At 43.3% G+C, this 72089-nt stretch overlaps 4 protein-coding genes across 5 annotated transcripts in view; 1 reads left to right on the plus strand and 3 right to left on the minus strand.

Annotated features, from left to right (window-relative positions):
• The first annotated feature begins 1500 nt into the window (after positions 1-1500).
• On the plus strand, positions 1501-4745 carry LOC111861475 (odorant receptor 2a). 2 transcript variants are annotated; one of them, XM_023846092.2, is made up of 4 exons: positions 1501-1928; positions 2513-2612; positions 3743-3847; positions 4188-4745. In XM_023846092.2, exons 1-4 carry the CDS (start codon positions 1816-1818, stop codon positions 4395-4397), a joined length of 528 nt encoding a protein of 175 aa, XP_023701860.1. In that variant the 5' UTR covers positions 1501-1815; the 3' UTR covers positions 4398-4745. The 2 variants fall into 2 exon arrangements, with proteins under 2 accessions (XP_023701860.1, XP_023701861.1); XM_023846093.2 differs by lacking the exon at positions 1501-1928 and adding an exon at positions 1963-2423.
• Positions 4746-8008: 3263 nt separating this feature from the next.
• Positions 8009-36670, minus strand: LOC111861436 (probable cation-transporting ATPase 13A3). Its single transcript, XM_023845996.2, has 18 exons — positions 36434-36670; positions 34310-34791; positions 31852-31931; positions 31418-31585; positions 29641-29714; positions 29027-29133; positions 28797-28953; positions 28197-28401; positions 25216-25417; positions 22304-22605; positions 21516-21716; positions 20260-20448; positions 19633-19764; positions 19314-19467; positions 18805-19047; positions 18199-18359; positions 12372-12645; positions 8009-12174 (listed from the first exon to the last, which is right to left on the minus strand). The coding sequence occupies exons 2-18, from the start codon at positions 34407-34409 to the stop codon at positions 10982-10984; spliced, it is 3942 nt and encodes a 1313-aa protein (XP_023701764.1). The 5' UTR covers positions 34410-34791; positions 36434-36670; the 3' UTR covers positions 8009-10981.
• Positions 36671-49556: 12886 nt separating this feature from the next.
• LOC111861447 lies at positions 49557-61750 on the minus strand. The gene is made up of 5 exons (XM_023846028.2): positions 61650-61750; positions 57172-57268; positions 56455-56679; positions 53116-53353; positions 49557-51180 (listed from the first exon to the last, which is right to left on the minus strand). Exons 2-5 carry the CDS (start codon positions 57244-57246, stop codon positions 50831-50833), a joined length of 888 nt encoding a protein of 295 aa, XP_023701796.1. The 5' UTR covers positions 57247-57268; positions 61650-61750; the 3' UTR covers positions 49557-50830.
• Positions 61751-61896: 146 nt separating this feature from the next.
• The window catches only part of LOC111861462 (zinc finger protein 184), a 30379-nt gene continuing 20186 nt past the window's right edge, over positions 61897-72089 (minus strand). Inside the window, exons 6-8 of the mRNA XM_033750315.1 lie at positions 70728-70876; positions 66085-67305; positions 61897-62103 (exon numbers count right to left, since the gene is read on the minus strand). Coding sequence (XP_033606206.1) covers positions 62085-62103; positions 66085-67305; positions 70728-70876 — 1389 coding nt within the window. The 3' untranslated portion in view covers positions 61897-62084. The remainder of the gene's footprint in view (positions 62104-66084; positions 67306-70727; positions 70877-72089) is intronic.

The raw sequence follows: 72089 nt of genomic DNA on the forward strand, positions 1-72089 counted from the left end.
CGTCACAGCTTATGTAGGCACCCTCACGCAGCAACTTTCTAATGGCAATACAGGCCGTACTTCAGTGAATGAGCAATTGCGTGTACTCGTTCCGGGAGTGGGTGGAGTACTGGACATCTCAATTTATTTCTGCTTCCCTCTCGAACTTTCTCACCTCCCCACCCACTTGTCTTTGAAATTAATCGCATACATTTTTATGTTCTACCATTACTCTTCATCCTTGCATGCTACCATCCTGCTAGCACAGATATTCCAGAATCTCAATACGTTGTTCCAGTTTTAATTTTTGTTATGTACTGGGCAAATCCGCTTTCAGTATTTCTCCTGACTTCCTCCAGTCTCCAAACTCCCATTCTGCGCAACACCCTGTACACTGTTCTGCATCTTTCTCTAAACTCCCATTCTGCGCAACACCCTGTACACTGTTCTGCATCTTTCTCTAAACTCCCATTCTGCGCAACACCCTGTACACTGTTCTGCATCTTTCTCTAAACTCCCATTCTGCGCAACACCCTGTACACTGTTCTGCATCTTTCTCTAAACTCCCATTCTGCGCAACACCCTGTACACTGTTCTGCATCTTTCTCTAAACTCCCATTCTGCGCAACACCCTGTACACTGTTCTGCATCTCTCTCTCTCCAAACTCCAATTCTGCGCAACACTCTGTACACTGTTCTGCATATCTCTCCTTCCCGGCGTTGCTACTTAAACCGTTACACGATGTGTCGATGCCACGCATGACCCATGGTTTACATCTGCTGCTGAACCTCACAGGCTGTAAAGTAGGCTCACGTTTCCCTGCATTTTGAACAGTACCGTAAAAAAATTCCAAACAAAACTTGTGGGTCTTCCTTACACATTTCGTTCTTATAATAGTAATGTCTGAGAAACCGCATACATTCAGAGTGTGTCTAAAACTTCTTTGAGATTACGTCATCCTCAGAGGGTTCGGTAGCAATACATGCTTACTAAATACTATTTCCAGCATACGTTGAGAAGCAAACCACATGTACCGCTGAACACACAAGGCTTTTGTTTTGCGAGGCTGCCCGACGGTGTGACGTAATCTCCAAGATATTCTAAGAGACTTTGCAGTCATGTGACTGTGTAACTAAGCTGACACGCGTTGGACATTTTCCATACTCTCATTTTGATTAAAGGAGCACGAGGAATTCGGAAGCTGACTCTGCTTTCGTGTGGAGCTAAACGCATGTAACCCACTGCATTCGGCCCGTCAGATCCCGTCTCTGTCCGCGGAGAGCAGCGTTTTTAGTCGGACATCACAGAAATCACAGTGTATAGGCCCGTGCAAGTCTAAATGCCACCCTTGGCGACGAAATTCAGACCCCTCGTATGAAAACAGTTCGGCTCTCCCAAAACTTCGTCTCGATTAACCACACGAAATTCCCAGACACTATAGCGAAAGCCGTCATTTCTTACAACAGTGAATGTTTACACTGTTGCACACGTCTGTATTACTGCAAATTAACGGTCACGGCATACAATGGAAAATTGGCAGAAAATAATTTTCATTGAATAAATAGCAATCGTATATAACTGTTGTTCGGAGACAGAGGTTCGATGCGCGCAACGGGCCCAACACTGCGGGTTTCTCACGTTTACCTGATGATACAAGCATAGTTAGCTTCTCTAACGAAAGCCTCCAGTAACTGCACCAGCTGGACGTCATGTGACCTAACAGTCACGTGACAAACGTAAACTCGAAATACCAAGTGACACATGCACTTTGTAACCAGACCATCACGACGGTGTGGTTCACGGTGACGCTGACGTCATTCATCGGACTGTACGCGATGTTCGTGGCTGTGGGGTGCACCCAGTTGCAGAAACTGGGTTCCGATCTGCTGAGGGCAGATCTTCACCGAGGCCTCAGGGACTGCGTATGCCAGCACCAACACATACTGAGGTAAGGCTACTGCGTTGCCTAGTGCGCAGGGCGGCCCCGCAGCGATGGTCACGTTAAGCGTACGCAAAGTTTGGCAATGCTAACGAAAATTCTTTTACTATTTCCCTGAGCGTCAATAATGGAACACTATCTCCACGAAAATTCTGAAACTATGTTTAATAAATTTTTACATAAAATTCAAGCATAGGAACTCGCAGTTTGTTCAACTGACGACGTCTCTGTGTGAGGCGGAAACGCCAGCCGCTTCTGTAAGTGCGCGAGTCCAGTCAGCCTTTGCCGTACAGTTCTGCTTCTAAAAGGGCATATGTGCCGTTACGATAGCCATGGCCGGAAAAATGTCAATGTCTTTCAACCTCGAAATGCGTGCCAGGCCGCCAAACTACGCTCCTTTTGATGGGACTTGCCAAAGGATAGCTGACCTCCAGGCTTAGCACTGAACCCGAAACTGCTGCATACAGGCTAGACCTGACAAACTTTCAAGCGATACATGCGAAGGTGAGTCCCGGTTACGGGCTTTTGTAAACACGGTGAAGAACGCTGAAGTGCCCAGCACCACAGTTCTAGTTAATCGCTCTGTTTTGCAGGTTCCTGCGGGAGCTGCAGGATACATACCGCCTGGTCCTGCTTGGTCCCTTCCTCATCATCGCCTGCGGGATGTGTGTGAACACATTCTCCATCCTGTTGGTGCGTACTGAGTGGGGGTGGGTAGGCTGGACACGTAGCTCAAATGTGTAACACAAGATATATACAAGCAGAATTTTCTTGCCAGCTTGCTTGAGAGGCGGCCATTTCGAACAGAGGCAATCATAAATCTGGTCAATAGCTATGTTCCTGGAGCGAGTTCGTAAGGTGAATTTCGTAATGGGAAACGCTGTTTCCCTTAGGTCAGAAGTTAAAATTGGGGTTATGTTTCCGACAAAAATCACCGCTTCCACGCACTAAAAACGAAAATCACCAATTTTATGGCTTAAAACGGAATATGCATGCATCGGGAACGTATCAGACTACCCTATCACCACTCGAGCCTCTACAAGGCCATGAAAGACGTATTGAGGTGCGTACCAGAGCAGAGTGTATGATGAACCGACTGTGCGACGTTGTCTTCCTTTGTTCCGTTTCCTTTCGGACGGGACAGGAGAGTTCTTGCTCGAATGGCAAACCAAGCCAAGGGAATGTGCTTCATTATGAAAGTTACTATGAGAGCAATTACATAACGCGAATTTTTGGGAGAAGTATCTCTGTGGAAAATGAGATGGGGGATATTAAAACGGATCTTTCAGAAACCCGCTCTGTCTGCCTACTGCTGCATTCCCCTCCAGCCTCCCCCCCCTTAAGCCCAAAACAATTGCGGCCTTGCAGCAAAGGTTACCAGCCTTCAACCCACTGAACAGAACGCCAGGGCAACTGGAGGGGTATGGCTGTCCCTGTGCTTCATTAATTAAACACACCATGAATATGTATGGGCAGCTGAGGTATAGCTCCACTACTCTTGACCTTAGCAGTAGATAGAAGAGGTCAGCTTCACTTACAAGCCATTCAACCCGGGGGAAAAGTCCCCATACCCATTGAATAGGACTAAGAGGGCTTCAGAGATGCTCTGAAGCTGTGGAGTGGAGAAAATTTCTGGCCCTGCCAGGAATCGAATCCCTGCTGTCCACTCCGTAGCCTGTCGCTATACCGACTGAACCATCTGGGCTTCTCCTGAGGGGGATGTTATGGCGGGGAGAAACGTAACAGCTCAAGCGACATGTGGCCTCAGTGTAGATGAAACTGTTTCCAGACTCAGTGAGCAGTTTCAATGTTTGTGTTGGCAGAGCTGGGGCAAAGCGATGGACAGTCTGCAGGCCGCCACTCTGATTGCAGCCCTCACCTCACAGCTCTACGTGTACTGCTGGTTCGGCAGCGAACTCACCCAGCAGGTAAGTAAGGGTCGCCTAGCATCTAACAGTGATTTATCACTTACAAAGGATTTGGTCATGGCCCAATATCCCAATATTTGCTTGGAGGGGCTGAGGGAAACCACAAAACATCCCAATTCACGGTAGCCGGGTTCTGTGCCAAAATTTGAGCTCGGGGCTTCCTGAATGGGAAGTACTTGGGCTAACAACCTGATCGCGACATCAGTCTGCAAGCTGGTGAATGTAAAATGCATACAATTTTTTCTGGAAATGTCATTAAAGTCCACTATTGCCTAAGACTTTGACTTATCAGTCTCAAATGCTGCCAGAATAAGTTGGAATTATGTCTGTCTGTCTGCAGTCTGCTGAGCTGCGGGATGCTGTGTGGGGATGCAACTGGGTTGGGGCGCCTCTCGTTGAACAGCGCGCCCTCATTTTCATGATGGAAGTGGCTGCAGAATTCACGCTATCAGCTGGAGGCATCATCCCAGCGTCACGTCACACCATGATGCAGATCTTGAACCAGACATATTCTTTTCTCATGTTCCTCATGAACTTCATGGATAACTAAAGAACGCGAACCCCTGAAACTCTGGCACGATGAATGCAAAATTTCTAAGGTTAAAGCGATCGGCTATCTTTTGCACAGTGCACATGACTCTCCCAATGTGATATACTTAGCACACAGCCATTCCACAAGGTGACAGAATCTAGCAGCAACATCTTCACAGATCATAAAACAGACAACTGGCCAACAAGTTGGCTCAAACCTCCCCTTGTAACAAATGGTGAGTCAGAGTTAGAAACATTATTTTCTGCTGTAGATGTAATTTTCAAGCAATCAACCCAGTTTCTGCTGCCATGCCACAGTTCTAGAATGCACACATCACAATAAAATACAACATTATCACAAATATTATGAATGTCTAGAATAATTATCTACAATACAATGTGTCCTGATGAGGTGGATTTTTTCAATTGACCTAATCGTTTCAGCCACACTATGGCCCTGGGGTTGACTCAGTCTCTAACAGAAATGAGTACCGGGAATCTTCCTGGGGGGTAAAGGACGGCCAGCGCATAAGGCTGACAACCTTAACGCCATCTGTGAGCCAAATGTTTAGACAAAATGTGGGAGCCTCAACAACTCACAACCCACTGGGCCTTTACGGTCTGTTACAAGGATAGCTTTTACGATACAATGTCTTAAAATCGAGGGTTTTACGAGGATATCTCATGTTTTATACTCCTTTCATTTTAAAGATATGAAGCCCAAAATTTGTGATGCAATTGGTATGACAAACAGGAGACATTTCATACATTATGTCACTACAGAAACATTATCATTTCCAGCACTGCATACAAATAAATACATTATATTCAAAGGAAATCATCCTGTAATTTTTTTTTTCAAAAAATTCCAAATTTTACCCCTCCCCCGAAGCATTTAAAGTCCAGCTTACCAGGTATTTAAATGCCTGCTCGAGGGAGCTTTTTGCTTTTTCCCCGCAAACTTCAGGTTTACTGACAATGTACCTATTCTCTGAACCTAATCAATCTACTGACTTGAAATTTTTTGTGGTTCACTGTCATGTATACTAGAAGGATCTGAATCATCTAGAAATGTAATTTTGAGAAAAACTTTTTTTTAAATAATAAAAATAGAAAATTATAAAATTTGTTTAAAAATTTTAAAATTTGGAACGAGAGACAAGATGCAATTTCTAAATGATTCACTTTTTAAATACCCTTGTTTTCTAAATGTAAACAAAGTTTCAGACCTGGATATTTAGTAGTTAATGAGAAAAGATACATTGTTTAATGTAATGAGTTAAATTATTTATAACAATTTATTAACAATTACAGACTATAATTACAGAATAAGATAATTCCGGATATGGTATATCAAAAGATCAGACATTATTGAATAGGTATGCAAATTTTTGTGAAGATAGCATGAAAACCTGATTTACGAGGCAAAGCTTAGTAGAATGTGTGATATTTATAGCATTCCAGGTTAATGCTCCCTTAAGGAAAGTAATTTCATTCTGTGGCCACAAAAAGTGTTGGTGTTCTCCTGCTGGGTAAACTACAAACAAAGCGAAAATGTCCCATTTCTTCAGTCATAGTGCAAACTTGAAACATTCTTGATATCGATTCCTAATTAGTCTTTAATTAAATATTGTTCTATATTCTACAAAGTCTTAAAGCAAACAAGAAAATGAACATTTACGATATGGAGATACAATTCCATTTCATATTTAACTGTAACCGCATATTACTATTGGGCATATGGTATTTTGAAATGCATCTACTTAGACTGTAATGCAAATATTTAAATTTTCCTACATAAAGCGACAAACCCAGTCTTCAAAACCAGATCAATCAGTGCACCATTTGCTCCCCTGGAAAGAGGCTAAGCAAATATGAAAACGGAAAACTAAAATGGGTTATTCTAATGCAATTTCCATGCCCTTTGTTATACATACATATATTAATATTGTATTCAAGCATCCTGCTGGATTAGCCAATCATATGAGTCATATATCACGTGATGTATATTAATGGCTAAATTGCAAGCACCAAACCTTCCAGATGCAAGCTACTTACTAATTTAATTCAATTCCAAATAACATGAATGAATGCAAAATATGTTTTACAGCCTTTCAATTATCTCCATTACTCTGACAAAGCTCTCTCATTTTCACAAAATAATTTCAGATATCTATTGACCACCTTAACGTTTTATTGGTTTACATGTCAAAAATGCCTGCCTTTTCAAAGTGCTCTTTGCAGACGTCCACAGGACTGCATTTCAATTAATCAAATGCTTCTTTAAAAACTTTGCTTCTGCAGTATTTTTGTATAATCCAACAGCCATTGTTTTACTTGGGGATCCATGCATAGTTCTACATCCAAATGCAGTTCACTTAAATTAACTTTTGCAAAACTGATGTACAAACAACACTGAAAGCACACCATTCTGGACATGTACCTGCTTTTCTTTGCTAACCGAATGGCCAGTCCCACAAAAATGAGACAACAATTCTGATGGATGGGAGATAATAGAGAAACTTGTCTCTACCACAGTTCTGTGTGCTTCAGGACACTTACAAGTTGCTTTTAAAATATGAAAAAAGTGACCATTTGATTATATATAAATACAAAAACTTCCAAATGCAACACATTCATAGCTTCTTCAGCAAGGAATCCCATGTGACACAGCATTGAGCCATGATATTAAAGCCCAAGATGTTTATATGTTTATTGGGTTAAATCTCCATATGTAAGGTTGGTAGTTGCCCTGTGCTCAACTAATTAAACACTACACCTTGAAGGCATATGGGGGAGTGAATGTACAGATCCACATTTTCTTGACCTCAGAACTAGCTGTAGGTGAGTGGTCAGCTTCATGTCCTGGCTGCTTTACCCTTGAGAAAGAGTCCCCAGTACCCATTGGATAGGAGGTCATGTCGACCCCAGAACCCGTCTGGACGTGGAAAAGAGAAAATTCTTGACCTTACTGCAACTTGAACTCCAACCCTTGGTCATCCAGCCCACAGTCAGTTGCTATACTGAACACACTATTGCAGGCCACACACCTCCATATGTAACCACCTTTGGAATACTATGATTTTGTTACTCACAGCAATCATTTTTCTTCAAAGGTATATTTCCTTCACAGTCAACCAACAACAATATAATAATCATCCTAACCTCCCAAACCACACTTTCTGGACTTTAGCCTTTTTATGTTGTCTTCGAGCAATTAACCTGTTGGAAATGTCTTTGTGAACAAAACTGCACGAGCTACATCAGTATCTTTGTTTCATTATGGGATCCTCTCTCTTTCATTATATCTCTAACACATGGCATAGTGTAAATCCTCAGCACTAGAAATGTGTGTCAACACTAAAAACTAATCTCCCCAACTGGACACGCACATACGTGACTATCTAGCATACACTATTTTATGAACTCATTTTCAAAAGAACCACTTCTTTTGAACATAAATTTGAACACATTATAAAGATGTCATCACCAATATCTACAATATTCTACCAGTAGTCAATTTGCACCATCATATGCTCTATTTTATGCTTCCTTCTAGAAACGTAGCTAAACACGACAGCGGATCAAGAGCTGCAGGCCAGAGTGCCACCTGAAATTGAACAATTGTGAAAAAGCACTGGACAAAACCACACCTTTATTAAATAGCAAGTTAACAAATACATTATTCTGCACTTGGTGCGTTCCATTAGCAAACTATATGCAGAACATTACGAGCCAGTGAAACAGTGAGAAATGGGGCAGGACCTGCCAAGCAGTTACATGGAACCAAAGGCTGATGGTTCTGTCTATTCATAACCATATCACGAGACAATTATTTCAACTAATAAAGCCCACCAGTTTTTCATCCTGCAGAGACTATATGTGTACACTACTATTTCAACTACTTGTGTTGAACAGATAATATTAAAATGGACTACTGGACTGAACTGTCTCAGAATGCGGTCAAATGTAAAGATGATGATGATGCACTTGAAAGTTGACAAATGTTCATGAATGCACACACATGCACATAACAGTTCCCAAGATTACAATCTTCTGGAAGGTGCAGGTCACTGCAAAACACTGATACCTATGAACCCACTACAGTGTCATCCCAGAAAATCAACCAACCATACACCAGCTACTCACCCAAGCCCTCTCCTGCGACGTCCATCCTACAGGGCACATTCAAACCCACAAGGGACAAATCACTGTCCCTAAAACAGTGGCCTTCTGCTCCTGCCGACAGAAACATTACAAGAATAGTGGTCTTACAAATGGATGAGGTTCTCATGTTAGAGAGAATTAATGAAATAAAACAGCAAAATGCCTCCTCACAGCCATGTCCTTCATAATTACTCTATATATTACTAACAGATATGTTCACAGTAGTACTAGTACTAATCTGTGGCCAGTATGGCCCATGATGAACCTTGGCTTCTGTTTTACAGTTTCTTAATCATATAGACAGTTGGTAGGAACCCCTGGGTCGAGAATCAGCCCGCTGCAAGGCTGCCACCTGCACAAGACAACAGAACCACAACATCCATGCCTCAAATGGGATTCGAACCCATGATCCCAGTGTTTCAGTGTTTGAAGACAATTCATCCCTTAGACTGAGTGGGCACTGTTATCGACAAGAGATATATCTATATTCAGCACAAAGCCCATGACATCATGTGCAAATGGACAATATAACTAACATGACTGACAAATGTGCTAATGAATGAGGTGAACAGACCAGAAGCAATTCTTCTGTACCTCCTTAACACACCAAGCAACACTGCATTTGGATTCAATCCTCTTAACACATGCATCCATACACTAAGCAGGATTTGAAACTCGGTCTCACTGCTTGACTGGCAAAAGATCAAAACACAATATTTATGATAAAAGAACAGAAAGTACAGCCACGAGACAAAAAATATTAACAATTATACACTGGAGGCCTTCAGCGAGTTGCAGAATTGAATGTGAAGCTACTGACCTTCATACATACTGGTCACGTGGACAGATAAGTCAGCAGGCAAAACTTTCATAATGTCTCTACTCTTTGCTTCTAGAACATTATGTGACAGAGACTATTCCTGACTGCTGTCATGTTGAGTCATCTGTATACATTCCCAGTGTTGTGGCCACAATTCTGAACCACTTTTGTTTTTTTACCTGTGCACGAGTTGCAATGACTTTGGTTTATTTCCAAGCCGTCACTAATCCCACTGATATGAATATGTACTTCACTCCCCAGTGATCACAAAATGGAGTAACTTCATGTGCTGGCCTTCAAAACAGTCAATGTCTAAAGTTTCTGGATTAAAATAAACTTCAAATATATTGTCACAGTTCAACTGCCAGAAGTTCCACATCAACACAAAACTGAATAGAAATCTGGACCAAAGATGTGAGATTCCTGCTAACATGAATTCATCACTTACTAACACATTTACTTGTTCAGTTTTACCTACCACACAAGAAAGTCTGAGGGTCTGTAAATGTATTTTGTCCTTATATTTGAAGTTACAACTGATGAAGTCTGCTTAAATCTCTTTTAATGTTAACAACTGTCTGCTGTACATCACTTTGACAGTAACTTCTCTAAGCTTAAGGGTCATACTATCCCTTCAGCTGAATCATGTTTCGGTGCTTCCACATTCTTTCATTTCAGGATTTCAATCTGCTGTCTCACTCTTTCCAGTGTAGCTTATGAAGAATTACACATAAATATAATTCGGGAGTGACATAAATTACACTTTCAAACACTGCAGAAGAGAATGTATTTAATGCCTGAGGTTTCTGTGACTCTCCAGTCTATCCAGGCAAATTCTGAGGCAGTTACTTAATACGGGGCACAACAGCTTGCTTGCAAATCCTCACATTATAATCATTCAGTGCTTTACAAGAAAGTTTCACTGAGAGAAGAAACTGCGGCCATAAACACATGACAAAGGCAACATTAAGCACTGATTTACATTTAGCTGTTGTTCATACAGGCCTGTAACATGACTAGAAGTGCTACACAGCACTGTGACACTACTGCAAATATAGAATGGGTGACCTTCCCACAAAGTGAATCACAAAACTCTGCCCCACTGACGCCCCCCCCCCAAGTTAAGAGCCCCACTTTCGTCACTATACAAGAGATAGATTTGGTTTCTTTCTGTTGATGAGAGTATCTGTATGTGTGAACAGGACACCCGTCACCTATAGTTATATAGGCACGTTACAGGTAGGTAGCAAAGAAATGCTGATAAAATAAGAGCAGGGAAATCTCAAGGAAAAATGGCTGTTTGAAACACAAGAACCTGCTGAATTTTAGAAAATAAGACTGTCAATTCTGAGGTTTTCACAGCAAGGAATATGAGTATTACAGTCTTCTGAAACATGACACTCTAGCTCGGCAGGAAGTTACCAATCAAGGGCACAAGGATTCTTCTGACCTGATAATGAAGGCAAGAGGTTCCTCTGAAACACAGTTACTTTGTACCAGACTACACGGCGTCACATCCCAGAAGACAGTCATTTTCAAGATGGAAACACAATGGTGAGTGAATTAAGAAATGTCCTACATGATCTGAGCTGGGCTATAAGAGCCGGCACCTTGCATCACTGAACATCTGGCACAGACCGGTCCATATTTGGCACAGATGTGCTGTTCACGTCAGCAGTCTGACATAGGGGCAGGGTCACATTTCTGGAGACTGTTGCTAGGTGATCACCAGAGCAATCACTGTAGTGTCGCCTCTTGGGGGGCACCAGAACTGATGGGGTCAGAGACATCTCTCTGTGAGGGACATCCTTCTGCAAAGTTGAGACACTTGCAACTGCTGGGCTGCGTGGTTGTTTAGATGGAACATCTGTAACAACTTCTTCTGTGATTGGTGGCCAGTTCTGATTGTGTTGCAGGGACTGTTCCAGGGCCAGGAACTTCCTGTGTGATTTGTCTATGTTGTGGAAGTGATACAGCAACTTTCTGAACATCAGGTAGTCAATGATGAAGTACTCTATAAACACTGCCAATACAGTGTTCACAAATGCAAGCATCACCATTATTAGCCGGAAGTCCAATGTTGGGGGCACCATGAGCTCAAACCTGTCACGCAGCCACTCCGCTGGATCCAAGGTGAGGTACAACGTGAAACCAGTAAGGCACACCAGCGATGCCAAGAACCCATAGTTACTGAATATGGACTTCCTGTATGGTGCCCCCTTAGAGAATACTAATGCCAAGATTATATACTGCATGCTAGAGACCGTGAAGAGGGCATAGTTTTCGAAACATGCATTGCTGCTGTCCTCAGCATCTTCAGCAGTTGAATTGTATGGCTCAAACCAGGGCATCTGTTGCACCCAGTAGAACGAGACCCACTGCACCAAGATCACCACTGCCAATTGCATCAGGAGGGACAGGATCGGGGAGAGGGAGATAAGAGACATGATTGGCGGCTTCTTCACCAGCGGCCCATCATATGCTTCTGTGCGACCAAAAAAGAAGGCAAACACTGTGATGACAAACAAATCAATATAGAGGAATTCAATGTCTGTCAGGTTGCTGTCAATGGAGTACAAAATCATCACTGTCACAAACTGTGTCAGGGAGTATGCTGCCATATATTTAAAGATGCCAAAAGATGTCACCAGAGCAGCACGACCCTCCCGTATGACCCTTGGAACACACGAGATGTTCGCCTCTTTGGAAGTGAAGGGAGAGGCGACAGAAGACTCCGAGTCAGAGAGTGAAATTCCCGCATGTGCTGCCTTCAGGGCGCCACAGTCATTAGCACCATCTCCACACATGGCTGTCAACATATAAATATACATTTTTAACCTTGAAACTAATCCTTTCTCCAAGCAAAACAATCACCTGAAGACAAGGCACACTTCAAAAAGAGCCAAACCATACTTAACTGACATGAACTCAGGTGAGAACAAAAACAAATGACAGCATGGTCTGGTACAAACCGTTAACCTTTGCTGCTGAACTGATGCTACTCACCCACATAGTATCCTAAGGCCTGCAGCTCCTGAACCAGCTGCTGCTTGTGGTCCGGACTCATTCTCGCAAACACGGCCCCTCTTGTTGCGAGTCTGGGGACTGTATCCGGAAAGTGAGTCTTCGCAATCATCCAGGTCTTTCCTGTCATCACAAAGCAGTAGCCACTGTCTGTCGTGGCCACACTGTCATCAGTAGTAGGACTGACAGTGCCAGACTCAAGGGTGTCGAAGCTGATGGCACTGGAACTGTTGGCCAGGTCCCTACCAGTACAGTGCTGTGGGAAGGTGTGCTCAATTACCACATGATTCAGCAACTGACAAACACATCTCGCTGTACATACAGAAGTTACTTTCCTATATGTCATTAAATATCCATGGGACACATGGTAGTATAGTTTGTTGAGGCACAAGTCCCGATGAGGTCACTGGATTTTTCAATTTACCCAATTCTTCCAGCCGCACTATGGCCCTGGGGTCAACTCAGCCTCTAACAGGAATTAATTAAATAATTTTCGTGGGGAGTAGAGCGCGGCCAGCGCGTAAGGCTGACAACCTTACCACCATCTTTGAGCCGATTGTCTAGATAATGTGGGACCCTCAACGTCTCACAACCTTATGGGCCTTCACGGCCTGTTACAGGGGTACCTTTACTTTTACATTAAATACCCATAATATTAAAAATGCACAGAAACTCTATATTATGTACATAGGTTGTCCAGAAAGTAGACCATTAGATGAATAAACAGAAAATGAATAAAATTGGAAGATTTTGATTTTTTGTTTCATTCTGGCCCATCACACTAATAATATTATGAAGAAGTTCAACAGTCCCATCCAGTGTGACTGCCTGAGATTTTTTTTCTTATTTCAATTATCCATGCCCTTACATGTTTCAGTCTTCAGAGACCATCTTCAGAGGTACACCTTTACAGCAATACACTTAGAAGCCATTATTACAGTACTTGTTCTAAAAGTTAAAATATATACATACAATATTAATAATACATACTTGGGAGTAAAATCTAAAGTCTTTACAACTACAGCGGCAGTTCCAATACATTAAAATATTTATGGTTAGTTTGATAAGATTCTATTTGAGTTTGTAAACCAAGCTGGTTCATGTCGTCCCTCTTAATATTTCTTTTGACGGGGGCCGAATGTGCCACCTTGTCGTTCTCAAGAAGAGGGTTCTTTGATGTTGTCCTGTATCTGTTTGTGGCACACTGTGTTGTTCTCGAGAACGACAAGGTGGCCCCCGTCAAAAGAAATAATAAGAGGGATGACATGAACCAGCTTGGTTTACGAACTCCAATAGAATCTTATCAAACTAACCATAAATATTTTAATGTATTGGAACTGCTGCTGTAGTTGTAAAGACTTCAGATTTTACACCCAAGTGAATATTATTAACATTGTATGTATACATTTTAACTTTTAGAACAAGTACTGTAATGGTGGCTTCTAAGTGTATTGCTGTAAAGTTGTCCCTCTGAAGATGGTGTTTGAAGGGTGAAACATGTAAGGGCATGAATAATTGAAATAAAAAAAAATCTTAGTCACACTGGATGGGACTGTTTAACTTTTTCATAATTGGAAGATTTTATTTTACATCATTACTACAGACCTTAAATCATTTTTCTATATAATTCCCATGAAGCTTCAGGCACTTGTATCGTGTGATGAGTTTCTGTATGCCTGTAGCATACAGATCTGCCACCAGTCCACCGAACCACTCTTTAACAATCTTCTTCACCCATGTGTGTGACGCACAGAAACTTCAAGTGTGTGGACAAGTGAAAATCACTTGGAGCCAGGTCTGGACTCTAGGAACAATGGGGGGGGGGACACCCCAGGCAAAGTCAGCAAGTGTACATGTGCTGGTGGTCTTTACATTTTGGATGACCCTTTTATGTGACAAGTCTCTAAATTTTAAGCCGTTTTTATGAAGGTTAATTTCAGTTTCAGCTAATGAATGGTTAAATTTGTCCAACATGAACCAAACTTAAATTTCTGATATTTATGAGTGGTGCACATCCACCAATTTTATTACAACTGAGTTTGCAGTTCTGGAGGTATGACAAGTGGTCAGAGAGTTGCAACAATGTGTGCTACATGCACTGCACAGCACACACACTGCTTCCCCCACCAGCACTGTGTGAATGTGCGTGTGGGATCACTGTGAAGAGTTTCCTGGATAAGTCACTCCAGGTAGATTGATGCAGTGTTGCTATGACAAGAATTAGGACGAGGGCACACCAAGGAAACTGGCAACTGCAGCTTCCGAGAATTGTCATCTGACTGAGTAAAACACGTGGCACTGAACTGAGAAAGTAGTAATGCAATTACAACACAACTCATTGGAAGACTAAGAAACTTATCTCCCAGGCAACTGAACAGACCAGTCGTCTTATAAGGCCAGGTGCACACCAAGGAAACTTGCAACTGTGATTTCTGAGAAATATCAGCGCTTTCAAGCAGGTAACTGGTTTCCAAATTAGCAGGCGCACACTGAGGAAACTTGTGTTCGATTAGTTGCTCACATCTTCTCAAGTGGGTATTTGCCAACTAATTCCGTGCACTTCTCTTCTGCAATGTCATGTAATAATATCATTCCTGTAATGATATGATGGTGGTTGCAATGGCATAAGAGGAGAAGACAGGAGAAAAGGAAACACTGGGTGCATCCATTCTTTTGCAACAATTTTAACTCAGATGTATATTTTGTTTTGAAAGAACTTAATCAGGATCCAGAACTGTTCAAATCATTTTACAGAATGAGCACTGAAAGTTTTTCTTTATTTGTGGATCTTGCAGGACCTCAAATTCAAAGACAAGATATAAATTTTCAAACAGCTGTGTCAGCAGAACCATAGGCAAAATTATATTTTTGTATATTCTAATTTTTATGTTTCTTGGACAGCAGACGAGAAGACAAAAGCTTCTGGACTGAATGGTAGCAAGCATTACCCAAGTTCAATCTCCTCTTAATTTCCTCCTGAATCAGGTTTTCATTTGTTATCATTGTTCCCAAATATCTGAACGGTACCACATTTCAAAACAACTGTTTCCTATCTTTATGTCATGATTTTGCTCTAAATTTTGGTGATGAGACAGCAACATGTACTCAGTTTTCTCTGTGTTTACTTCTAGATCAACCTCCTTACTTGCATCACTTAAAGTTTGTGTGATTTTCTTCATGGTATCTACATTATCACCCAGTAGATTCACATCATCGGCATAGGCCAACAGCTGATGTGTCCCATTTAATTTCAGTCCCACCTGGTTTTCCTAGACCTTCCTAATGGCATATTCTAAAGCAAAGTTGAAAAGGAGTGGTGATAAAGCATCTCTTTGTTTTAGACCATTATGGATAGGGAAATTATCAGACAAATGTTTACCTATATGGACTTTACGATATGATTAGTTTAAACACATTTTAATCAGCCTAACTAGTTTCATGGGTACACCAAACTCTATGAGAATACTGCACAATACTTCCCTCCTAACTGAATCAGAGGCTTTCTTGAAGTCTACGAATAGGTGATGTACTGTCTCATTGTACTCCCATTTTCTCTCCAGTATTTGACGAATGCAGAAGATCTGATCAGCAGTTGATCTGTTACGTCGAAACCCACACTGACGATCCCACATAATTTCATCTGTGTATGGACTTACCTTGAGAGAAGAATATTGGATAAAATTTTGTATGAAGTTGGTAGCAGTGATATCCCCCAATAATTACTACAGTCGGTTTTATCACCCTTCTTGTGAACTGGTACAATAATAGACACAATTTTTCCTTATGCCAAATAGAATTAATTAGCTTGTGGATCTCAGAACATAATATTTCACCTCCTGCTTGAATAAGTTCTGCCAGAATTTGATCACTACCTGGCAATTTATACCTTTTCAATTTTGCAGTAGCAATTTCAACCTCAAAAGGACTAGGATCAGGTACTAACAGCTTAGCTGTATATATTTCTATCTGCCTAACATCACTGGCTCTATGTACATTCAATAACTGAGAGAAGCAGCTGTTCCACCAATTCAAAATGTTTTGCGAATCTGCAAGCAGATCACCAATCACCATTCTAATCCTTCACTAAGTTATTTCTAGGTTGTAAACCCCTCTTAGGGTCATTTATTCCTCTATACAGGTCTCTAATGTTCTTGTTCTTACTGTTCATTGTAAGCTCATCCATTTGGTCTTTCAGAGATTCCCTCTTTTTGTTCCTGAAATGCCTGCTGGTTTCATGTCTTATACTGTTCAGATTATCCCCATTTATTTTGCTTGGAACCTGTAACCACTGCAATTTGGCTTGTTTCCTTTGGCATAATACTTCTGAGCATCCTTCATTGAACTGTGGCATTTGCTTCTTCAGTGCTTCTTGTGAACACGGCAAGCAACAGTCTGTTTAGTGATAAAGGTAAACATACCCTAAAAACAAAAAATACATGAAATAAAATTTAAAACTTCTGTACAAACAGGTACATTGTGAATTTCCTTCACTGCTACCTTACAGAAGTAACATGGCTATATTACTATAGCCCATTCCTGGAGCTGAGCCCTTCTTGAGAAGACACCAATTATGTAGCTGCATTTTATGGAACCTGAAGGTTCATTACCATGTTCACAAGAGCCCTCCACTGGTCCCTATCCTGAGCCAGATCAATCCAATCCATACCATCTTATCTCTGTCAGATACATTTCAATATTGTTCACCCACCTATGCCTTGGTCTTCTCAGTGGTTTCTTTCCTTCTGGCTCTCTCACCAATATCCTACATGAATTCCTCTTCTCCCCCATTCGTGCTACATGCCCTGCCCACCTCATCCTCCTTGACTTGATCATTTTAATTATACTTGGAGAAGAGTAAAAGTTATGAAGCTCCTCATTACGCAGTTTTCTCCAGCCTCCTGTCACTTCATCTCTCTTTGGTCCAAATATTCTCCTCAACACCCTGTTCCCAAACAGCCTCAGTCTATGATCCTCCATTAATGTGAGAGATCAAGTTTTACACCCATACAGAACCACAAGCAAAATTATAGTTTTGTACATTCCTAAAATATGCGTAGGTATGATGCCATGAGAGAAACATCAATTTCTAATGTCAGATTCACTTCAAATAATTTCTTCCTGCTGCATCTAATCATCTCTTCCATAAGGTCGTCAAAATTGTTAATCCAGATGATAAAAAAATATTGGTACAAAGACATTGCACATACTCTCATACCTTGGAAATGAAACAGACTGCTGCTGTGCAAGTGGCCACTCCTGAGCGCTGATTATATAAGTTCAGACATATACACTGCGTAACAATTTTGGGCCCTAGTTTGCAGACCACTCTTATTCTCCTGAGGTACAACCTATATCGTTTTATTTAGGGATACGTTCCCCATAAATTTCTGAAATGTAATCCAAAAAACTATGGCCATTTTTGAGAAAACTGTCATTTTGTTCTTTGGGCCTCAAATTTTGGTGAAACAATGCTATGTCCACCAAGCACTGACCTATGATGGATGAACTCCTAAAGCCTGAACATGAATAAAATCCATCCAACTGTTCTCAGCTAATGAGGAGCACATACATACAGATGGATTTTTTTTTAATTCAGGAGGATTGGAAATATGTAACTCCATCAAAATCTCAACACAAATTCTTTAACTATCACACTTTCTCATACACACTATGTATATGAGAAAGTAAAATAAAGTGACAAATTTCAACATTTGTTGGTTTTATTCATAACCAATTAAAGAGAAACGTGCATAATTTTCATTTTTGCCTGGGAAAAATGTGGCTCTACAGCCCCTGACAGAAAACTCACCACGGCCAGAGAGGGAGGCATGCTGTTGCAGGCATTGGTGTACAGGAGTTGTGCAGGCTCTCCAGAGTGGCCCAACAGCCCATGAGCTACCACAACCCGTTGTCCCAAAGCGATGATCCCACAGTCACGTGCTACGCTCAATGCAGTTAGCATGTTGTCACCTACGTAACAATAAGAACCAATGTTACTTGTGCCACCCATGCCCAAACCTCACACAACTTGCCACAAAGACCTGGGGTTTCTGACTTTCCTATTAAGTGTGGGAAATGTGTGGCACTGAAATCACAAACATCAACTGACAAGGTTACAATCAGAGACAAAACTACAGAATAAATCAAAGAGAGCACTGATCAATCAACACAGCAACCGGTGTATACCCATAACTACAATTTGTCTTTAATTTGCTCATCTGAAGAGGCTGTCATAACTGAGAACACAGCCTCTGATGATAGGATGATTACTGAATGTGAAGCAGCTGATGGAATAAAAACTGGTAGGAGAAACTGAAGTACTCGTCTCTGTGCCACACTGTAGTGTCAAACCAGTGACCTACTGCCTGAGTTATGGTTCTGCCCCCTTCACTATCACAGCTGTGACTGAACTTACCTGTTACCATGATGGTTCTGATGCTGGCATTACGCAGCATTCCAATGATGCCAGTGGATTCTGGCTTCAGTCTGTTCTCCATGATGATAAGTCCCAAAAATATGAGACTCGACTCCACATCCTCCCTCAAGAGGCGCTGCACCTTCACATAGCTTACACGAGGCAGCCCTTTGTATGCCAATGCCAAAACACGGTAGCCCTCCTGTGTGTACTCCTCAAGCACAGACGTTAGGTCTGTCGGCACTGAAAATATGAGAGTGCCTGCCCCTGAGATACAGCCCCACTCATGTAGCATGCATGGGAGGACCAAGAAATGGGCTACATTTTGGTAGAAAACCGTTAAGGTATCAGGCCATTTGGGAGACTTCACCATGGGCAAGACAACAGTACCAGAATGGAACAGATGGAAATACACTGTTACGATATGAACTTCCTGCACTGGTTCAGGACAGGGTGCACGTGTCAATATGCTAAAGCCTAAATAACAGCTGCACAAGTTTCACACACACCTGTATCTGGCTGGGACAGTGACAGTATCATCTCGGGGGAACCCTTGCAGTACACCTGGAACTGCGTTGCCCCGAGTGTTCTCGTGATGACACTCATACGTTGCAGATTTGATGAGAATGGAAACTGTCGAACAATGCCGATCTCCAGTGGTGGCTGTAAAACGCACAGCAGGAACATTAATCAGCTGCCATATTTGTAGTAATTCCAGCTGGCTGGAACAGCTCACTGAAAATTAAGTAGTGAATGGGGAAAATCTGACGATGAGTAGAATGAAAAAGTTTGCTGACACAAAACTACCACTGCACAGGGCTCACTCACCTCTATGCCATCTACACCCTGCAGCACACTGGTTGAATTGGGGGGCCTCACCACTGTTGGGAAGATCATGTCAAACTTTGAAGTGTCATTCACTTCTGGCTCTTCCAGTAACCAGCCTGTAGACTCAAACATCTGCAATAACAAAAACATGCCATGTAATCAGTTCGCCCTGCTGAGGCTGATGGAGAGATGACTGACAGGGGAGAGGTTTCCACTACATGGGCTGCCCTGGTCATCACAGGTGGGAAATTAATCTAGAACACACTCACTGCTACTGCTGCTGTACTGTTTCATGACATCTGAACAAGACAGTTCTTCTTTGTCTTCAGCAATACTAGATCTTGCAGCCAAGAAAACTCTTCTTGAAATTACCACTACATTGCACTACATGCAGACTGATGCTGCCACACTGTTAACTGTCACAGTTAACTCACAGCGTGCATAACAGCTACAGTGTGTAGCCAACAAAATTCTGCAACGTTCCCTTTCAAACTCTATATAATACCACACCCTGATGAAATTTGGTGTATTTAACCTAAACTAAAGTTTACAGTACACCGTGGAAATCACATAGCATGAACCTATACAAATGCTGAGTCTATCAGCTTGTGTCATCCCTCAACTAACCTTCAGGTCAAGTGGGTCACCACTTAGCTTTCCGTCTATGATGGTAAGTGAGTGGCAGGTCACCATGCCTACCAGGAACTCCTCATTGTAATCCATCTTGTCAACACACTTTAATGGCACCTGGAACTTCCTGTCTGCGACCGGCACTATGCCCCACATGTCCAGCCCATCCTCTGTAAGTGTTCCCGTCTGCAACAGTTCAGCTGGTTCAATCCTCTAGTTCCAGTATGTCATCTTCGTGATGCAGGGTTGCCATGTTACCATCATTTTTATAATGTTTGCAATAAAAAGTTGCAAAAATGCAACTACTGGCTTTGTCATATCTCTTCACACACAGCACAAAAATTGGCAGATTTTCATGAAATCTACATCAAACCACTGCATGGTGTAGAACACGCAGACCATATATGCCATACTGTACGATCATATAAAGATACATGTCGCGTGAAAAGCATACTAATATCCATACACTACAACCCATACATCATAGTAACTTGTTGTTGGGCTTCACTACCGGGCTTACTATGTAGAAAGCTTCTACAATAAGAGCATGCCCAATTTCTACAGTGCAGCAGTGCAACCTAAAATATTTAAGTTGGCATAGCATTCTCAACCTACCATTGGAAACCTTTTACATTTTTTAACATTTTTAATATAATTTTTATTATACCTTTAATATCTTTATTGCATTTCAACATATTTGGTATTTTTCAATGACTATGTATTCCTGTGTACAATTGCCTGATGATGGTCTTATGTAACTGAAACATGTAGCAGTATAAGATCGAAAATAAAACTGTATTTGTTGTGTTGACGGTGACATAATTCTCATATACATATATATATCGTACTTCAGGCAGTAAGATTTTTGGATGTGGCAAAGTTTACTACGCAAACTCCATTTTCATTACTAATTCCATGTAAACTCTCATTCTCAATTATTGGTATGAAAATGTCTTCAGTACCTACTTTAGCACTGAAATCGTCTAACAATAAAAGAAGGAATATTTGGATCAACTTACAGCACAGAGTTTGATGCCCTGACCATCCGGTGAACACAAAGGGTCCTCAAAATTTGGCAACTGCTACTCAGTTGCTGGGGTTGGCATTAAGCTACATACTGTGACAGAGGCTGCACATTCATAATGTTGGCATTGGACATCAACTCTCATGGGATGGGACAGTTCTCTCTAAGGAATAAAATTAACATTCATAGAAGGTACAAAATTTCACAGGATATAAGAAAACTTATGCACCTTGTCGAAGCAGACACAGTCAACTGAGCCTGACACATTGATAGTACGTGGGCTAATGCAGTACACATTCTTCGCCTCAAGTCTGTTCTGAGCATAGAAGCGCCCAACTGTCATGGCTGCTGGTAATGCTGGTGGAACGACGATAGTTATGAGGTCCAGGGACTCCAGCACAATCTGCGATGTGCTGATTCCTCGCATGAGCTGCCAACACAAGCATTCAGCATGTTCTAGTTACAGTGTAGTGGGCTGCACAGACACAAAGTCTGTATCATGAATATGGACACACAGGACAACTCTGGACTCATACAAACTGACATAACACAAAATTGATATGTCCAAGCCACAAAGTAACTATTGGCCCCCACACATATCTAAGTAACTGGGATAGTGTAGTCAGCACAGTGACTGACTACGGGCTGGACAGCTGAGGGGTCAGAGTTCAAGTCCCAGTATGGGGCGAGATTTTTCTCTTTTTCGCATCTTCCAGACTGGTTCTGGGGCTCACCCAGCCTCCTATCCAATGGGTACTGGGGCTCTTTCCCCTGGGGTTAAGCGGCTGGAGGTGTGAAGTTGACCACTTACCTCCAACTACTGCTGATGTCGAGAATACTTCGATTCTACACAGCAACTCCCTCATACGCCTTCATGGCATATTGCTTAATTAGTTAAGCATAGGGACAACTTTAGCTTCTTTTTACACTTACTTACCTAACTGCCTACACACATATCAACCAATACACTTACCAAACTACCTACATATCTACCCAACCAACCAATCATCGGCCCACCTTGGTGATCACGGTGTATATGAAGCCAATACTGGCAATGCAGGCCAGCAGCTCCACAAACTTGTACGAGTCATGCTCAAACTTGAAGTCAACAGGTGGGGGGTACATGATAGAGCGCACAAGGCTGCCCTTAGCTGTTGAGAAGCCTGTCCGTATGACCACGGCCAGCACGTGCTCATTGCCAAAGTATCGCGTCTGTATCACGTGTGTCCCACAAAAAAGAATGTGACGAGCATGCTCCTTGGCATCAAATGGAATGTCTGAGTTTGGCAATGGTGTCTTGGTAACGGGGACACTTTCACCTGTAAGAAACAGGCACTCTTTACATACAAGCCATGCAGACTACTTACCTTATCACAATGCATCTTGATGGTTGTGCACAAACAAAACCATGATCATCAGCTAATATAACTGAACACTGCAGTCATCTGGGATGTGACGCTGTGTAGTTTGGTACGACGGTACAGAAGCAGAACACACTGCCTCCATCCCCAGTGTGCAGTCTCACATCTGAGAAGACCACTGTCTCATAGAACATCAGATCTTATGCCCTTTGCCCTTCTGTAGATCACTGACCCCCGTATTAGCTCCCATCAGACATAAAGCTATCAAGCTGCATGAGTTAAGAAATATTTATCCTCATTTATCATTATAAATTCACCGTATCACAAAATATTTTACAAATAAGACATTTATTCAATACTAAGGGATTGTGATGGTGGTATTTCACTTAGAAATACTGGGTTTCTGTATTTCATCCATTGTTCAGTATTTTATACAGAACATTTCAGAACCTGGTCGTCATATTCAAAAGTGTAACTGTTGGAGATTTGCTTCACTGCATGTGAGATGAGTACTGGTGGTACCTTCTGTGCTGTTGAAGGTTGCAATACAAGGACTGGTCTAAGTCTGTCCCTTCTGTATTCATTCATTCATGTTCTGTCCTTCCACTTGTTGTTGAAGTGCTTTATAATTGCATGTGATACTCCTCTTACAGGACTCAATTTTATGGGGGTTGATCTGTTATAGCTGGTATTACTACCATAGTCAATAAGTTCGTGGACTCACCGCTAAACTTCGTTGCAATGCACTACAGCAGATAGGTTGAGGCACGATATGATGCCCTGTCAGTTAATCTCTCATCACGGCAAGAGGCAGTTGTGCGCAAACAATGTAAGCAAAACTACGACCTCTATTGTGAACTGCAGTTAAATGCAAGTGGCGGAAATCGAAAATGTGGCAGTTTCAACAATGGGCAAACATCAAGTTCTGTCAAGAACTAGGCAAATCCCCTAGCAAAACGTTTGGCATAGGAAGAATTGGCTGTTGCTACACGACAACGCCCCTGCACATGGCTCTGTTCTTGTCCAAGAGGAACTGGCAAGGCAACAGGTCACCGTTTTGCCACGCCCTCCGTACTCGCCTGATCTCGCACCTTGCGATTTCTTTCTCTTTCACCACTTGAAAGCAAAGCTACGTGGTCGTAGATTTCAGGCGTCCGAGGACGTGGCAATTGCCACAAGAGATGCTGTATGGGAATTTCCTGCCAATATGTTTCAGCAATGTTTTTGGCAGCTATATTAACGTTGGCAGACTTGCATAGCGACCAACGGCAACTATTTTGAGGGCCGATGTGGATCTGTGTAAGTGTATGCGAATACGTTGTAATAAAAAAACTCTGTGATTTTAGTCTGCAAGCGAACTATACCGACCGAGTGACTGCCACTTGTCAGCGAAGTTTAGTGCCAACTTTTTGCCGATAAAGGGTGTCACGTGGCAGCGCAATGAATCCCCATGGCCGTTAATGTAATATGATGCGATAAACACCAGTCCACGAAATTAATGACTGTACCACATACAAATTCCTGTTTCTTGTCAACTGTAGTTAGTGTTCTGTTGTAGTTTAGCCGAGATTGTGGAGTCACACAGAACATGGTACACTTTACATACATACAAGTATGGCTATATATATATCTTTACAATTTTTTATATTCTAGTTCATTCATTTTATTAACTGCATATTTTAATATACTGTACTTTATCAATTAAGAGACAATTAGCAAACTTAATCAAATGCAACTATGTGAACAGGGTCCCAAGTTCAGTAGAATGTGGGCATCAGTACTCAATAAAGTGAAGTTTTTAAGTACTGTGTCATCTGAATATGGCCCTGCAATCAGGGTCAAAACATGCAGAATGTTAAATAGCTAAGTTCATGGTATCTCAAGCATTTCCAGTTCTTTAAAATGGATCTTACAATGGATCTTACAGAAACAGGTTGTGAAGATGTGGACTGGATTCATCTGGCTCAGGGTATGGTCCAGTGGCAGGCTACTGTGAACATGGTAATGAACTTTGGTTTCCATAAAACAATGGAAAGTTGTCTACCTGAGCAACTATTAGCTTTTCAAGAATGTCACTGGTCCATCAGGTTAGTTAAGTTAGTTGTGTGATGAAGTGATTCCTAACTTGGGCTCAGAGCCATGTAATGTACCGTACAGAAAACCAATCAAATTTGGGGCAAGATACAAACAACTTCACATATAACACATTCTGAAACCATACAGTCAGTTTCTACATTTATGGCTAACTTAATGATGACATCATTGAGCAGGCCGGTCTAGTAGTATTGCACCAGACTTGTATTCAGGAAGGACTTGGTTTGAATCTTAGCTGGGACACTGCCTATCCTGATCAAGGTTTCTTGCTCCTGGCAAACAGCAGGACAGTAACTCAACTCTATATGCTTTCAAATTCATGAATCATCCTGCCACTCGACACTACATAGTCCAGGTAGACACCGCCACACAACCCCCCACCATACAGCACTGACTCGTACCATACATGCAGTCAGGCCAACTGCTACAGTAAAACCCCGGTTACAATTTGCAACCAAGTGAGTCTCACTTGACCTGTCAGCATGCTCTCGTTGATGATACAATTTCCTGTCAGGAGGGCAGCGTCACAATGCATCACACAGCCATGTGAGGGCACCACCATCACATCCCCTGGTACCAGGTGCTCTGTAGGTATCGGGTCCAGTTTCCCTGTGTCACCACGTATCACGGTCACCACATCAGAGGAGTGCACTGTACTGCGGAGGTTCTGCTGGTTCTGCAACACACACCACCCGTGTTCAGAGAAGGGCAGCACACTTTCAATCCACCTCCTTCCTAGTCCATTTCTATAGGCTGCATGTTTACTTACCTCCTACACACTTCCGCACTTCATTTCCCTGATTCCTATCTCCTTCCTAGACCATTTCTATAGGCTGCATCTTTACTTACCTCCTACACGCGCTTCTGCACTTCATTTCCATGATTCCTACCTCCTTCCCAGACCATTTCTATAGGCTGCATGTTTACTTACCTCCTACACGCGCTTCTGCACTTCATTTCCCTGATTTCTACCTCCTTCCTAGACCATTTCTATAGGCTGCATGTTTACTTACCTCCTACACACTTCTGCACTTCATTTCCTTGATTCCTACCTCCTTCCTAGACCATTTCTATAGGCTGCATCTTTACTTACCTCCTACACGTGCTTCTGCACTTCATTTCCATGATTCCTACCTCCTTCCTAGACCATTTCTATAGGCTGTATGTTTATTTACCTCCTACACACTTCACTCTTCATTTCCTTGATTTCTACCTCCTACCTAGACCATTTCTATAGGCTGAATGTTTACTTACCTCCTACACACTTCTGCACTTCATTTTCCTGATTCCTACCTCCTTCCTAGACCATTTCTATAGGCTGCATGTTTACTTACCTCCTACACACTTCTGCACTTCATTTCCCTGATTCCTACGACATGCATGAATTATAAAGAATTCAAAACAAATGCACTGAAAACACATTACTAAATGTGAAAACAATGCGGTTTATTCACCAACACTGCAAGTAGCTCAGATGACTGTGCTACAATGATTAATCAATGATGAATTTGAAAGGATAAAGAAGAAAGTGGTTGTGGCCTATTACAAGATACTTTCCTGGTATCTGAATTAAGAAACTGAAGAAAACCATGAAACCTCAGTCAGGATATTTTTTTCTTACTACTAGTGGTGTGGGACTAAGTCCCTTGTACTGCGGCCACTTCTGGCCTATTGTACCAGACCCAGATGATAGGTGAGGGTGATTGTGGAGCAATTGGTGGAATGAAGATTGGTAGGGGAAACCGAAGTACGCGGAGAAAACCTGCCCCAGCGCCACTTTGTCCACCACAAATCCCACTTGATCAGACCTGGGATCGAACACATGCTGCCATGGTGGGAAGCCAACAACTAAACGCTTGAGCTATGGCACGGCCTAGTCAGGATAGTTGATGCCAAGGCTGACATTTGAACTTGGCCCTCTCGTATACATGTCAGAAGAGCTCCCACCTCGGCCAACTTGCTCAATAAGACAGATGGCATGGACATGTTTTGAGAATGAATAAAGACAGAATCTCAGAGAATGTTCTGAACACAAAAATAAAAGGGAGATGCCCAAGAGCAGGAGCCTCGGGGAGACCCAGAGAGATGGAGAGGCTTCATTGCTAGGCAACCCACATAAAGTGTAAGTGTCAGAGGATGAGGAGAAAGTAGCACCATTGTGGGTTTCTTGACAACACACTGCCGTACCAACATGGTAAAACCTGAGCTTGAGGCAGCAATACACAATAGCGTACACTGCACCAAATAACAAGAAAGTTGCATTTAACAACTCTCCACATCAGTGAAATTTAATACAAATTCAGTTTTAGTTTTTATAAAAATTTTGTAACTTTGACATGTTACAGCCTTTGTTCGCATACATGCAAACTGCAAAGTTTTCTATAACATCTGGTATTCCAGTTGCTGATGGCATTTGCGACTGAAACATGCCAGGGCCTGACTAATGTCTGATCAGCTGCAGAAAATATATTCCATACACTCAGGTGGTGATTTTACATCTTATGACAGGCTATAAGCTGGCCAGCCAGGGTCCAATTCTTGGTAGGGGAAAGATTTTTCTCTTCTCCATAGCACCCAGGCCTGTCCACCCTCCTATCCGATAGGTATGGGGGCGATTTATCCCAGGGTAAAGTGGTCATCTAGAGCCAGCATCAAGAATTGTGGAGATAAACCTCCACTCCCCCATGTCTTCATGGCACAGTGCTTAATTAATTAAGCACAAGGAAGACTTCGAGGCACGCGGTAGCATAGTTGGTTGAGGCACTATGCTACTAGCCAGAAGGTCACAGGTTGAAGTCCCAACCAGGTCACTGGATTTTTTTTTTCAATTGACCTAATCCTTCCAGCTGCACTATGGCCCTGGGATCAACTCAGCCTCAGCCTCTAACAGAAATGAGTACCAGGAATTTTCCTTGGGGTAAAGTGCAGCCGGCACATAAGGCTGACAACCTTACCGCCATCTTTGAGCCAAATGTCTAGATAATGTGGGACCCTCAACATCTCACAACCCTATGGGCCTCTGAGGCCTGTTACAGGGGTAGATTTACCTTTATTTTTACAGGGATGACTTCACCTTTTTACAATGAGGCTTAACCTTTGGAGTTACAGCTGCTTGCTGTTCCACCATTCTGAATCCAGAGGGCTGAGTGGTTTTCCTCCAAGAGGCAAAGTATCACAATAGCAGCACTGCTAGCAGTGTGACAGGTGGTTTCTCATTTATGTCTTTACTGTTTCAGGAACCGCCAGACAGCCACAATACTGTTGGATGGTTACTCTTATTAGGACACACACTTGTAGTCTTATTTATGAAAGTCTAACTTTCTACCAACCTCTGAGAAAACAGAGTCAAATTTATGATGGGGTCTGTGGAAACACATTGTGTGCCACATCACAGGTTCTGACTGCTAAACTAATACGTATACAGATATGGGAACTGCTGTCATGAACTCACTCACTTTCCTAGTCTGTAAGATTGCCATCACGATACCAAACATAGACATGGCCAGGATTGCCAATGCGTAATATATATAGTCATCAGCAAACCACAAGCAGAACGAGAACAGCTGGAACACGTAGAATGGGTTCAGCACCTCCAGGAAGAGGAGAGTGATGATCCCATAGATTGGAACAACGATCTCATTTCTACCATACACCACACGCCTGCAAAATACAAGCAACAGTTGCTATCAACATACAGTGAACTGGAATGTCATGAAGCTGCATCATCAGTCATCACTCAGTTTCACATGAAATGGGTGAAAGACATGCTGCACTTTCTGTCATTATGACCGATTCAAAATTCAGTGGCACACTGAGTCACTAGCAGAGTGTTCTGTGACATCAGACGTCATGAGCTACTTAACATCTTCTCAAGAAAACATTACAAAAAAATATTCGTTCTTGTTTATGCAATTTCCTTCAGAACCACAAGACATGCAGAGCCCACACCACTTCATTTGCAGCCAGTTACACCAACTTCTTGCTTGACGAGGCACAAAACTTGAACCACACCAAGTCGAATAGTGCCCAGCTGCAGTACCACTCCTGAGCTTTACCTCATGGCCTGCTGGTGGGCTGAAAGACCCTGCTGCCGGTGCAATGCTGCTGTGCTCACATCTCTGTCCAGGCCACACAACTTGAGGAACTCTCCGCGGTCCTCGTCCCACACATAGCTCAGCTTCTTGCAGCGGAACACGCGCAATGATGGAAACTCTGCAATAACAGCCATTATGAGTGCACAATATTGCAACTCCTCCTGACATTACAGCTGTCAGTCTACACTTACCCTTGAAGACACCTCCTGACAGATGCACTGACAGCTTTGCATCAGTGCTGCCCTTCATGTCAGTGAGCATGTGGTCATCCCACGTGACAGGGTGCTCCTCCCCCTTCCTGCAACAAGAACGGGGGGTGTAAACGCTACAGTAGTACCACTGTCATCTTCTGGTTAGTTCAGACTTCCATTGCATTGCCTACAGCCCCTGCTACTCTCCAGGTACACCTGTCCTCCTCGCTGGTCACTTGTACAAGCTGCATCCCACTTTCACCCAGGGGCAAAGCTGCAGGTGAAGGCTCTGTGTTTGTCCAAAGCGTCAGTGGGCTTCTATCAGACTACAATGGCATCACATACTCTTCATAGTCACTAGTGCGAAAACCTCAGATCTAAAATGCAAACACATTCTTCTCTTTCCACAAGATTCAGTGCATGGGATTTGCTACCAAAGTAAAAATAAGCCTTTAAATTTATAGATCTCCTAAACTCAATTTTTGTGTGTATAAGAGAAATTCTCCAAGTGTTGCACAAAGACCTCCTAAGTGCACAGGCGGGACACTTTCCACAGTGTGCGTAGGTGTAACAAGTGATACCTGTGCAGCTATACAACCACAAACAATACTTACCGTGCATTGCTGCCGCAGGAAACGGTCTCAACTGGCTTCACATAGAAACTCCTGTGATTGCTCTGATACAGCTCCTGGAACATGAGGCATTTCCTTTTGCAGTTCATGTTACAGTCAAAGGATGTCAGACACTGACAGCAGAATACAAATTTGAATGTGACCACATAGTGACATGCTTGTGTTCAGATGACCCCAGGCATAGGCAATTAGCTACCTTCTTCTGAGGATGACTATGCAAACCTTGATCATGTGAACACACCCTTAAAAATGAAGAAAGCAGTCTTCTGGGATTTGGCACCGTGTATATGTGGTGTTAACCGACGTTTTGGAGGAACGTATCGCCTCCGTCTTCAGGGTAGAAGAAAAGATATATAAGAAATCTGCAAGCAAAGAGACCGTGAGAACCGGTNCTTAAAAAGCTTTAAATTCAACATTGAATGGTTAGCACGTCTGCTTCAGATGTAGAAGATTCTGGGCCTTGAGATCTCAGCCCATAGACTGGCTATTATGACCGAGAATTCATGTGCAGTTTAATTTACTATGATCTCAGTATCTAGACTGTACAGCTACATGACAGGTTCAGTGCTGAATGATGAACTGGAAAGGACTTGAATGGAAGCAGTCAAGGCCTAACAAGGATGACATTTGCATGGAGGAACTGAGGAAAACCATAAAAAGCTTCTGTTAGGACAACTGGTGTCCAAACACAGATTCAAAATTGGGTACTGACCAAATACAAGTTTATATTATTACTGTCCAGTGATCTTCTCTCATTTTCCTCAGTCCATACAGGCAAATTCTGGGACAGTATGTTAAATAAGGCATAACCACTTCCTTCCACATCCCTTCCAATTCACTATACACTAGCCATTCCATCCTTTGATGCTACATAATCACAAGACACAAGACACATCAGTGTAGCAGAAGGAAATGTTCTGTTGTACTTCCACTGCATACTCTTTTTTAATTCGCTTAGTGGGGGGTGGAGTCCAACTGGGTCCACTCGGCACAGTGGCCACTGATTGGCCTACTGGTGGAATGAAGATTGGCAGGGGAAACCAAAGTACTCGGAGAAAACCCGCCCCAGCGCCACTTTGTCCACCGCAAATCCCACTTGACCAGACCCGGGATCGAACCTGGGCTGGAGTGATGGGAAGCCAGTGATGAACCACTTGAGCTATGGCGCAGCCACCACATACTTTCATAACAACAACACATTACACATCTCATCAGAAACTGGTAAGTCTGAGCCAAAACAAAACAATTTAGTCTGATGATACATTCCATAAGGTGTATACTAGAATTACTTCTCTCTTAGAGCCACTGGTAAGATTTAATCACATCCTAATCAAGCTCACTGAATAAGTAGGGAAACACGCCACATCCTGCGTGAAACGTTGCTGCAGCCGCAACACTGTCAGACAATTACATAGATCACTATGCTGTCATCAACAAACCACCAGACTCCATTCCAAACACACAATAGGACTCAAGATTACCACACCAGTCATCTCGCTGAACACACAGCACTTTGCATTTGTAAGGTTGCCTACTCAAGTCATGAAGCACTTTCTGATGTTTCAGGCAGATAACATTGTAAGAACCTGTCCATTTGGTTTCTACTGCTCAATTATCTTGAACAACGATAACATAATGGGCATAAAATTTGTGTTTTGATGTTCTATGCATCTTCTACTTCAAACAATTTTCACTCTGACATGCATTTAGCGAGCTATGTGCCAGTAATGCTCGGGACTTCTGCAGACACGTCACTCACCACAACTAGAACCTTCTCGGCCAATTTGAGGGAACACTTTCTGTGTGTAGCATACAGCATCCAATGTGGCCACCAGTGAAACACCAGGCGCAGCACCCCACCAGTAAGCACAATGAATAGCCACGTTAGGGCTGTGAACACGGGCTGACACCGGTAGCCATGCACTTCCTACAACAAGTTGAATAAACATGGCGTTGTGGTTTTTTCTTCTATACACCAGATGATGGATAGAGTCCAAAATAAGCCTTATATTTCTGTATAGCATACACCATCATCAGAATCCTTTCAAGTCTAACTGTATTCTCTAGTTTTTAGAATACCGAACGATGGACCTAAGTGGAAAAACTAAGTATTTCTGATAAAATTGTAGGTATCTCTAGTATTCATCACAAACACAGCGAATTCTCAGCCCAAACTCACTCAGAAACACTCACCATCTGATCCTCTTCCCCGGGGTTGATGTAGTCAGTGCCAGTGTGCAGGGGTGGGGGCCCATGCTGACTGTCCTCAGCTCCTGAAACACAACAGCCACATCACCACGAACTCCTATACAGCAATCCTCTGCAGATGGCAGTGTTCTTAAATAACCTACATTACAGTAAAATGTAGCAAACATATAGCAGGATAATTAATGTGATGACCCTAAACATGGAAGTACATCACTTACACTGGTACCAACTGGACAGACTGAATTGTGAAGTGGTAATTCTGGTGGTACATTAAGTGAACCATTAATTCTGACACTCCATTTTAATCATAAAAGATTGTGCTCAACTTATGGGAACTGCCCAGTTTTCTCACACACCAACAGTTAGCAGTTCATCAGCTGTTCCAGGAATTCCCTGATGTGCCTAAGGCAACACATGATGTTGATGATGATCAATCACCACCACCACCACCAGAGTTTAATCCACACTCTCACAGCATCCTTCCCAAAGAGTTACTTTAATATTCCCTGTGTGTTACTTATCTCCAAACTGACCTCTTTTGGCAAACTTCTACAAGCAAAATTCTTAATGTATTTCTTGTTGGCATCACACGTGCTAAATATCCAGTCCATCTCAACCTTCTTGATTTTAATGCATGTAATAATAATATTACACAAAAAATGGGAACAAAGAAGTTCTATGAAGAAAGTTGTCTTCTGGGTTTTGGTGCCGTGTAGTCTTCGTTTTAGCTGATGTTTCAGAGGAACATCAGCTAAAATGAAGAATACATGGCGCCAAAACCCAGAAGATGACTTTCTTCATAGTCATCGCCGTGAAAACCTCAAAACTTACAAAGAAGTTCTATGTTTATGTAAATTTCTCTGTTCTGCAACTGCTTGTTCCCTCTTAGGCCTGAACAGTCAGTCTCCTGACATCACAACACAGAACAGAGACCTCAATACAAGTTGCTCTGGACAGCCCTTCCAGACCTTGGGCTAACCAGACAGAGGCAGTGCAAACTGGTCACATTGGAGATGGAGAGGGGACTGTCTACACATACCAATCTTACTGCTAAAGGCCGGAAGGCTATTTTGAAACATCACTCACAATAGAAACATATGTGAACACATCAGAACTAACATATGCACAAGTTATGTGCATCAGAAAGCCAGTTCCTGAGCACTGGCCAAATGGGAGTATGTCAGGATTCACAGAACCGGTGCTTTCAAAACATAAAGCAAAGAGCCAATTCTGATAAGGGATAGTGCTTATCTCAGCACAAACATCATGTTGCATTCAAGGTTCTCAGAGCACTGGCTATGAGGGGTGCTACCATCTGGGGTGTGGCACCAGGCAGCCTGGTACAATCTGCAACTCTAGCTCTCTCAGCTGCTGTTTCCTGCTGGATACTTGCATGACTTACTCTCTGACCCTGAAGATGGAGGCAGTACGTTCCTCAAAATGTTGCTGAATTTCTACCACACTACACAGTGTCATATTCTGGAAAACAGTTCTTTCCTTATTTCATACAGTAACTAGCTTGCAGACTTCACTAATGCTTGCTCAATATTGTGCAAGAACTGATGACCTGATGAAGGCATGTCTGAGCCAACTAAAACAAAACTATTTGAATACTTCGTCTCATCCGTGACAATCTTGACTGAAACAAAATAATTTTGTGTCCTTACATGTTCCTTCTCGAGGTGGGGTGAGACTGAGTCTACTTGATATGCCGGCCACTAATTGGCCTATTGTACCAGTCCCGGATGACAGATGATGAGTGTGGAGCAGTCAGTGAATGAGAATTGGTAGGGGAAACCAAAGTACTTGCAGAGAGCCTGCCCCAGTGCCACTTTCTTCACCACAAATCTCACATTACCTGACCTGGGATCAAACCCAGGCCACTACGGTGGGAAGCCGATGACTAACCGCCTGATGATCTATGGCATGGCCTGTCCTTACATGCTGAGTGACAAACATCACTTGAAAACATACCACTATGTTATCCACCACGTTCATTTCAACAACATGTAGGTTTATTTGCAAAAACAGAATCAAAAACCTGACCTGTTAAAAATGGACCAAAGGCCTACATTTTACAAACGAAACCAAAAGCCCAAATATGTGGACTTACTGAGGACAAATTCTAACGTCAGACTTTGAGTCATTCTTTTACAAATGAACTTCCAAGCTTGGTAGGACTAACAATGGCAGCCAACATGGTGATGAACATTAAAGTCACTCAGGTCACCCACCGACATGCAGGTACCCTATTCTGAATGACAGACCACTTATGCAGCTGTGACCTGGGGCAGAGCATAACTAACACTGCAAGAAACTGTGGAGGCTTTATTCACCCCCACCCCCACTACCACAAGGTTAACATTACAATAACACGCATCAGATCCATTACCACTGAAAGGAGGAGGTACATTAACAGACTTATCCGAAGAAGTGACCTGACCTTTTAGCAGCTCGGTGGCCTGTTCCTGGTGGGGTCCCTTCACCTGGCTGTATGGGTTGCTGTGAAAGCCCAGCTTAAGTGGGCTAGGAGTTCCTGGCATTGTGATACAATAAGCAAGCTGTCCTGGTCACAACACGAGACACACTTAACAGTTCTGTCACACACAATCACACTGTTATCAGTCTGGACAACTCTTGCCGTGGCAAAGGAGAGAAAGCCGGGGTCAGTCTCCGGGATCAGGTTTCTTCCATCCCACATATGGGCACAAGGCCATCCTCACAATGTCTGATAATATGTGGCGAGGGTAAAGTGTGGAGGAACTTGGAGACATCACGAGCTCAAGGGAAGACACTCTATTTTGCAACACACTCATCTACTGGATTGTAGCGTGGCTGAGGTTTGGTAGGTCCTGCCACAAGATTGCAGACACGCACAATGTGCTCCACACAAACAGCGGCTTCCACGTCAGAAGGAGCATGGTCCTGCAAGGAAATTTCTGGGGTCGTTAATAACCAATGTAGACATGAACTGGTGCTATGAAACATCTACACAGTCCTAACGTAATCTACATCTGTAACACTATTTCTCTTCCCATCCAATTCTTGTCTCAAGAATACAGTGCAGAGTGTAACAAGGAATTTCCTTTTCATGCAGAGTTATCCAGCCACCACTTAGCTACAATACGATTCTCATTTCATCCAACATTCACTTTTTTTCTTCTGTCCAATTAGGCAGAAATGTGTCTTCCAGCCATATAATTTTCTGTAAATATTATGTTTTTGGCTTTGAGGCCATCATTACAGTAACAATGAAAAATACGCTCTTCTGTGTTGTAACGTCATGCAGTTTTGAAGAACATATAACTCCATCTTCAGTGTTGAAGAGTTAGGCAGGCAAGAAACCAGCAGAAGTAGGCAGAAAGCTGAGCTGGTTCCCACTGGCTCTCTCTTGTCCCCTTGCAGAAAACAGTCATCTTCCGAGGGGCTCTTTCAGTTTCTTTCAGGCTGGGACAGGCCTGCATCGGGCCTCACATTCCATGTGAGGCTTACCCAGCTTGCCAACCAGTTCTACTTGCTTCTTGCTTGGCTTAGCCTTTGACAGTGAAGATGGGGGTCATATGTCCTCTGCACAGTTGGGCTTCCTCCAGCAATTAATGTCAATCACTACAACCAAGAAGATTGTACTCTTCATCTCTGCTTTTCGCAAAATAAGTTCAAGGCCACGAAACTGAAAATGTGACACAAGTAATGACATTTGTGGCATGGGAAAAAAATACATTACAAACGAATTGCATTTACTTGTAAAGCCTGCCCACAATTTTATAACAAATTTTGTGTAACAACCGATAGTCTACAATACTGTCAACTAAAGTACTGCTGAATTTGGAACAAAAGTTTCTCTTGTGTTAAAATCAATCACAAGCAAATTTATGCCACACATTAATATACATATAAAACCTTCATCAAGTGCATCTAACTGGACACACTTTGTGGTAATGTTATACCTACCTTAACGTAAAGAGTGCATTGGCAATAACGATTTTTACCAAATTATGCTACATGCATTTGAGACGTTTTACAGCTTGAAAAAAGTAAAATATTTCTGCCATATTGCCTTTCAATTCCCTCAACATGGACGAGGAGGAAAGAAATCATTTTCTTTTTTAAAGACACAAAAGACAAAATATTGAAACTAAAACACAATACAAACAAAAAAAATGTTATTCTTTTACACAAAAACCGGTTCTCCTTCCAAGGATTTTGGCAGAATTTAAAGCAGAACCGAACATCGATGAGCTGCTCTCGAATTTTAAAAAGCAGAAGCCTTTAACACAGACGTTACTTTTAGAATTTCTCACCAATAGAGCTCTAACCCCAAATATTTCGAAATTCCTACCAGAGAAATTAATTCCCTCAAATACCTACAAATTTGTAAGTATAAAAAGGAATCGAACTTTCCGGGTACTGATTGACACAGATTGTTGGCTACCTTTCGTATGTCACAATAGGAAACTTAAAAAATATATACACATCATTAACATTCTCAGAGAAATAATAATGGTGAACACTCGGCTTTTAACACCAGAAATGATCTGTAATCCTAAATTTTCTACCGACAGCATACCCTTAAACACAAGAAAATTTTCCGGTAAAATGTAAGCTTCAGTACAAACAGAGGTCAATTCACGACACAAAATACCACACTTCACTGTAGCGATATCACATTATTGATATCACGCAGAACGAATTTTTGGCCTTCAGCACGCTTTTACTTTCACCTTACAAACAATCGTTGTCCTCTGGACAATGTTAACACGTTTAACACACAACGACAAATGAACACCTATGCACGACTCGCATTGGCGGAAGGACAGTCATAGCATGAATCCAGTACCCATCCCCCCCCCCAAACTTACATTCCAATTATTTCTTTTTGTGTCCAGCTCTTTCTGATTCCAGATTACGTATCTTAATTTATTGTTAGCCTTATACAAACAAAGCAAATTAGCTACAAAATGCATCAACAAAATTCCAACTACTATATCAATTCAGCAGGTTACTATATTTTCACCAATTCTGTCTTCTGCATGTGACGACATACAGGCACAGAGTCACCATGCTCTAAAATTACCGCATGAGTAAGAAAATTTCCCGAAATTTGAACATTAAAATATTGAATTGCGCACAGTGAATTAGTTTTGTCCACATATACGGTCAGTGTTTTAATCCTTCGTTTACAATCTATGATGTGGTAACTCCCGCATCCTACAATAAATCAGAGTTCAAAGCAACATTTTTCATTTCCGATTTGCCAGTCTTGTGTTGGCAGCCAGGAAGTCTTGACCAGCAAGACGCGTCAGCTATTCGTCATAGATTCTGTGGAGTCGAAATGCCGTTGTGCATGTTTTTCCTTTATTTTGTTTTGTGCGCTTAATTTCTTTTGTACACGCGCGTGGGGAATGAGGGACTGAATACGCAGAACGGAAGATCCTATCCAACAAAGGAGAAGAATCAAACGATAGTATAAATCGCATTCCCTTCCTAGATTTCCTGCAGTTCAAGAGTTAGGACGCCGTGAAGTCCACTGAAAGTCAATCGACAGGTCTGAGGAACAAGTCGCCTTCTTCTTCAGTGCTGAAGAGTACGCCGAGACAAAACCCAGCATAAAGCAGGCGATAAGAATTTGTAAGCATTTGCTTGCCCTCTGCTTCTTGCTGGTTTCTTGCGTGGCTTACTATTCAGTTTTGAAGATGAAATCAATATATGCTCCTCCAAAACATCGGCTGACTTTCAACGGACTACAGGGCATGATATCCCAGATGGCAGAATCTTTCATAACCACTGCTGTGAGAACCTGAATCCTGCTTCCTGCAATTTGTATAATATTTGTATCACTCACTCGTGGAGCAGAGCCCATCTTGAGAAGCCGCCAATTGTGCAGCTACTCAAGAATTTCCCAGCATTTTATGGAATCCGAAGGCTCATTACCACGTTCACAAGAGCCCTCCACTGGTCCTTATCCTGAGCCGGATAAATCCATACCATCCCATCCTATGTCTCTTAAGATCAATTTTAATATTGTTCACCCACCTAGCCTTGGTCTCCCCAGTGGTCTCTTTCCATCTGACTTTCCCACCTGTATGCTATATGCATACCTCTTCTCCCCCATTCGTGCTATATGCCCTGCTCATATCATCCTCCTTGACTTGATCATTCTAATTATACTTGGAGAAGAGTACAAGTTATGAAGCTCCTCATTATGCAGTTTTCTCCAACCTCCTGTCACTTCATCTCTCTTTGGTCCAAATATTCTCCTCAACATCCTCAGTCTATATTCCTCCCTTAATATCAGAGACAATGTTTCACATCCATACAGAACCTGTATATATTTTATACATTTATGAACATATTTAACATATAAAATGTAAATATCATTTATATTATGAGAAACGACTCACTACTGCAGGCAACTCTCTCGTCAGAGAGTGCGGCCCACAAAACAAGACCGTAACTGCCGAACAGTAATAAATATCTGGTCATAGCTCCAGTTGGGCTCGACACCAAGACTGACTGACTCTGATGTGTACCAGACTACATTGCGTCACATGCCAGAACACAGTGCTCGTACTGTGACCGCCCCAGGTCTCGCCCGACGTAACTATACGTACCCGAGTGCTGGCTCGTACTGTGACCGCCCCAGGTCTCGCCCGACGTAACTATACGTACCCGAGTGCTGGCTCGTACTGTGACCGCCCCAGGTCTCGCCCGACGTAACTATACGTACCCGAGTGCTGGCTCGTACTGTGACCGCCCCAGGTCTCGCCCGACGTAACTATACGTACCCGAGTGCTGGCGACCTCAGATGTCGCTACAAAACTGAATAGCATTAAGAAGACGGACACACACAAGAGATGATTACCGACAGCAGGGTGGGGGATGAGAAGTTGCGCATGTAGCACGTACCTGGCTGTGCCATGGCTCGACCGATTAGTTTCCGGCCCCTCCACTTCTCATTACACCGACTGTCCCACACTCATCATCATCCGGGACTGGTGCAATGCACTGCAACCTGAGAATAAAGTAAGCACGCAGATTGTATAACGTTCACTTAGTTCAGCACAGGCTCCTTCTGCTGTAACTACATTCCGCCGAAAAAACGTAATTTTCTGAACTGAAGGCATCCATGTTTCTCTAAATTTTGGGGCGCCTTGCCAAGGTTCGAACTGGGCAGGCCTTGTTCGGTTACAGTAACGCATTTAATTACAAATATCTGGAAATATATTACGTCTACCTGTTGATGTAATTCTCGTGAAATTAGCTCCAAGACTGAGGTCACAGTGAACAAGGCCACCACCGCGGCTTCGAAGCCTGAGGGGCCAACCAGAAGGCATGTGAAGAACACTGGAACATCGCCACTCTCACGCCCTGTCACGGGGCTTACTGCATTTCAGTCAACCAATCTGCAGGCTCAAATAGTAAGTAAAGAAATGTAAAGCTATCTCCGTAACAGGCCGTGAAGGTCCACAGGGTTGTGAGACGTTGAGGCTCCCACATTATCTTGACAATCGGCTCAAAGATGGCGGTGAGGTTGTCAGCCTTATGCGCCGGCCGCGCTTTACGCCCCAAGAAAATTATTTAATTAATTCCTGGTACTCATTTCTGTCAGAGGCTGAGTCGATCCCAGGGCCATAGTGCGGCTGGAAGGATTAGGTCAATTGAAAAAAAAAATCCAATGACCTCATCGGGACTTGAATCCGCGAACTTCAGGCTTGTAGCATAGTGCCTTAACCAACTAAGTGCTATTAAAATGGTACGTGAATTTGTGTTAATAAAATATATAATCCTCTCAAAAGCGAAGAGATGTATTGAGATGTATGAGGTTTACTACTTACGAAGCAGGGAAACATATGCGAATTGAAAAACCCGTACAGTAAAACCTCGCTAATCCGGATGTCGGATAATCCAGATCGAAATTTGAAAAACGAAAAATTCTGTTCACAGTTGGGTAGATACTTTTAAAAAGACATAACGCAGTTAGGAGCAAGAGGACTTTAAGACTGTGTTGAGGGCAGCTGGAGAGACTGAAACCGCGCAAGGCGGCTTGAGTACAGGAGCAAGAGGGATTGGAGCGAGAGGACTTTCAGGCTGTGTTGAGGGCAGCTGGGGAGACTGAAACCGCGCAAGGCGGCTTGAGTACAGGAGCAAGGGGGATTGGAGCGAGAGGACTTTCAGGCTGTGTTGAGGGCAGCTGGAGAGACTGAAACCACGCAAGAAAATATCCAAGATGGGCCTGAGCTGGATGAAGGAGACCTTAGATAACAGGTTCTGACAAAGGAAACAATTAATGGAATGCTATTTTTATATGTATATTTTCATCAACACTATCCACATTATTAAAATTTCCATTTATTTGTTTTCTAAGTTTCTTTCTTTGTCTTCTAGGGCTTTCTTTTGTTTCATTAATCCGGATTAGCAGAGGTTTACTGTATTAAAGAAATGTACTGAGCCGAGACGGCAACACAGGAAGGAGAGCATTAATGTAGGTCTGTTCAGTGGAGTTCCTTATAGGCAATGGTGAAATCAAGCTGTCGAGGAGAAACGTTAGCAAAATGCGTTATTTAGACATGAATATGGAGCTACAAATGCAAAAGAATAGAAGGACAAGCCAAAATGGGACATGTGTGATACCTTTGTCTGACAGACAATTGTATAGTTCGGTGAGGCCGCTTCACGTATGAAATGCATACAAACACTTCGTTTCGAGAACACCCAAAGAGACACAGGGAAACAAACCGGGGTCAGGCCCGCTTTACCACAGGCAGATTGCTGCTTGGCTGTTTGGTTTGGAGGAGTAAGTCCGTAATGGACAAACCCTTCCCTGTTAAAAGAGCACATAGACACTGTTTTAGCAGTTAATTATAAAATTCGTGTTCATTTTGTCTGGCATTTTCCAGTGAACAGTTCGACGTTTTGCCGTGCCTCATTCTCGGAGGCGCAAGGCTCATCACCAGTCACCGGCTTTTACAAGCGGTCGCCTTTAACCGGCGATCCGAACAAATCTGATTTATCCTCGTTTCCCGACAAAAGAGAACCAGAAGCAGAAAATCAAGCCTGTCGATCAACACAAAAGAGTCACGTAGGTACGTGATCCAACAATCGTTGTCATCTGCCGCATATGAACAGGAGAGCGGCAATTCAGTTGCCACACCGGATACACGGTTAGGCAGAAAAGGAAATATTGAAAGGAGTGAGAAATCTGAGGTCGGTAATGCAGGATAGACTTAGCTGCAGACCTGCACAGGTTATTCAGAAGGAATGGGCAAAACCAGATGGCCGGCGGTAGACAGCATGGAATTAACCCACAGGACGAATAACACGGAAAAGACAACGTAACAATGGAGAGAAGATTCTGAGGCCGGTACAGGCAAAGCCAACAAGAATAAACAGTTTATTGCACGTGACGTCAGTGCGGGCCGCTTGGCAACAAACAGCGATGAGATGCGATGCTACCGCAGTTTGTCCACTTCACGCATACATATAAATATATATTTTTCGCATTACTTTCTGGCGCAATCTTAGAATATCTTCCATTGTACCCCACGTCATGTGCCTGTAAGGCAGAAGATAACTTCCATTACAAGTTACTCTAAACAGTTGCGTAATACACAAAATTGACCTCCAACTTCTGACACTTTGCCAAGGCCCACCGGTCTGTATGCATGTGGCCTTGGAGGAAGACTTCCGGCTCCGTCGGCAGATGTCGCGTGCGTTTCCACTCGAGATGAGTCCAGCAGTTACCCCAACAATAAGGTAGAGTGCTGGAAGTCTTTAACAGAAGCTGGGAGACCAACTGTAATTTTTGATCTATAGGTAAAATTGTCCCTATGCTTACCTAATTAAACACTACGCCATGGAGGAGTATGGGGGGGGGTTTCCTTGAATTCGGCACTACTTGGTGTTGAATTTTGACCTATAAATATGAATATAGTGTACATATATATCTTGAGAGCACAATTTAAGAATATGCAGCTCTATAGTTATCTAAAACAGAGAGAGAAATAAAGAGACTGGCCTATAGCCGGACAATCAGCGTCCTCACTTTGCAAGTTGTTTTGACGCTAGGCCGTGACACACCAAGACACACGAAACCCAATTAGACTTGACACACATTCTCGGCATGGTCAAAAGCTGGTTCAGCTAACGCCATCAGGTAGAAGTATGTATGATACCTACAGTGCTGGGTCCATTAACCCTTCTGTACTTTAAAGTGGGCCACGGCCTCTTCATTACACACGTCTTATTCGGGGGTTCTGAACACCCAGCACCTGGCACAGCGCCATCAACAAATTTTGTGTATATTTATCGACACGCCCACCGACCACGCCATGAATGCGTATTGAGGAGTGGAGGTGAAACCATGCACTCTTATGTATTGGCTAAACAGTGAGCACAGTATCCTCGCCGGGAATCGAGAGCTGGTCCCTTTAGTGATCACGTCAACCTTACAGAGACGAGCCTGTGGACAAGGGCGGCACATTTTGTTCTTTGGCGTCTCGTTAAACAATAATTCATTTCTGCTCCTCTTTTCTTCACAGCGTTACATTTAACAGGCAGTCCTCTGAATATGTTACGCAACAATGCAAATACAACGATGAATTGTTGCGTAACTCTGCATCCTAACACCGACAGCGACACAGCATTTGTTGTGCCAGAACGACGGACTATATTTAGTAGCGTCGGCAGAGCATCTTGGCGAGTCATTAATCAGCTGCGTGGAAACACCTCCGCTCAAATAAACGGTTCCCTGAGATGGGCTACTGATGCTCGATGAAGGGGAGCCAAGCGTCTCTTTGTGCACAGCTTGAAGAACCGCGGCGCCAATGGCGGTTTTCGACACATCTTCAGTGAATTTCCTGTTATTCTGAGAAAAGTGAACTGTTCTTAATTGGGCATCTTGTTTCTTGGGACAGCATCCAGGCATGCGCCTGCCCTGCTAACCGCTCCTAATGAAACAGACGGCGGGATTCTTGAGGCGCCGAGCCCGTGTTTACGCGTCAGAACTTGCAGTTACACGGGAACGAAGTTAGCACAAAGTAATGCTATCAGCTCCACGTCACGGTCACACCAGAGCGATTAACCAACTTATCGAGAAGAAGATTAAGATTGCACCCACGTGAACCCTCTAGTACCAGCCACTATGGGAAACCTGTTGCCCAGGACTTCAGAATAGACCACAACCGCGTTCATATTCTGAACGTCTACTAAGTCTCTCAAGCACAGTGGTAACGTTGTATAGCACCTGCTTTAAACATAAAATATTTTATTTTGAATGTTATATTTTAGCGTCCTGTTGCACTGATTCACGTTCATGATGTGTATTTGTACCAACCGTCTTACAGTGCACACAATTTCACCTTTCTCTTCATTCACTACATGTTTTGGCACTAATGTGCCATCTTCAGGTGTGGTTTTATTTACGTCAAACCATTGCACTGTATGCCATCATGTCTCCTTTATAAAATGATTAAAATGTATATATGTCATGTATAATAATAAAGTTTATATATTAAAACTTTTCAAGATTTATCATCTGTACGTCGCACTTCAAATTCGCGATTTACGTCAATCCTCTCCTATGGGAGTACCCTTCCTATATTCTTGTTTATATTGTGTCCTGTGTTGTGTCCTTCCATGGTGACTGCGTGCGTTGTATTGTTTTATTTTGTCCATGCGGTGTATTTAAGCATTTCCAATGATCCTCAAAAAACAGCTATTACATCCCTAATAGCATTAACCGGATGGTCGTTGTTATGCAGACACAGTGTATTTTCTGTGAGGTGCAAACTGAATCTTCAAACATTATCGAGATGGGCTCCAGGCTTCAAGTGATTAAATAGTCATGGAACAGGGGGCAAGACCCGCGCGCTGTCTCGTGATGCACTGCTTATTGTCACGGCTGCAGTGCATGCAGAACGGCGCCCCGGTGCCTCCATCTTTGGCGTCGGAGAGTAAGCTCAGCCTAATGCTACGTTTCCACGGGGTGTGGATACGAAAGCGTGCAACGCTTTCGTGCTTGCTTTCGTGAATTTGCAGGCGTGAACCCACCAGTCGTGGGTCGTGAGTAGTTCACACTGGCTGAAGTGTCCACGAAGACGTGATTCAGTTGATCGCGGAAAGCCGACCATGAACGAGCTCCTCATAGAAAGTTGTGCTGTTGTGAGTTCAGTTTTTGCTGCTATTTTAGCGCAGATAATGAAGCAGATGGTGGAAATGAAAGGAAAACGGAAGAAAAGCGATGGTGGGTTCAGAAGTGGATTCTAAAGAGGAAATTAAGGCCACATAATTTGGTTGACATGGAACTCAGAAATAGTTACCCAGATGATTTCAAGAACTTACTACGAGTGTCTGAAGACCAATTTGATTTCCTTCTGGAACGCGTTTCACCACTGGTCGCAAAATCAGATACTAATATGAGACAATATATGACAATAACTACTCCTCAAGTTTTTAAATTTTGCCATCACCTCCTTTGGTCCAAAGCCAGGAATTGCGAGCGCATTGGAAATTCTCTTCGCCGCTGCCATTCTCACGTCTCTGTCTCTGTAACTTTCCATGCTTGCATCATACAGCACTGGTTCATCTGCATATAATTCCAAAAACCGCACAGTTTCCCTTTCTCGTAATTTTATCACCCGATCCGGTGTAGACATGGTAGAGGCAAACTCACGACTGAAAATCAAACATGTCTGATATGAAGCGTGAGCCCTCACTCTTGCCTGTGACGTCATAAGAATTTCCACGACGCTTCGTTCACATGGGTCGTACTCACGAATACCTGCCTCACGCTAGCGTGTCACGCCCCGTGGAAACGCGCCCTTACGCTTGGTTTACCTGTCAACCTTCCAGAATGAAGCGATATGTTCCTCCGAAACGTCGGGGGTCTGTCCTAACTTCACGGTGTTTCAACTCATAAGACCGTAGTGTTTTACGGAATATTCTATTTTTGCCACTTCTCCATTTTACAGAGAATAATTTCACTTCAATACCGGAATATTATGTTCACGAAGACACCTGAAAGGAGAATTCTAAAACTACGCAAGCATAGGAACTTGCAGTTTGTTCAACTGACGACGTCTCTGTGTGAGACGGAAACGCCAGCCTTTGCCGTGCAGTACCGCGTCGGTAGGGCGAGTGCGGGTTTACATCTGTTTTGAGAGCGGAACAGCGTGGCACCCCCCCCCCCCCNCCTCCAAACAAACAAAGCCACGTCGCCTGCTTACCTGTGCGTGTATGTGCGTAGACGGCCGCGGTCGCGAAGCCAACGTTTGAGAACTTCATGCTCGTTCATGCTGTTTGTATAATGAGAGATTGGAACTGAGGAAACCCGTCAGACAACTCTGTTCGGGCAAAAGGTCCACACACAGACGCCCGTTAGCTAGACCACACGGCGAACACGTTAGGACTGCAGTGACACAGAAACTGGCTGATAAGAGGCTTCAGATATCTGAGGCTGGCGACTTTCACGACGATCACGTGTAGCATGGCACGGAGGTAACTGACGCTCTGCGTCGTACCGGTAGAAGAGTAAGCCGCGCGGGAAAAACGATCAGCGACATGAGGAAGGGAGCACAGACACCGGCAGATGGGTTTCTGCGATCCTTTCCCCAAAGATTATTTGTGTGTGTGTGTGTGTGTGGGGGGGGGGCTACCTTCTTTATAGGAGATGTAGATCATCCTGCTCTCTGGGTGGCCCCTCTAGTTTNAAGGAAAACGTTTGTACATCTAACATCAGTCCGTCACATCCCTCTTTCGGCAACAGATCACAAATGCACTGCTTTTGAAAGTCGCGCAGTCTGAAATTCCGATTAACGGTGCCCAAGCCAGACACACAGAACTGAATTGTTCGTCGCCAGAAGTGGCCGCGGGCCATCACACGGCGTGAGGGGTACGTGAACCGGTTGCCAGGTAACGACACGCAAAACAGTTCTTCATGTGTAAATAAGTCATTTGCATGACAACATCTATGCCTATTCTGTAGGGGTTTGTCGGTGGTGTTAGTTTTTAAAATAAAACCACTTTTCGGAAATGTCTTCTGGGGCAGATGATATGAAGGGCCTAGTGCTTTCATGCGGGAACTCCTTCCTGGCATTTCCCGGGAAATTCGTATGATTTTTCAAATCCCGAGAAATTGGGAAAACGTTTTAAGAGAAAGCAAAAGGGAGAAGACGTGAATGTTGTTGTGGAATATTTCGACATTAAGTCAGTTGCTGATCTAAAGTCTGAATCAGCAGAAGCAATAAGGATTTCAACGGCAAAACCAAAATCAGGGTAAGCAGACAAAATGTTTTCAACGTTAAAGAAGGAAATGGGCTTACATGAAGCAACATGCACTGCAACACGCACAGCTTGAAGCACTCCTCTAACAATTCGAGCAAGGCCAACGCACAATGAAAGGAATTTCCTACGTCAGGAATGTCTGTCGCGAAACAACGAGCCAGATGTCGGATAGGGCAATTAATGCTTTGTGTGTTTCAGAATTTCATTCTAGGAACGGTAACTTTTTTAAATAGTAAATATTTGTGATACTGTCTTTCAAATTTTAAAATGATTTTACTTGGCGCCCATTTCGTTGCAATGTTACCTTCTTCTAATGCTATTATCAAATGTCTCCATCAAGCACAATCATTTTTACACGTCATTGAATTACATAAACTTGTCACAATACACTTGGTCGTCGACTTACAACCGGCCGCAATTACGACCACAAAAAAATGATAAATAAATAAATTAATAATAAATGAGGATGTGCTACTGAGGCCTGAGGACACCGCCAGGCAGCTGCGCGTACGAAAACTATGGGAGCATCCGGCAACACAGGCCTCCCACACACGCAAGCAACATTACTGTATTTAAAATGAAAAATAAAAAGGATTAAAATGTAAAAGTTTTTAAAAATAAATTATAAAGACGATAAAAAGATTAGGAAGTTTAAAAAATACCGTTAATAAATATATGGCCGACATACGACCTGTCAGTCAGAACGGAAGTCGGTCGCAAGTCGACGACCAAGTGTACATACTATATTGATTATAATAACAATAATAATAAACCATGCAGTTATTCTTATATAGGTTTTCTTACAGAAAAGCTCTGGAAATTTAGTATAACCCCATCACAGAAAAATTATTCGGAATTTTCCGAGAATTCCGATTTCTCGTTCCCGCATCCCGAAGATTAATATCTGTCGGGAATCTGGACACACTACTCACGCCCTGGCTCCAAACGTTGTACAAAGGAAAGCAGTTGGTTGCGCAAAGTCCAAAACCATGAACTAACAATCTTGCGCGTTCACCCCCTTCCGTTCAATTATCGCGAAAACCGCACGTCTCGCTTCTCTCAGAGACATTTCCGTTCCCATACTCGGCAAGTTATGCTCTAGATGCGTGGAGGAGCGCAAGGACGTCCGCACGCAGCGGATAAAGGATCCGTGCTCTTCCAGTGTCGAGACTACATAGATGACGGATAGACGATGAATTGGAGAGGATCTGGGAGGAAGAGGTTTGGATTAATCGACGTACTATCCCAGCACTTGCCAGGATGAAATGAACAAAACAACGAAAACCCTCCGGGTAGTCCCACACGAGATTCGAATGCTCAACCCCCGAAAAAACAGTCTACATTACCGTTAAACCAGCCTGCCCGGCGGTCTGATTTTGTTTTCCGATTTTAATCAAAATTGAAATGTGTCCATAGATTTTGGTAAAACTCAATTTTCAAACTTCATGAAAATCTGTTTTGTTGATCTTGAATTGGTACATGTGGACTGACACAGCGACGCCAATTGGCGCATTTTTGGAACTACAGTAAGCCCTCGCTAATCCGGAGTAATTGGGGGGAGGCCATTCTGGTTAAGCAACAATCCGAATTACTGAAGCAAAAGGTGGTCCTAAAAGACAAATAAAAAGAAAATTTAATGATGCAAGAATTGCTAATGAAAATAAATAAGAAATATAAGTGTAGAGCCTTTATTTAGTAAAACTATAAAAAGACAATATATTTAATCATCAACAGAAGATTCAGAAGTTGTACTTAGTTTATAAATGTAATAATTCAGGTTTGAAGAAACTGTCAAGTTCTGTCTGAACATACAAGTGACTCATCTGCCATCCTAAGTGCCATGTGTCTTTCAAATTGTGTATTCAACTAGGAACAGCATTTTTCATATTTCAATCCACATTCTCTGACATCCAGATTAGCCAATGTTTACTGTATTCCATGCGAATGCACTAAAAATGTGATACCAACATATCCATCATGGGACACAAACGGAAATTAAATTAATTCTCCCCAACCATTATGGTAAATTGCCGAACATGTAATGTGGTGCTTCAAAAATATATTCTCTTTAAATGCTCCAAAGACAGTGTTTGCAAAACGCTGCATCAATAATAAATGTTTATACTGCTGATGCGGCAGTACTCTAAGACTTGCATTTTGGAGGTACTTGGTTGGGACACAGGCTATTCTGAGGTTTTCATCATTTTTGTGAATTTCTCTTGGCAAATGTCAGCATGGTTCATCAAAGTATGCCTTGACCGCTTCGTTCCACATCCTTTTCAATTAATTAATGATTAACCATCCTACCACTCAACGTTATACAGTCCCAACTACTACAGGACTGTCAAATAAACTATAAAATAATAATTAACAAATTCCATGATACTGAGCCCTTCTTGAGAAGATAACAGTTGCTCAGCTATTCAAGAAATTAACAGCACTTTGTGGAACCCAAAGTTTCATTACTGTGTTAAGAAGAGCTTACCAATGGTCCCCATTTCTTAAAAATCGACTTTGATACTGTCCTCGCACCAATAGCAGGTCTCCTTCCTTCAAGGTTTCCTGCCATGTCTGTACAAAAGTGACTGAGAACGGGGATTTCAATTGTACTAAAAAACCCTACCACAACACTTGCATGCCAACATTCATATTGGCAAGAATATGGAGTGAATTTCATAACATGTCTGGGTGTTGTTTGTTAGGAACATAACAGGAAACAGGCAGGAAAGTTACAAATCTATGCAAACCAGATGTCCAGTTGGCCCAAAACAAACAATACACATGGCAATGGAAGGTTGCAAGGATATAACAAAGGCATAAATATTGTTCACTTTGTTTTATACATACAAATATATTAATATATTCTTTTAAAATCCAACATTATTAACATCTGACTATAGTTATGATATTCCATTAGACACAGCCTCTCAAGATAAAGCCTCCAGCAATCATTTAATTGTAAGTAACAAACTGTACTGATGCACAGCACACACCGTGTCAAAGTGTGGGCATTTTGCACTGACACTTTGTAGCCTGTGTACGCACACATGTTAGTATTATTAGTCACCGGTACACATCTTAAAAACATAAAATAATTCTACAAATACAGACACAAAGTATTCTGCTCAGAGCTGCCACCTATGTCACCTCAGCAATGCAATGCCAACAGATCCAGGAACAAACTGCAAGGGTCACATACAAACAAATTTCTGGCAGTGTCAATCCACTGACTGCGGGTTCAGTTACGCTGCTTTCCTACTGCAAGCCCCCTCCTAACAACTGTGAACACAAATGTGCCATTTCATCCAAACAAAATGGATGCATGCAGTCTCTTGCCTTTCAAGCCTGGAATGCAGCCTCTCTATTTGTATAGGGTGGGGCATGAAATGATACTCTGTTTTTACAGTAAAACAACAATGTTATGGATGAAGTTTCTGTCACATGGGCGAGTGCTGTAGCTCTTGGAAATACCACTAGATGGCATATGCATCACATGTAGCTAATGTGCTTTCCCACCAGTGTGCAGAAGATGGCTGACAATGGGAGGCACAGTTTTGTTATGTGGCTAGCCCCTGCTCCAAACGCTATCCACAGACTTCATCAGACATTTGGAAGGAGGCCATGGGGATGTGTGAGAAGTGGGAGTAGTCCATGGAATATTGAGATGACCAGTAGAGCAAATTTTGCACAATGACTTGCATGTGTGTCAGCACAGCATGATCAAGTCATAATGCACAACACACTGTTTTCAGAGAAGCCACATTTCCACCTCAACAGTGCAGTAAACGTGTGCTTCCCAAGAAACTGTAAAACACACAGAAAATTACAGTATGGACTACCATCTACAGCCATGGACTAATGGGGACAAATTTTCTTTGACCAAGCTGTGAACAGTGAGCGCCATTTGAGCATGCTGCCTCAACTTCCTGCATGGCACCTTTGCCTTATGTGTAATTTCCCACTGATATCCTGCACACCATGGATGCAGCAACCTGACAGCCTGGACATAAGCCTCTGAAATCTCTGCCTTAAGGTAAAACTGTTTCCAGCCAAAAGGGCCAGAGGCATCCTTGTTTCAGAAGGTACACAACAGAATGCCAATCATATTGAGTGTGTAACCCACTGTTCTTTGTATTCACAGGTGTATGTGTACCATTACATGAATATGTAACTTCCAATCAGGTACCATGACAGCCACTGAAAAGTATCAATATGAAGAGGAAAATCTTCTGGTGTGTGACACCGTGTAGAGTGGTAGAATAGGGGGAATAGGGGAATATGTTGCCTCCATCTTCAGGGAGGAAGAGTAAGCCAAACAAGCAGGACACTGCTGAGGCCAGTGCAACTGCTTGCTGGTTACTTGCCTGGCTTTGTTTTGACCCTGAAGATGGAGACATCAGGTTCCTGCAAAATGTCAGTGCACACAGTGTCACCCCTTACAGGATAGCAGTAGTTACAGTTGCCAATGTGAGAACCTCAAATGAAACAAACACATCATATCTACAAACATTAGCGACTGCTATAAATTCATACTGTTCAGCATGTGAAGCCACGTTTGAGAAGCAGTGATTGACAAGAACCAAAATGAAATTTGTCTGATGTCTGTTATGTAGTCTGGAACATGGAACATGCACATAGATGGATGTTATAACCTCTCGAGCAACTTGTAAGTGAAATGGTTGTCTCAGAACTCCTCATCCTTCTCCTCAGGTTGAAGCAGGTTGTCATGGTAGCTGAGTTCAGCACCACCAAGCGCTGGCTTGAAGTGGTGTGGTGCCACACTGAGGGTTGGATCTTGTTGGTGCTGATGGTGCCTGTGGTGTGCCAGCTCATGTCTTAGGCGCTCCAGGTTCACCTTGATGTGGTCACGGTGTTCATGCGTTGCAGCATTCAATTTGTGATCTGCCTGTCGCAACAACTCACGCAAATCCGCCTCATCCAGCTGTCCACCTTCACCCAGTGTCCGCAGCAGCAGCAGCAGGCGTTCGTTCATTGCAGCGTTGCTACCCCCACCACCCTCACCACTCTCCCCACCTGCAGAACATAAATGTCATTGGAAAACCCGAATGTATAAGGCAAGATATTAAGGTGGGCCCTCATGAAACAGACTGTGAAGATGTAAACTGACACTTCTATCGTCTAGTCAGAAACTGACCTGACCTTGAGCTGACATGAAAACTGATCCCAAGAATATTTAGCTTAAAAAATCAAGACAAACAAGAGTCTGAGAATGAACAGGTCGACACACACACACGCGCGCGCGCGCGCCCACGGGTGTTAATTAATATGGTCATGGCAACAGTGCAAACGTCTGACAACTTTCACACTCATGGGATATTTTAATCTCAAAACACGTGAGTGTTCAGCTTAGCACAGTGTACAGCCAGAAACTGAGACAACTGTCTCTGTCTACGTTCACTTCTAAACCAGCAGCATGTGCAACTGGCGTACTGATATGCTAACAGGGCCTTCACTATATCAGCATGTTGGTCTGCGACTCCAATAACACACTTCACACTTCATTACCAACATCAGCCACTCTCCAACAAAACATCAGATGATTTAACAAGCCCCCACGCCACTCAAAAATAGGTATGATGTAGTCGGATATTAGTAAGAGGACAACACAACAGGAAGTGACAGACATGGACAGTTCTGGAATGTGGGAAAAAGCTACAAAGCAACAGCTGGTGAAGACTGAGAAGACTCTTTATGTGAGCCGTAGTTACGGCGACTTTTGGAGCATGCGACTCAGTGAGACTGTCGTAGTTACCTGTAGTTAGAAGCTGTAAAATGATGAAATGAATCTGACTGCCAATCCAAACCCCGTCTACAGTCACACTTAATGATGTGACAACTGATGTCAGAATGAATTAACTGGATCATATCGAAGACTGCACTGAACATTCATATTGCCATACTAGAAAACTGGACAATTCCTGAAATGCCTGCTGGCCAAGATGGACTTCAGTCAAAAAGAAAACAAGTGCCAAGCTGTATATCAGACAGCAAACGTGTAGCGCTACACACTGGAGAATTGTCATATTGTGCAGATAACAGCAGAAGGTCTTCAAGTCCTCCAAATAAAACAACAGTAATGCATAACCCAAAGTGGTAATTTAATCTGATTTGAGCCTGAAAGATATATTCACAAAGGCATATAAGCTTATCAGACAGTAAACATGTGCCTCAAGCACTGAAGAACCCTCACAATTTTAATCAACACTGTGCAGGCAGTACAGTCAAGGGGTCACAGTTCAAGTCCCAGTAGGGGCAAGATTTTTCTCATCCACATCATCCAGACCAGTTCTGGGGCCCACCCAGCCACCTATCCTATGGGTACCTGGGGTAAAGCTGCTGGGATATGAAGCTGATCACTCACCTCCAACTAGTGCGTCTTCATGGCATAACACTTAAGTAGTTAAGCATAGAGATAACTTACAGTGTACCTGGGTCTTTGTGAAACTTGATTGGATCTGATCAATATCACTACTCTCACATCCATGGTTTTATATACTGTTACATTTTTATGAAGCTGTGCTCATAGTCTATATATGTTCTGGCCAGTTTATCACCTGATGATGACCGCAGGTGGTCGAAACTTAAGGTGAATGATGAGAAAATAAAAACAGAACTTTTTTAGTTTACGTTTGTGTTGACTGTTACCTTGTGGTCTACAGCAAGACATAAACAGAATGCAGTCCTACAAAAAAATTTACTTTCGTAGTTTGAACAAAGACCAGAAAAAGAGAATTCAGATCACATCCCGGAACTCTCCTCGCAATACTGACACATCAACTGAACAGCCATGGCTACCATATATGTATACTGGCAAGGGGTATACAAAAAACTTTAAATACCTTTGGTTGTGCTCTATTAGGTCAGCAGTATGAAAGGCAAAACTGCCATTCCCAAATGTTTCAGAAGCCGTGGCTCAAGTACAGTGAATACAGGATGGCCTGGCCCTACCTGTTACTCCTGCAGCCGGACCCTTGTTCTGCGTCTTCAGCATGAAGTCTATGAGATCCCCAACATCAGGAAGCGATGCTTTGTGGTCTGTCCCTATCTCACCATCCCCTGATGCCAACACAGATGACACTGCTGCAATATCGTCTCCAGCATCACACGTGCTGCAACTGCAGTTCCTTATGATCTGGACACGTTTCTGGAGGCTCTCTGTGTCTTCGCCCGTGCAGTTGAGGGTCACCTGCAAGTACTGCTGGGTTGGAAGCTGCCCTGTGCAAGTTTACAGCTGTGTGGGCCAGTACAGTGACTGCCTATGGGCTGAATGGCCAAGGGGTCGGCGTTTGAGTTCCAGTAGGTTCAGAATTTTCTCTTCTCCATATTGTCCAGACTGGTTCTGGGGCCCACCCAGCCTCCTATCCAATGGGTACCAGGGTATCTTTCTTTGGTGGTAAAGCAGCAGGGGCGTGAAGCTGACCACTCACCTCCAGTTAGTGCTGAGGTCAAGAAAATGTGGATCTATATATCCAGTTCCCCAAACGCCTTCATGGTGTAGTGCTTAATTAGTTAAGCATGGGGACAACTTTACCATTACCATTTTTACCTCTATAATTAAGTACAACATGGCAGGTAAAAAACTGCAGAGTGTCAGGTTTCTTTGATCCCATGGCAGCCACTGGATAGCATGAGAGCAAAGAGAAACAGCCCTGCCCCTGCCAAAAATCACACCAGGGTTGTCCTGCTCACTTAGTTGACTGAGATATCCCATTTATATACAGAATGTTGTACTTTAGTACAAAATATAACTATGAGGGAAAAGGGCATGTGATAGCAGCAAAATGGCATGTCGCGACGTCCATGTTAACTTCCCTGAACAACAAGATCTGCAGTATTGACCCAATTAAAGTGTGCTAGAGCAGCAGCCAAACTTTCTCTAACACATCTCTGAGGAACTCATCATATCTCGAGCACGCAACTTTATGGAATGGAAGACCTGTGAATTCAACAGATCTCTGGTATGTGCATTTCAGGCTCCCACTGTACAAGAATGTTGAAAATGGATCTATTATTATTTTATCATAGCATCCTCTTGTTCTGTCAAGCCCTCATTACACGTCATGAAAGTAACAGGATGTGCCCTCACTCTGTGGACTTGGTGAAGTCTAGGTCATGTTACATGCAGAGGAGCTGTAACCGGATGTGGACTTGGTGAAGTCTAGTTCATGTTACATGCAGAGGAGCTGTAACCGGATGTGGACTTGGTGAAGTCTAGGGCATGTTCTGCTTTGCCTCCAAATCCTCCCTTCTCCATGCCGCAATGCAGTGGCCGCTCTTAACACAAACGAACACAACAATATTGTATCGCAGCATCTTGTAGCTCGTCGCCTATTTAGTCCTGTCAGTAACTAGTTGCTGTCTCAACAGCTACACACAACACAATCAGAGGAAGCACCCATCACTATAGGGCACACAGACGGGGGCATTCCCCAAAAGCACAGCAGTTTCATCAGCAATTTTGGAGACACCTACAGGTGACCAATGTTGTATGCATACACCAGTGATCTAGAAGACATTCTGAAGTTTAATACTTTAAAGGTTTTATGAAGCAAGTTCCATTTAAGATGACTATGAACTAACGTGGAAGAAGGCCATGCCATAGCTCAAGCGGTTAGTCGCCAGCTTCCCACCGCGGCGTTCTGGATTCGATCCCGGCTCTGGTGAAGTGGGATTTGTGGTGGACAAAGTGGCGCTGGGGCAGGTTTTCTCCGAGTACTTTAGTTTCCCCTGCCAATCTTCATTCCACCAACTGCTCCATAATCACCCTCACCTATCATTTGGGGCTGGTACAATAGGCCAGAAGTGGCCGCAGTACAAAGGACTTAGGCCCACCCCACTAGCATTAAAAAAAAGACATGGAAGAGTCTAGTAACTTCCTACTGATGCTGCAGTGATCTGTAGAACTGCCTGATGACGATGCAGTCAATCCATGAATGCATAAATTAAGCTAATACTTAACAGGCTAACAATCTGAGCATCTGTGATACAGAAGGCATTACTTTCTTCCCATCCATCTGCACTCTTCAGTGCATATTCTTTTTTTTCATAAAATGTGTATACATTTCTGTATGTACCCCCATTTCGGTACAGGACCAATAAGCGATGGGGACATAGGACGGGGACATTTATGTTCAAAATGTAAATATAAGGAAACAAGACAGACGAAGAACCTGATGATGAACCGTGCATTATGAACAACTTTATGCTTTATGAAATGTGGCATGCAGCACGTGACTGTTGTGGGCTGGAGAACACATCATGTGCACAAGTGTTGCGCATTACATGTGGCAGGTTATACAAATAATGAAACATATAAAGTGAAAATGCATAGCAGCAGTACATTTCATTTACTGTGCAGATGAGGGCCACTGACTGTTCACTTGCAACATGTTTAGCGGCACTCATACATGGATGGGAAATTAAATGTACTTTAAAACTGGCCCTTCCTTCTGTAATGAATCACCTAAATGGTGATGTGCGTTGGGGAGTGCGTGCATGCAGAGCAGCTTCTGTAATGGCCACGGACAGGGCACTGAGAGTGTGAATAAGGAAATGAGGAGAGTTACCCATATGGTCATCACCAGGGCCTGGATTCTGATGACATGTCATCTTTTTGTCCTTGTATCCTATGCGATGCTCTTAAATATACAGGTATAAATTTCGGATATGAGCTGCTGATTACAGAAATGTAAATTTTATAGTTAATTTCCTGTCATTTTTTGACATTTTTAGGTTTATGGTCATTTTTTCATTTTTGGGGTAATTTTTTGGTAAATTTTTTGGCTTTTAAGGGTATTTCTTGTCATTTTTGGCCATTTTAGGGATTTTTTTCATATGTTTTCTGAAATGTGAATAACATGGAAGTGAAGTGTTCTTTCTTTTCTCCTTTAGGTCATTTTTCTGCATTTTTTCGGTCATTTTTTAAATATTTTCAGGTCATCAAAATCCGGCTCCTGCATATTATATTTTTGGGTTATTTCTCTGGATTTTTCGGTCATTTTCTAAATATTTTCAGGTCATTAAAATCCGGTCCCTGGTCATCACAAGAAGATTCTCTGCTTATGAAGAATGCATGATGGGTTGGGGAGGGGGAAATAAAAGGAAAGATATCTGAGATTTAGGGAGGATGAGAATGACATGGTGTGATATTGCATTGGTGTCATTTTGGTCAATATCTGCTGACTTTTCTTACATTAAAAAAACTCATTCTACCTACCAAATAATTCAGACACAACATAAACCACCTTTTAACAGTGTGATAACACGATAGCCAGAGTTTCTACATACATGTTGCCAGGCGACAGTGGAAGGCTGGCACGAATCACAGTAGGGCTTGATGAGCTCACCAGGGGCACTGGGAGCAGTGCGAGGGATGCTGTAGCTGAAGCATGCCCCCACACACACATTGTTGTCTATCTCCACAGAGCTGCAGCCTGGAAAGGCCACAACCTGCTTGATAGGGGTGGTGTTGCACCAGGAGTGCTTGTCGGGGTACAGCACAATGTTGTGGACCTGTCACAGAACGTATCAATGTTTGCGCTCAAACATCTTTATGTAAGTTTACTCTCAGGCACTGCAAACTCAAAGGCTATACTCAAAATCTGTTGCAGAAATGGAGCTAATATTTCTGAAGGACAACACTTTTATGAAAATAAATGACCATCTCTGTACCTACACTGAGGCCATGAAAAAGCCCCCCGGCCACACTGACCTGCAATGCTTCCCCTTCCAGTGTACCTCCCTACATTCCCCTCCAGGTGAACTCCTATAGGCCTTCTGTTCACACAACTGATGGAAAGCCATAATATTCTCTGGCGATAAGTGCTTTGAGCTGGTTGACATTGGCTGGAGGGGAAGAGAGTGGTAGACACAGAGGGGGAAGCTATCCATGCCACTTCTTTCCAATCCTCAGTATAAAATGGAGACAGGCTTTAAACACAAATACATTTTGGCTACATTCAACTAGAAGCAAAACATAGCACTGCCATTTGGTTTACTGCTCACCTTGTGTTCCCTGTGTCCACCTACAAGCCTTGCCACCAGACAGCAGCACATGGCAGCCAACAGTCTCCTCTCCATCTTGAGCTTCTTCTATATGTGGCTGTAATTAGATCAAATGTGTGAGAATTGTGAGCTTAACTCCACGCCCCGACCGCCTTTAACTTCTAGAAGGTGATCTTGGAGACTGGGAGAACCAGTTTGGACAAGGAGCGGCCTTACGAAGTGCAAGGTGGAGGGGGGGCGGGGCTGCACGATTAAGCTCCATGTATTCTCATTTGGCTGTAACAGTGATGACCGAGCAGCATCAAGCTGCTGTCATTCTGTGTATGAGCGCCATTTTGGACACGGCATTTCATGGGGTCTGAGAGAGAGCCAATATCCACTTTCCCTGTATTTTTGAAAATAAATAAATAAATTTAATAACATGAACTACAACATATTAATACCAAAAGTGTATATTTTTTGTTATTCTTGAATCCTGAAAGCTCTAGGGCGGTCAAATAAAGTAGTCTTTGACGGCTTAACCGCAAATTTGTACTAAGCTTTTTGCCTCTCACCCCCCCCCCCCCGCGACGTTCACGCGGTCTTTCCCTAGCCCCTGCCTCCATCCTACGCAAGTAAAAACAACTGAGCGGCTCCACAGCGTGGTCAGGGCTAATGAATGGGCCGGGTGGGTCGCGTGACGTCACCAGGTCGTTCAACCAGGACGACTGCTCCATTCATGACGCGCTACAGCTAGCCCCACCCTAAAATATGCCACGGCCACTACGCAAAAGACAAAGGAGGAAAACACGAGAAACGAAGACGTAACTGGCCTCAAGTGGTATGAAATTTGTTCAACAGATGGCAACACAAACCGCTGACAGCTGATAAATATCTAACAGATGTAGCATTTGGACGGAAACTAAACGTGTTACATTACGAATGGGAAGAAATAAAGGTGAAAAACGAAATCGACGAGAGAGAAAACTGAAGAAATAAATAAACAAATGAGAGCCGTGAGGCGGCGCAGAAAACTGGACTTGGAACGCGATCAGCAGAGCTCAAGGCAGCTTACGTAACGCGTGGCGAACCCAGCGCGGGCCTCAGCACCATAGGCGTTCTTTACGGAGCCTCTGCTCGTGGCCAAGCTGATCTCGAGAACGTCATAAAGCGATATTTCGACCAATCATGCCTGCCAACTTCGCCTGAAAGCCTGTTATCTCTCGGCTCAATGCAGAATTACGCTATGGAGACGAACCACGACGTCTACTGCAGGCGTCTGTAAGGATCATTCAATACAGATCGAGGTTTCAAAACTTCCGGGCAATAAGCGTCGCGACGCTTGATGCTATTTCGGGGAGCGGCGTTGCCGCTGTTACCTGGTCTCGAACCAGGCGTTCTGACGTCCGAATACTGTGGTTCCTTGTTTCAAGGGATGGTAGGCCCTGGGGAAAACCACCGACTGTACTAGTCAATTACAACATTTTAGGCAGGGGACAATGCAATACACGAAACACGAGGAAAACACTGCGTGAAATACAGTCAGTAGGAAAGCCTGAAAGGAAGAGACCTCATGGACGATCCGGACATAGATAAAAGGCACTGAAATGGATCTTACAGGTATAGGATGGACATGCAGCAAGAACGGCAGACATGAGAAGTACGCTGTATACTTTAACTGAAAACCCTGAAGGCAGATGTGGGCAAAGAAGCGAGGATAACATTAACAGACATCTTAAGAAAACAGAGTGTACACCGGATTCATCTGGCACAAATCCGGAACAGCGTCGGGCTCCGTAAAACTCAGGCAATTTATACAGCAGCTGGACGACTGTTAGATTTAAAAGAAGGATTCTGCTCTAGGGAGTTTATTACAACGAAGAGCGAGGAAATACTGAACACAGTTTTGCTTAGAGGGCATATGCATCACAAATGCAGCCCCAGGGCTGCAGTCTGCTCGCGGGCAACATAACGGAAGAGTGGTGTAAGGGTCACGCTGCTATGGCGGTGGAGGGGACATTGAGCCTTATTGGCGGGATGGATTATCCTTGACGTCTCCTACTTATCCTTCCCAGAAACTGGCCTAGTTGCCAAGACGACATTCACTTGTCGCAAGTCTGAACGCAGGCCGAGTTCTCTTGCCGTACTGAACAGCGCCTCCGGCGGAACAGATGCGCGCTGAAGACAAACGCCAATGTATCAATTCCACTAAAAGCTAGGGCAAGGCTGCCCCTGTAACAGGCCGTGGAGGCACCCACATTTTCTAGACAATCGGCTCACACATGGCGGTGAGGTCAGCTTTATGCGCCGGCCGCCCTTTACCCCTCAGGAAGATTCCTAGTACTCATTTCTGTTAGAGGCTGAGTTGACTCCAGGGCCACAGTGCGGCTGGAAGGATTAGGTCAACTGAAAAATTCCACCTCATCGGGACTTGAACCCACGACCTTCCGGCTTGTAGCACAGTGCTCCACCGATTCCATTGCGAATACGGAAACACAGCAACAACAATGGAAGCAACCTACTGTACACATTTTTAACAAATTAGGAAATGTGCGGTTACCTTTGCAATTCTGATGCGTTCGCTTATTTGTTTAATCATCTCAAAAACGGCAAGACTTGTGGGGTGGGGGGGAGAGCATAAACTGTTTCAGTTTTCTCTGCAACTTCCGTTCTAGGCCTTTTTCTCTTCAATAAATATTAGGCGAGTTACGCTCGAAATGAGAGCACACCTTCCCCGCAGTGTCCAGTGCCTAAAACTGAAATGGAACAGCTTTCAGTATACCTTCACTGTACCAAATTTCGTGAAGATCAGCTCGATGGTTCTTGAATCGTTGGTATGCGCGCACGTGGCGAAGAGAGCAGCCGCATTTTTACACATTTCCGTTACGAATGCGACCGGCTCTCGGAATTATGAGTATGAGTGTTAGCGATGTTAAAATGATTCACAGGGTAGTGGGATGGAGTGGTGTGCTGGTGTGGATTCGTCTGGCTCGGGATAAGGACCACTTCAGGGCCCTTGTGAACCCGGTAATGAACCTTACGGTTCCATAGAAAGTTCGGAACTGAGCGACTGGCGGCTTCTCAACACGGATCCAGCTCCATGGAGTTCGGTATACTTAGTCACAGCGGTTACGAACTACTCACAGAATTTTATTCTGTCAAGGTCAGAGCTCCACACGAAGAAATTACTGGGACCGCCAGTGCGGGCTGCGACACAGGGGTACTGGAGAGATTGGGGGGGGGGGCACAGTACATCAGCTATTGACAGCCACAACCACAGTACAAACTGAACACGCTGGTCTAGAGGAAACGCGCTACACGTGTACTCTCTAGATGTCTGGTTCGAATCTCAGCCAGGTCACTGCCGATCCTGAGGTTTTTCGTTGCTTTCCTCAGTCCCTCCAGGCAATTGGGTGCTCACGGTAAGATCTGGCTGGCCCTTAGGCTGAGAATGTGACAGGACAAGAGACCGCAGAAACCTGCATCACGAAGTCGGCACCTGATATTATTAGGATGATCAAATCCTGGAAGATTAGTGGGGCAGGTAGCACGCACGACGAGACGACAGGTCTGTAGAAAATCTTAGTCAGAAAACTGAAAGGAAGATACCACTAGGGAGACCTAAGCAAAGGAGGGACAGATCTTACGGAAACAGCGTGTGAGGGTGTCAATTCAATTTACTGCCCCAGGACAGGAAGAGACCAACGGAAAGGTCCTGTGAATTCAAAGGACGGGATTGCCTTGACTACAGTGCAACTACCAGCTTTTAAAGGACACTCTGCTCCATGGAGTTTAATGATTATGAATCTGCTGCATCCTACAGATGTGGAGCGAGCAAGGCACACGGTGTCCGACCCGAGATTTCTGCCGGGTCTTAGTGAATACAGAGAACACGGTAACAACAATACTGCGACGTTTCGTCCTGTTATTTAACGATGCCTTAGAGACTAGACATGTCGGGATATCTCCTGCTTAGGAGAAACTTGCCATGTGTAGGCGGGTTTACATAAATTCTCAAACACCTGTCATGGTCACGTGAACCAAAGTTACAGGCAGTGGGCGGTAAAGCCAAAGGGAGCTGCATCAACGTCCTGACAGCTCTGAGAGCTGCGGAGTTTCTTGTTATCTGCAGAAGGGCGTCCTTCTCGTGCAGCAGATCGACATACGGATTGCCAAAGCCGTTTCAATATTATCCTCTCTATCCTGGTACGTCGCTGCACACCGTGTGTCAATTTGGGCACACAATTTGTACCGCGGGAGGGTCAAATTTGAGCTGAAAAACAAACGTGGACGTTGTCAGACGTTTTGAGGTTAGGAATGGAGATTTAGTTGCTTCCAGGTGACTTATGACCCTGAGTGAAAGTGGGTGCGTGCAAGAGTAGAGACGTCTGCAATATGGCGAACGAGCGAAGTCCTAAACGTTCTCTCACGTCGTCCTTTCAACGGCGCTGAGATGAGCCCCAGCATCCACGTCACAAAACACTCACACACTCACTCACCTGAACGACGCAATAATGGAGCTGGGCCTGTCCTCTCCTGCCGTCAGATCGCTCGAGCACTGACTGGCGAGCGGCCGCGAACGGGTTTCAAACGTCTCTCCGCTCACCTTTACCTTCGGGTACAGTCCGCGCCAACACCGACCTACATGTCGCGCGAGCAGTTGCGTTCACGTGCAGGGGCATCTCTGAACTACATGCCCACTGACTCACATCAGGGGGCACACAAACCGAGCAACTGATATCTGCATCCCATCTTCCGCCACTCCGCTCCGACTCAAACTGCAGCGGTTCACTTCAGTCTTCTGGGGTTTGGTAGGTGGCTACCGACGTTTCGGAGGCATATACTGCATCCAACTTCGCCTCCACGGCTACCCTGATGATGAAGGCTGTTCTACCTTGAAGACGGCTGCAGCATCTTCTTAACGAAACTTTCCTCTACTCTGATGACATGTTCCTGCAAAATATAATCCTGCTCTGAAGATGGAAGCAGTGTGATCCACCAAAAGGCCGTTCTACCCTGCAGGCGGTGGGAAAGCATCCAAAACTTGTTACACCCTGGATATGGTGGATGTTTCTCCAAAATTTTGTTCTACCCTGAAGATGGAGGCAGTAAGTTCCTGCGAAACGTTATTCTACGTTTAAGTCTGGGATAACATGTTCTTCTGAAACGTTGGTAACCAGCTACCAGACTACACGATGTCAGAACCCAGAAGACAGCAAGAAATTTCAGCACTGTGACATCCTCAGACAAGATGGACATAGTGTGCAGCGGGCAGGAACAGCACAGTAACAAGAGCAGACTCTCTGGCACAAAACATTGCTGATATGAAAGTGTGCCATTCGATACAATCCTACATCAGACATATACACATTTTAGCCTCACAACTTACTTCCCAAAGATTCTTTTTAATATTATCCTATTATCCCTAAATTCTCTTCGTCCTCTCCAGTGGCTGAGTATTTCTGGCCTCCTCGTTCAAGTAATACATTTAGGATATCAAAACTTCACTTGGTCTCTGACATAAGGGAGGAACATAAGACTGAGGGTGTTTGAGAACGGGGTGTTGAGGAGAATATCTGGACCACAGAGAGATGAAGTGACAGGAGGTTGGAGAAAACTGCATAATGAGGAGCATCATAACCTGTCCTGCTCACCAAGTATAATTATAATGATCAAGTCAAGGAGGCTGAGATGGGCAGGGCATGTGGCACGAATGTGGGGAGAAGAGGATGCATATAGGATAATGGTGGGAAAGCCAGAAGGAAAGAGACCACTAGTAAGACCAAGACATAGGTGGGTGGATAACATTAAAATGGATCTAAAGGGCCCTACACACGCTCCGGTAGACCTGTCAGGTGCGCCTGCACAGGCGCGCCTGCGCAGGTTGACCTGAAAACCCCAGTGCGCCCACACACTCAGGTACACCTTTCCGATATTACTTCAGTTGTGTTTGCTACGGTCGGACATGGCATCTACAGATGACGATCTTCTAGCTGTATTTGGCTTATTATTAGCTACAAATTGTTTCAAACCGAAAAGTAAGCGTCAAACCTGGTGCAAAGAGTGGTTGATGAAAAGAAACGTTTATTCACATGTGAATTTGTTACGTGAATTGAAGTTGGTCCCTAAAGATTGGCACAATTATTTGCGCATGAATGAAGAAACTTATTTACAGCTCCTGTCATTAGTTGCCCCAGTAATTAAAATAGAAAGATACCGTTATGAGGATGGCCATTTCACCACACACTCCGGTTTGCCTGGTTCAGGTACAAAACTGCACAGGTCGTCTAATGATTTTTCGAATATGCTCCGGCGGACTGTTCAGGTCACAATAACTGCGACGTTTTGTCATCCACACGCTCCGGTCGACCTGCGCAGGCGCGCCTGTGCAGGCGCACCTGACAGGTCTACCGGAGCGTGTGTAGGGCCCTTTAGAGAGATAGGATGGGGTAGTATGGACTGGATTCTTCTGGCTCAGGATAGGGATCTGTGGAGGGCTCTTGTGAACACAGCAATGGACCTTCAGGTTCGATAAAATGCTCAGAAATTCTTGAGTAGCTGCACTATTGGGAGCTTCTCCAGAAGGGCTCAGCTCTATGGAGTTAGTTTGCCAGAAACAGAAAAAAGAAATTGGTGCACAAATATTACAAGAATTTTTTAGCTTGCTGAGCATTACTGGAGGTACACAGGGGCAAGGTATATGAGCCCAAAAGAGGTAAAAACGAAAACTGCTAATTAATTTGTTACCTTATCACTGGAGCGTACTATGTCCATTAATGCCAACTTTCAGGAACTGGGATTGAACCCAGGAATCGACTTCAGTTCAAATACGACTTTAAACACAATGCATTTTCAGATCTCACACTTGCAAGTAAGGCAAACCTTACATTGGGACATTGCAGCAAAATACAAAGAATGAGAAAAGTGCATGAACATTCCAGTACTCAGGTCACAAATTAACGATGAATCCATTTAACATATGAATTCTTGGTGAACAAAAATGGGGAAAAAGCAAACATTTCATCAGCATAAAACTGAAAAACATTGTGTTGGCACAAGTATGCTTTCTTCCCCTGGGACACAGTTGCTCCCCTGTCTTTATCACAAAATAGAGTGGAAAAAATTTACAATATGCGTAACACTCACACTTGGATCCTGAATTATACCAAATAAAGAAAAGATTGAGAGTGAGGACTCGAATCACATCCAAATATCCTACTGCAAAAGCTGCACACTGCTTCAACAGCCGTGGCTACTCCTACTACACTGCACCATCCCCCAATGGTGTTGCGACCTACCCTCCACCATCTTCCATGCCACTTGACTCACAGCAGAGGAGGCTAAGCAACAATGTGCTTGGTCAGCACCTGGATGGGTTACCACCTTGGAATACCAGTTGTTAATGCTGTTTGGTGCCATCTGATAGCATTTCCCTTGTTCAGCACCCCTACTGGCCAAGACTGGGCACCAGACCACACCTATTTGGCAACACTGCCTACATGCACATGGTGCAAAGAACTAAGAGCTGGCTAGAGTACAGCATGTAGAGCCATTACTATGCAACAACCACAAGATACGCAAATATACCAGAGTTGTTGCTGAGATCCTATGACTGGGGCAACCAGTTAGTTGCAAGAGTTCTCTGTTGGAAGTTGGAGTGTGTAGTTCAGTGAGACTGTTACAGTTCCTGTGCAAAACCTGTTGACAGGAAATGATTAGTTCAGACTGTAATAGACTGAGGACACTAGTCTGGGTGTATCAGTGATCTGCAAAGTGCAGTCATGAGTTGTGAGTGTATAAGTGAGTCACCAATCCACTCTTATATGTGACAGTATTTCTGGGCATTCTTTGTTAGGTATATGGTAGTTTAAGAAATGCGAAACCATAAAGTTACAGTTTTATACATACAGCATGTGTCTCCAGCATGAAATTCTATAAAGCATACCCCATTTTTTCCTAGACTCCCACGTTATACACACAATAGTGTTTTCCTATAGAATATTTCCAGTCCACAGTTATAGTAAAAAAAACACTCTTTTATCTGTTAGTAATAACAGTAGCTAAACTGTGTGCAAAACATCTTTCCATTTGCATCGTGACCAAACAGTGACATGGATCATCAGGTCCTAATTAGGAACTTTTTTTTAATGCTAGTGGGGTTGGACTGAGTCCCTTGTACTGCGGCCACTTCTGGCCTACTGTACCACCCCCAGATGATAGGTGAGGGTGATTGTGGAGCAATTGGTGGAATGAAGATTGGCAGAGGAAACCGAAGTACTCAGAGAAAAACTGCCCCAGCGCCACTTTTTCCACCACAAATCCCACTTGACCAGACCTGGGATCGAACCCAAGCCGCCATGGTGGAAAGCCAGCGACTAACCGCTTGAGCTATGGTGCGGCCTAATTAAGAAGTTACTAGATTCTATTTTCAACGTATGGCAGGAACCAAAATCTACATACCAGAGATCTCACTGAAAACACAGAACTTTTCCTGCATAAGGTTTTCTACTCAAGGTATGACATACCCAGAAACCTGAACTTCGTGGCCTCTTTCCAGGCAACATAAATAAGGGAAATACACGGCACAATGCAAAACAGGTTGGGAACAGCAGCTGCACTAACAGGCATCCCCCTTACATCACTCACACATGTGCTTATAGGATCTGAATTTCCTAACAAATAACCATTTCTTAAGAAAACAGTACTGGTTGACTTATTTGTTTCTTTGCATTTTATGTCTAAAATGTTTAATATTTATTCCAAATTTCTGAAAGGTCAGACTTATGGCCACTCTCATGAATTTCATATTTATGTTTCAAAATTACTGTAAGGGTGAAATTTTGCCAACACGAATTTCTTTAACTCTGAGGTGCACAATATAGCATTATGTTAGAATTCCATAAATAAAAATGTTTGTTACAGGCAGCACCTTACCTGGCAGCACTGTGGGCAGTGATTTGATCGGCCTCATGCAGTTTGATGTGGCGTGTGAGGTTCGCTTTGTGGATGAACGTCTTGTGGCAGAAGTGGCACACATGGGATGCCACACCAGCATGGATCTTCATGTGTGAATCCAGGGTGTGTTTGTGTGCAAATGCTTTGTGGCACTCTTTGCAGGGGAACATCTTGACATTACTGTGTGTGCGCATGTGGACCTTGAGCGCATCCTTCATCCAAAAGGCCTTGTGACAGACCTCACAGCGGAAGCCCCGTTCACCTGTATGCTTCAGATAATGTCGCTTCAAAGCAAAGACATTGTAGTATGACTGGGAGCACTGATCACACATGAACTGCGGACTCTGCCCATCGTGCAACATCATGTGGCAGTCTAGTGACTGTTTCTTCATGAAGCTTTTCTCACATCTGTTGCACTTGTAAGGCTTCTCTGGTGCATGGATCTTCATGTGGTTCTTTAGTGTCCCTTTTAAGGGGAAAGCCTTACCACAAACAGTGCACTTGAATGGACGGAAATCTGTATGGTTCATATAATGGCGTTTGAATTCTGCACACACAGCATACTCCTTAGGGCACTTATCACATTTAAACTCTTTATTTGCAGCATGGGAATTCATATGCTGCATGAATGTACTCTTGTACACAAAAGCTTTCTGGCAAAGGTCACATACAAACGGTTTCTCACCTGTGTGCAATGTGTAATGTAGGTCATGTTTCTGTCGTGTTTTGAATGCCTTATCGCACTGGTCACACGGATATCGATTTATTGATGTGTGCACAACCCGGATGTGACGCATCAGCTGTTTACGTTCAGGATACACTTTGTTACATGGATCACACACAAATGGAGCTTCTGAGTGCCGCTTCATGTGGAAGTGCAAACTAGACTTGGTTTTGAAGCAAGATCCACATTCGTTACACTTGAACCGTCTCTCTGTCACGTGTTTGCGTTTATGGGTGGCCAAGTGGCTCCGTTCCCTGAAAGCCTTCCCACATACGTCACAGGGATGGGAATTCCACTTCCTGCCTTCATTGTCACTAGGAACATTTTCGCTGTCATTCTCATCATTGCTTTCATCATCATCATCATCATCATCATCATCATCACCACCACCTTGCTGTGTGACAGGCACTGGCTCTCTTTTGGGCTTGATTCGCGCTCTCTTCAGGGCACTAAGGTCGGTGGTAGGGGTAGGCTTCCTGCAATATAAAATGTGTTCCGTCCATCACCAGCATGACTTACTTGTTTATTTATTTAGTTGCTCTGAAAACTATTATTATTAAATATCAGTAACCTGATAATACTGTTGGAAGACCAAGTTTCAATTGACACAGCTACAAAATAATGGCGAAGTTTACTGGCTGGCTTATTTAAGCACCACTCCAAGAAAGAGATAGGCAAGTGGAGGTATACCTCCACACATTCAGTGATTGATATGGTCATATGTAGGACTTTTGATTTATTGTAATACTCTTAAAATCCTCCTGATAAACTCATAAGGTTAAGAACACTAGTATGAGAGGCATTTTTTTAAAATCAAGTTGCATTTTGATTTATGTATTGTATCTAATTTGGTAAGTTATCTGGTTTTGATAGTGTGTTATATTTTAATTGTAGGTTTAACCATGTCAAGAGTAATTATTTATTGTTGACAAATTCTAATCCTTTAGGCATTTGGACAAAAGGATTTCAAGAATGATGTAATTAATGAAATGACTTGTGTTACTGTTGTGGAAATTATGAATGATAAATAAAATGAATGAATGAATTCTTAACCTTGGAGCTAGCTGTAGGTGAGTGGCCACCTTCGTGCTGTGGCTGCTTTACCCCTGGGGAAAGAGCCACAGGAACTCACTGAATAGGAGGCTGGGTGGGCCCCAGAGAAGGTGTGCATGCTGTGCAAAAGAGAGAAATCTCTTGCCCCAAAAATTCCTTTATCATCCAGCCCATGACTTAGGAATTATGTAAGTGAGTTAAACCTGAGTCTCTCAAAAAATTTTAAAACAAAATTAAAATCAACAGTTTTTCTAGGTGGCTTTATTTTGTCTAATTTTGCTAATAAAATGTTAATTAAACACACTTCCATATATTATTCATTCTTGTGGGATCATCACACTGTTTGTTTTTGGTAGATAGGCACAAACATTTCATAAAAGTTGTTGACTCCACCTCCGGAGCAGAGAAGTGGCTTCTCACTCTCAGAGCAAGCTACACTGTCACACCTCAGATGACCATAATCTGAACACTCAGTACCATGAGAACCTCAAATACCATCTAGGAGAAGAAATTACTTTTAATCTAAACTTAAAATTTCCAGTGTTACCAGTTTATTTACATGGCATACCTTCCAATTTCTCTTATAATTTTTTATGCACAGAAATTCTACAATATCTTGTTGTAGCAATAAGAATTAGTTTTCTGAACAGTGCAGACTCACAGAGAACTCACAGTAGATTTACCCACAAAACAAAGCACACATATAAAAACAAATTTTATTCCACCGTGTTAGGAGAGTGAATAGGCTGCGCCATAGCTCAAGCGGTTAGTCGCTGGTTTCCCACCGTGGCGGCCCAGGTTCGATTCCGGGGGCTGGTCAAGTGGGGTTTGTGGTGGACAAAGTGGTGCTCGAGCAGGTTTTCTCTGAGTACTTCGGTTTCGCCTGCCAATCTTCATTCCACCAACTGCTCCACAATCACCCTCATGTATCATCTGGGGCTGGTACAATAGGCCAGAAGTGCTGCAGTACAAGGGACTTAATCCCACCCCATTAGCAATAAAATAAAGAAAGGAGAGTGAAATAGCCATCAGTGCTGCTTTTCTGTACTGGAGTCCTGCATGTCTGAATTGTGATGTCAAACTGCTTGAATGAGACTTCAAGTACTTTATTTCTATGTAAACATAAGGCAATTTCTCACTGTGTAAACAAAGAAAGGGGCATGAGTAACTCAGATCTGCATCTACTTATTCATTTGTGGTCAAGATGATGAGCTGCCAATGCCTTGCACTGTACAGCATCGAATGATAGGATCATTATGCAATACTGAATTAGAAAGAATATGGAAGAAAGCAGCTATGTCCCAGTTTGAGGATGTATCCTGAGTATTTGCTTGGAATGACTGAGTAAAGCCATGAAAACCTCAGTCAAGATAGTCAGTCTCTGGACTGAGATTCATACCGAGGACTTTCAGGATACAGTGATATAGGGACACTGGTCTTGCAATCCCTCAGGCATTCAGAGACTGGCTCCTGACTGTGCTGGCTTGGGTTCAGTCCCAAGTGGTGCATGAAGTGGGACTGGGGGAGTGTTCTCTCTCAGTTTCTTCCAATTCCATCTGCTAATAACTTTCAACCACTGTGCCATGCTTACCTATCAGTACCCCCTGAGGGGTGCAACAGTTCTGACCTGGCAGCACACTGTCACCCCCTTGGTCTTTAAGCTGGGTCTCCATCTCTGCTCAACCAATTAACTGGCTGGTTACACAGACAGGAACTTATACCTGGCTAGCTAACCAACAACCTACTAAATGACCAATTAACCAGCTAACTCCATGATGATGAGTGGTCAACATCTGGTCAGCTACTCAATATATTCCTAGCATATTATGGAACCTGAAAGTTCATTATGATATTCACATGAACCCACCACTGGTCCCCATCCTCAGCCAGACTAATTCAATCCACATCTTCCCATTTTATTTAAGATCCATTGTAACACTACCATTCTGCCTGTGCCTAGGTATTCCTAGTCATCTATTTCCTTCAGGTTTTCCTATTCAAACTTTGCATGTGCTTCCCATTTATTCAATTCATGCTACATTCCTTGTCCATCTTACTCTCCTTCATTTGATCACTGTAATAATATTTGGTAGGCAGTACAAATTATGAAGTTTTCTCCTGCATCTGACATTTCCTTCTTCTTAGGTCAAATACTGTTCTCAAATCAGCAGTGTGGCACTGTGACGATACAGAAGGTTCCGCTGAGCGGACACCAACATTTCAGGGGAACATGTTCACGGTTAAAGTAAGACAACTTGGGAAAGAGGCAGGGTATAAAGGAGGGAAGAGCATGAGGAGGGGACAAGCAGTAGAAGAGCAGAAGACTTTTTAGAGCTGCCCTGTATAGTGACCCTGCTGCTCCTTCTGCCCCTACAAGTTCTTCTTTGTAATTTTCCTTTGCAGGACATCATCAAAGTCAGAAAATAAACCTAAATACATGTCCTCAAGGATTGTCTAAGTACTTTCAGCTACATCCCTTGTTATCATCTGGGTTTGATTATTGCCAAACTTCACTGTGGCATTAGTTGCCAGACAAGACATCTATTTTCAGTTCAAGAGATGTGCCTCTTTTGCAAGGCAGGGACTGAATGTCATAGAGGACTGGTTAGCAATCTTCCTTTGTATTACCGAGGTCCAACGCTCAATTTTAGCCCAAACAATGGCTATCCTGACTACGGCTCTGCTGGAAAATCCTGAGACAAACCTCTCATATGTGGCCACAATGACTACCTTCCCCTTCCTTTCCAACTGACTACTCCCTGTTGATCCTATGATTTGAGACTAAAGAGCAGCTGGCAGCATCGGTGTGAATGAAACAAGCCATCCAAACAACTGATGTACTTACTCTGCAGCTGCTGCTTGCTGACAGGGAGCAGGGCTTTGCTGATTTGTGTTGGTAGAACTGGACTTTGAGTTGTTCACATATAGCAGCATTGATGGGTCCAGCTGCACCTCCACAATCTCCTGACGCACTGTGATCTCGTCCAGTTCCACCTGCAAGCAAAAAATGGGAAACATCATCAGTGCAGGCACAAGTGATTCTAGATGTCTTGTATTGCCTACAAGGGCCCCATGTATGGAAGGTGCCCAGTCACTTAAAATGAATGATCATGTTCCTTATCATTATAAAATTACAGATATACTTCATATTTCAATTTCTGTTTTATCATTCACTAGAAGAAGCAAGCATTCTTCACACAGAATGTGGCTCCCTTTGTTCTTATCACCACAAGATACAGTGACTAAAACTGTACAGGATGAACAACACTCATTTTAAGAAATTCATGTAATTCAAAGGAAAGACTGGGAATGAGGATTCAAATTGCACTTAAGCCTCTACTGGCACTTTAACAGCTATGGCTACAATACATACTGCAAAAATTATGGAGCAAGTTTCATATCTCTGGGGAACAGGAGAACTTCATCTTGTCCACAGCAGACACCTGCACTAGTGCACAGCGACTATAAGAGTGAGACAGAGAGAGAAAAGCAAAGGGAATGGGTTGAAAGGATTTTATATCTAAAAGGAAAAAGGGCAAAGCTATCCCTGCAACAGGCCAGGGAGGCCCACAGGGCTGCAAGACATTAAGGATCCCATATTTTCTAGACAATCAGTTAACAGATGGCAATGAGGTTGTCAGCCTTACATGGCAGCCACCCTTTACTCACAGGAAGAGTCCTGGTACTCATCTCAGTTAGTGGCTAAGTTGACCCCAGGGCCTAAGTGCAGCTGGAAGGACTTACCCAACTGAAAAATCTAACAGGATAATAATAAGAAACTTAACAACAAAGAAGATAATAAAGGCATTTAATGTTGATCACTTAACAGTGTTGTACCAACTTCTGTGTCATGAGATATCTGTGGCAATACCTCACGCTTATCAGACAGGGTAACACAATGACAGCCTGCAAGTTCCTAGAATCAAAATGCCCAGATGCATAAATATATAATGATCAAATATCTGCCCCAGCATTTCTTCCAGATGCTGCACTGCAGGGGGGAAAAAAACGGTAAATACAAAAGATATTCCTGTTAAGAGAAATTTCAGGAAATTTACTGATTTTCCTCTATTTCAAAACCAGGCACAGGCATGTCCAAGACATATTACTCATCCTCCTTCAGCTTACCATCCTAATATTGAAATAACAGTTTCAATTATGTAATTTTCTCCATTCTCCTGTCACTTTCTCCCTCTTAGGTCCAAAT

The sequence above is a fragment of the Cryptotermes secundus genome, unplaced genomic scaffold (assembly GCF_002891405.2).
Source record: "Cryptotermes secundus unplaced genomic scaffold, Csec_1.0 scaffold693, whole genome shotgun sequence".
NCBI lineage: Eukaryota > Metazoa > Arthropoda > Insecta > Blattodea > Kalotermitidae > Cryptotermes > Cryptotermes secundus.

What these genes read in the sequence shown, in the direction of transcription:
- LOC111861475 (XM_023846092.2), top strand. Translation starts at nt 1,816, where the DNA reads ATGTTCGTGGCTGTGGGGTGCACCCAGTTGCAGAAACTGGGTTCCGAT. An exon ending in CAGCACCAACACATACTGAG is followed by an intron (nt 1,929 to 2,512) that starts GTAAGGCTACTG and finishes TCTGTTTTGCAG; the next exon opens with GTTCCTGCGGGAGCTGCAGG. An exon ending in ACACATTCTCCATCCTGTTG is followed by an intron (nt 2,613 to 3,742) that starts GTGCGTACTGAG and finishes TTGTGTTGGCAG; the next exon opens with AGCTGGGGCAAAGCGATGGA.
- LOC111861447 (XM_023846028.2), bottom strand. Translation starts at nt 57,246, where the DNA reads ATGGAGAGGAGACTGTTGGCTGCCATGTGCTGCTGTCTGGTGGCAAGG. An exon ending in CCACTGTCGCCTGGCAACAT is followed by an intron (nt 53,354 to 56,454) that starts GTATGTAGAAAC and finishes CAGTACTTGCAG; the next exon opens with GTGACCCTCAACTGCACGGG. An exon ending in TCCGGCTGCAGGAGTAACAG is followed by an intron (nt 51,181 to 53,115) that starts GTAGGGCCAGGC and finishes TATGTTCTGCAG; the next exon opens with GTGGGGAGAGTGGTGAGGGT.
- LOC111861436 (XM_023845996.2), bottom strand. Translation starts at nt 34,409, where the DNA reads ATGCCAGGAACTCCTAGCCCACTTAAGCTGGGCTTTCACAGCAACCCA. An exon ending in ACTGTGTCTGCTTCGACAAG is followed by an intron (nt 20,449 to 21,515) that starts GTGCATAAGTTT and finishes GAACTGTTGCAG; the next exon opens with ACGGGAACACTTACAGAGGA. An exon ending in AGGGTGTAGATGGCATAGAG is followed by an intron (nt 19,468 to 19,632) that starts GTGAGTGAGCCC and finishes TGCGTTTTACAG; the next exon opens with CCACCACTGGAGATCGGCAT.